Source organism: Balaenoptera acutorostrata, chromosome 2 (assembly GCF_949987535.1).
Source record: "Balaenoptera acutorostrata chromosome 2, mBalAcu1.1, whole genome shotgun sequence".
NCBI classification, from domain to species: Eukaryota; Metazoa; Chordata; class Mammalia; order Artiodactyla; family Balaenopteridae; genus Balaenoptera; species Balaenoptera acutorostrata.
In genome coordinates, this window is record NC_080065.1 from 23,905,249 (window position 1) to 23,977,337 (window position 72,089).

At 35.2% G+C, this 72,089-nt stretch overlaps 1 pseudogene; it reads right to left on the reverse strand.

The window, feature by feature from the left end:
* Positions 1 to 23,721: 23,721 nt before the first annotated feature.
* On the reverse strand, positions 23,722 to 58,388 carry LOC103010719 (protein lin-28 homolog A-like; annotated as a pseudogene).
* Between the last annotated feature and the right edge of the window lie 13,701 nt (positions 58,389 to 72,089).

Consider the following 72,089-nt stretch of genomic DNA (forward strand, 5'->3'; position numbering starts at 1 on the left):
AAGAAGCCTCAATTCTAACTCTGGTAAGATTGTTCTTTGAGACACCAGTCCACCATCTTCTTGGTCTGCTGGCTTTCCAAATAAAATTGCTATTCCTTGCCCCAACACCTCGTCTCTCAATTTATTGGCTTGTCAGCAGTGAGCAGTACAAGCTTCGACTTGGTAACACATTCAGAAGACCAAAATTAGACTACCACTAAGGTGAGGTAACTAAGACTCTCACTTGGGGCACAAAAGTTGAGGGGCTGCCAAAAACCTTAATGGGCAAGATGAAAAACATTTTAATGCAATATTTTAAAAATGCAAAAATTTCCGCAAAGAACAAAATATCAAACAAACAATTTTATAGAGGTATGATTAACATACAAAAAGTTATACATACTTATGCATACAACATAATGAATTCAGAGATAAATATATATCTGTGAACTATCACCATAATCTATACCATAAACATATCCATCACCTACAAAAGTTTCCTCTCACCGTATTTTATTTACTTATTTATTTATCATAATTATTATTATTTTAATCTGGCCTTGAATGTGCCTGGCCTTGCTTCACCTTCCTTACCTTAATCCCACCTGGCAAGTCACATAGCCAAGCTTAAGTTGACAGGGTGATAAATGTACTCTACCTATGGAGGTAGGATTTGAGGAATAAAGTATTTTGAACAATAATTTAAGAAATAAACAATATGTCTAAATGTTTCAATGAAGAACTTATGTCTAAGGGAAATAGGACTGATAGAGCGATAAATCTAGTAATGAGAAGATGCTGTAGGATGAAGAAAACATGCTTATACATATAATAACATGCATAAAAGCCCCATTATAAAGACTTTAAGATGTATTATTAAACAAAGTGACTTAACTAGTTTGGTAGAAGAGACAACATAAAGTAGATAAAGAAATAAAGATTTTCTGGAATAATTTTTGTATAATAGCCAAAATCTGCAAAGATTGTTATTTAGGAATAGAGAAGATCCATTTGGTGAGGCTACACAATTCTTGTGTTGATGAACTGTCTAATGAAGAGATTTTTGTTAAATATGCTCTTTTGGAAGCATATTTACATATATACATACATATATTATGTATATGTATAAACATAATATTTTTCATATATTCTCAGTGAATATTCTGAAGCATTTTATTCAACACTGATGAAATTGTGTCTTGTTACCAGCAATTTCTTGCTTCTGTACTATTTCTTGGAGATATTTTCCCTAATGTATTATATGAAGATAGTGAATTATATTGTACATAAATCCAAACTTAGTATTTTTTTAAAACAAATTAAGACTTTTGAGCCCTTTGGAAAAGTTGGAAATACCAGGGATATGTAAAAAACAAAAACTGTAATTTTGATTTGCAAGTATTTATATAATGAAATAGATTTTTGCTTTAGTTTTCTTTTTTTTAATTTTAAAGTCAGTACTTTCTTGTGGTTTTTAATATATTTTGTTTGCATCTTGCAAAATTGAGATGGAGATAATTACCTTAATAACATTTTAAGCAATATGAGTTGAGCTATAGATAACATTTCTAAAATATATTAAAATTTTAAATTTTATAAAATATATAAAATTTTTTCAGCTGAAGTTTTAAGTGTCTGAAATTTTCATGTAATTTGTTTTTGGAGGAAGAATTATAGAAATTTCATATAATTTTTCCATATAGCTCAATATTTATAGGTTCACTGTGGTCATCTACCTACTAAATTAGTAGATTGTTTTTGGGGAGAGGAATTGGTTAATTTGTATCTTTAATGACATTACAGATCTACAATTAAAAACACAACAACAAAAATATAAGGTATTTTAGTGAGAGAACTTACTGTCATTTAAAACACAAAAATTATATGTTCATCAGAATTTGTACCTATTCTATATTTTTTTACTTGATCTCAGTTGTTAACTTTGGTTATTACTTGGAATCCAAAAGTTGTATATGAATTTTTATGATATCCTATAATTTCCAATAGAGTAAGTCTATACTTTCTAAACATAAAATAATTGAAAAATACATATTATCTTACTACTTTTGCTTACAGCCATGTTCTGTATTATAACCCTTCTTCTGAACAACCTTAACAAACATAATTGCAATGCATTTACTTATAAAGCCTTCAGCTACCCTAAAGTATAAAAGGGATACTTACAGCTGATACTCAGCAGAAGCTTTACCTAGTTTTCATTAAAATAGTTTAACTTTATTGGTCAGAGTTGTCATTTACATGCAATTGTCCTACATAAGATGACAACATTTATTATGTTGAAGAACAACTTTTAAATAGCTGACACAATTTTTTAGCGATAAATTACCAATAGAAAAATAGGTCTTCCATTTATAAACTTTAGAGAAGATATTTACAAAGCCCTAAAACTATTTTCACCCCATATATGTGTTACATTTGACAACACTAAAAAAATATATTCTACTTAGATGGATATGGTATAAAGTGTTATTGCAATTTGAAATGAAAAAGAATACAGTACAATGTTGATGATATATTTTCCAAACTCATGTGCTTCATCTTTAATATTTAGCATTCTTGTTCTATAAACTAAAAATCATTATTTAAAGTAGTATATTGGGATTTCTTTATATGATAAAAATATGGATATCTTTATTTCTATCAAATGACCACCTTATTTACTATATTAAAAAAGTCATATAGTTAAGTTATAACTTCAAAATCCACAGTAACAGTGACAATCATCTGATAAGGTAGACCAATATAAAAGTGGAAACTTTAAAGAGTTGAAGTCAACTCTAATAGATAGGAGCAAATAACCCTAAAAAACAATTCATTAAAATGAAACATAGATTGCTAGATTGTAAGCAAAGAGAAATACTGATATTTCTATTATTATATTTATTATGTATTTACATTTGTTATATATGTATTATTATATCACATTAACTAATAAAGGTGCCTATTTAGAGTAGATATACCCATTAGGTATGATTTAAATTTTTAGATTTTGGAATTTTTAATATTAATTAGTCAAGGGGAAAATTACCCCAATTTACTTACCTTTTCTTACTCCCTTTGTTCCTTTTTCTTTTAATACTTGATAACCTCATTCTTTTCCCAATAAGAAGAAAAATAATCAAATATTTGAAAAGAGTCAAATTTATGTTGATTGAGCCATAAAATCACAGTTTTATAATTTTAAAAATTGTGACTTTATTATCCTTAAAATTACATATTCTGAATATTATTGCAGAAGAAGTAGGTTAAGTTTATCATAATAGTGAGCATATCCTTGAGATATGCCTCTTGAGCAAAAAGCCTGGAATCATGAACATGGTATTAATAATATCAATTTAATGAAGTAATATTACATTTCATATGCTTATGCTGAGATGAATTCTGGAATGGTGTCCTGAGGACATACAGATATAATGAGGAAACATTTTTTCAAGAAATATTAAATCTCAGTAAAAACAGTAGAAGTCTGTGGCATTTGAGCCATGGCCCACTCCCTTCCCACCCTGTCCCAGTTCAATCTGATTGAAGCCTTACCCCTGAAATATTCATGCAAGAATACAGGGCTTCCTCTGTCTTCAGCCCCCCGTCTAATGTCTAATGTCACTGTTTCTCCTCAGGAAGGGTAAGCTGGCAGTAATTCTCATCTTCCTAGCTCTGTGTTGCAGAGGTACTATTTCAGGCAACAGCAGCTGAGAGGTCTGGATTTTCTACCTCCACCAAGGGCAAAGGGTCTACCCCAGATGGGGCAGACTTAGCATAATCATCCTCCTATCACTATTGCCCCAATCCTCTAGGAGAGCAAAATTTCTGTTCTGAAAGACGCAAGCTGAAGAGCTAAAGCTGAATTAGGAGATAAAACTACAAAGCAGCTATTATAAATATGTTCAAAGAACAAAAGAAAGCAACGTTTAAAGAAGTAAAGGGAAGTATGATGATAAAGTCTCATTAAATATAAAATAACAATAAAGAAATAAAAATAAATTGTAATTTTGCAGTTGAAAAGTACAATAACTGAAATACAAAATTCACTAGAGGGGCTCAACGGTAAACTTGAACTGACCAAAGAAAGAGTCAGCAAACTTGAAGACAGAACAAAAGAGATAATGCAATCTGAATAATAGAGAGAAAAAAGAGAAATGAGGGATACTCTTTAGTGCACCAATATATACACAATAGCAATATCAGAAGATGAGGAATGAGAAGGGTAGAAAAGATATTCAAAGATAACGGCTAAAAATCTCATAATCTAGTTATCATCTAAAAATTTCATATCTATATATCTCATAATCTATTTCTATTGTCTTTTTTTTATTGGTTATAGGTTACATTTATCTTTTCCTTCACAGGTTACAAAGTTTGATTATATACCGGAAAATATTGATATGTTGTAGATATTCTGGATTATTTTATTTTTCCCAGGAAAGTGTTCATTTTTTTTGTATCAGATGGTTGACTTTTCTGGTCTATTTCCCTTGCAGTTGGCAGTAGTTAAAATACTTACTCTGTTCTTTCTGCCTTCCACCCATTATCTTCCATCATTACTGTTATGAACTGAATGTGTCTTGCCCCAAATTTGGGTTGAAATCTTACCTTCCAATGTGATGGTGTTAGAAGGTGGGGCCTTTGGGAGACGATTAGGTTATGAGCATGGAGTCCTCATGAATGGCATTAATGCTTTTATAAAGCAGACCACGGAGATCTCTCACCACTTCCACCATGTGAGGATGGCTGTCTGCAAACCAGGAACTGGGCTTTCACCAAAAACCCAACCATGCTGGCACCAAGAACTTTTAATTCCAGCCTCCAGAACTGTAAGAAATATAATTCTGTTTTAAGCCATCCAATCCATGGTACTCTTATAGCAGCAAAAATTAAAACAATTATTCTTGATATTTACCACATCCATGGGAACTTGGGGGATAAGTCAGTGTTTTGAACAGAGTTTATACCAAGACTCTACTTTCCAGAATTTCCTCCCACTATATAGGTGCCTCTGTAGTCTTAGAGTCTCTCTTTTGGCCCTTTAAAACAGTATCACCATTTCTTCTAACGGAGTTCCAGTATTCCTATACCATGAGGAGTGAAAATGCCCTCAGGTAAAAAATTGCAGAACAACATAATCACCAATGGCAGTTTTCTTTATTTTTTTTTTTAATGTTCTACCCCATTCACTTTCCAGATTTCTCCTGAATTATGTCACTCTCTAGGATTTTAAGTATCTTTAAACTACATTTTAGTGTGTGTTCTGTGTGTGTGTGTGAGATCCCCAAGAGTGTGTTTGATCAAACTACTCCACCATTATCAGAAGCAGAACTTGAATGCTCAAATGAAATTTCAGTGAAAAGCACTCATTTTTCCTCCAGCGTTTGTTCCTCAAGCATTACCGTATATTAATAGTCTCACAGTACTGATTCAGACTCTGAAAATCAGTTTCAACTACCTGTAAATTAGAACACTGGTCACTATGTACATATAAAATAATTTGCCTTTGCATAGTTTATGTTATTAATATTATGGGGTGTCCAATACTGTCATTTGTAAAGTTAAATTTTGTCAAAAACTAGTTATGATCACTTCTCTCTCGCTCGCTCTTTTGAATGTATTTGTCATTACCTTGACAAATAATTGTACAAGCTTGTGACATTAAAAAAATGCAGGTTTGAAAAATGCATTTAATTTTTTTTAACATCTTTATGGGAGTATGATTGCTTTACAATGTTGTGTTAGTTTCTGCTATATAACAAAGTGAATCAGCTATATGTAAAAATATATCCCCATTCACTTCATCCCAGCTTACTCTTCCCTCTCCCCGTGTCCTGAAGTCCACTCTCTATGTCTGCATCTTTATTTCTGTCCTGCCCCGAGGTTCATCAGAAGCTTTTTTCTTTTTTTTTAGATTCCATATATATGTGTTAGCATATGGTATTTTTCTCTTTCTGAATTACTTCACTCTGTAGGACAGTCTCTAGGTATATCCACCTCATTACAAATAACACAATTTCATTTCTTTTTATGGCCGAGTAATATTCCAATGTATACATGTGCCACAGCTTCTTTATCCATTCATCTGTAAATGCACACCTAGGTTGCTTCCATGTCCTGGCTATTGTAAACAGTGCTGCAATGAATATTTTGGTACATGACTTTTTGAATTATGGTTTTTGCAGGGTATATGCCCAGTAGTGGGATTGCTGGGTCGTATGGTAGTTCTATTTGTAGTTTTTTAAGGAACCTCCATACTGTTCTCCATAGTGGCTGTATCAAATTTACACCCCCACCAACAGTGAAAGAGGGTTCCCTTTTCTCCACACCCTCTCCAGCATTTATTGTTTGTAGATTTTTGATGATGGCCATTCTGACATGTGTGAAGTGATAACACACTGTGGTTTTTTTTTTTTTAAAGTTTTTTTTTTTTTTTTTTTAATTAATTAATTAATTTATTTATTTATTTATCTTTGGCTGTGCTGGGTCTTCGGTTCGTGCGAGGGCTTTCTCTAGTTGCGGCAAGTGGGGGCCACTCTTCGTCGCGGTGCGGGGACCGCTCTTCATCGCGGTGCGCGGGCCTTTCACTATCGCGGCCCCTCCCGTTGCGGAGCACAGGCTCCAGACGCGCAGGCTCAGCAGCTGTGGCTCACGGGCCCAGCTGCTCCGTGGCATGTGGGATCTTCCCAGACCAGGGCTCGAACCCGTGTCTCCTGCATTAGCAGGCAGATTCTCAACCACTGCGCCACCAGGGAAGCCCCACACTGTGGTTTTGATTTGCATTTCTCTAATGATTAGAGTTGTTGAGCATCCTTTCATGTGTTTGTTGGCAATCTGTATATCTTCTTTGGAGAAATGTCTGTTTAGGTCTTCTGCCCATTTTTGGATTGGGTTGTTTGTTTTTTTGATATTGAGCTGCATGGGCTGCTTGTATACTTTGGAGATTAATCCTTTATCAGTCGCTTCATTTGCAAATATTTTCTCCCATTCTGAGGGTTGTCTTTTCACCTTGTTTATGCTGTGCAAAAGCTTTTAAGTTTCATTAGGTCCCGTTTGTTTATTTTTGTTTTTATTTCCATTTCTCTAGGAGCTGGGTCAAAAAGGATCTTGCTGTGATTTACGCCATAGTGTTCTGCCTATGTTTTCCTCTAAGAGTTTTATAGTGTCTGGCCTTACATTTAGGTCTTTAATCCATTTTGAGTTTATTTTTGTGTATGGTGTTAGGAAGTGTTCTAATTTCATTCTTTTACATGTAGCTGTCCAGTTTTCCCAGCACCACTTATTGAAGAGGCTATCTTTTCTCCATTGTAAATTTTTCCCTCCTTTGTCAAAGATAAGGTGACCATATGTGCATGGCTCTATCTCTGAGTTTCTATCCTGTTCCATTGATCTATATTTCTGTTTTTGTGCCAGTACCATACTGTCTTGATTACTGTAGCTTGGTAGTATAGTCTGAAGTCAGGGAGCCTTATTCCTCCAGCTCCGTTTTTCTTTCTCAAGATTGCTTTGGCTATTCGGGGTTTTTTGTGTTTCCATACAAATTGTGAAAGTTTTTGTTCGAGTTCTGTGAAAAATGCCTTGGTAGTTTGACAGAGATTGCATTGAATCTGTAGATTGTTTTGGGTAGTATAGTCATTTTCACAATGTTGATTCTTCCAATCCAAGAACATGGTATATCTCTCCATCTGTTTGTGTCATCTTTAATTTCTTTCATCAGTGTCTTACAGATTTCTGCATACAGGTCTTTTGTCTCCTTAGGAAAGTTTATTCCTAGGTATTTTATTCTTTTTGTTTCAGTGGTAAATGGGATTGTTTCCTGAATTTCTTTTTCAGATTTTTCATCATTAGTGTATAGGAATGCAAGAGATTTCTGTGCATTAATTTTGTATCCTGCTACTTTACCAAATTCATTGATTAGTCCTAGTAGTTTTCTGGTAGCACCTTTAGGATTCTCTATGTATAATATCATGTCATCTGCAAACAGTGACAGCTTTACTTCTTCTTTTCTGATTTGGATTCCTTTTATTTCTATTTCTTCTCTGATTGCTGTGGCTAAAACTACCAAAACTATGTTGAATAATAGCGATGAGAGTGGGCAACCTTGTCTTGTTCCTGATCTTAGAGGAAATGGCTTCAGTTTTTCACCATTGAGAACAATGGTGGCTGTGGGTTTGTCATATATGGCCTTTATTGCGTTGAGGTAGGTTCCCTCTATGCCCACTTTCTGGAGAGTTTGTATCATAAATGGGTGTTGAATTTTGTCAAAAGCTTTTTCTGTATCTATTGAGATTATAATATGATTTTTATCCTTCAGTTTGCTATTATGGTGTATCCCATTGATTGATTTGCATATACGGAAGAATCCTTGCATTCCTGGGATAAACCCCACTTGATCATGGTGTATGATGCTTTTAATGTGCTGTTGGATTCTGTTTGCTAGTATTTTGTTGAGAATTTTTGCATCTATGTTCATCAGTGATATTAGCCTGTAGTTTTCTTTTTTTGTGACATCTTTGTCTGGTTTTGGTATCAGGGTGATGGTGGCCTCGTAGAATGAGTTTGGGAGTGTTCCTCCCTCTGCTGTATTTTGGAGGACTTTGAGAAGGATAGGTGTTAGCTCTTCTCTAAATGTTGATAGAATTAGCCTGTGAAGTCAGCTGGTCCTGGGCTTTTGTTTGTTGGAAGATTTATAATCAGAGTTTCCATTTCAGTGCTTGTGATTGGTCTGTTTATATTTTCTGTTTCTTCCTGTTTCAGTCTCAGAAGGTTGTGCTTTTCTCAGAATTTGTCCACTTCTTCCAGGTTGTCCATTTTATTGGCATATAGTTGCTTCTAATAATCTCTCATGATCCTTTGTATTTCTGCAGTGTCAGTTGTTCTCCTTTTTCATTTCTAATTCTGTTGATTTGAGTCTTCCCCCTATTTTTTCTTGATGAATCTGGCTAATGGTTTATCAACTTTGTTTATCTTCTCAAAACCCAGATTTTATTTATTTTATTATTATTTTATTATATTTCATTTATTTCTGATATGATCTTTATGATTTCTTTCCTTCTGCTAACTCTGGGTTTTTTTTGTTGCTGTTCTTCTTCTTTCTCTAATTGCTTTAGGTGCAAGGTTAGGTTGTTTATTTGAGATATTTCTTGTTTCTTGAGGTAGGATTGTATTGCTATAAACTTCTCTCTTAGAACTGCTTTTGCTGCATCCCATAGGTTTTGGGCCATCATCTTTTCATTGTCATTTGTTTCTAGGTATTTTTTGATTTCTCCTTTGACTTTTTCAGTGATCTCTTGGTTATTTAGTAGTGTATTGCTTAGCATCATGTGTTTGTATTTTTTACAGTTCTTTTCCTGTACTTGATATCTAGTCTCATAGCATTGTTGTCGGAAAAGATACTTGATACAATTTCAATTTTCTTAAATTTCCCAAGGCTTGATTTGTGCCCCAAGATATGATCTATCTTGGAGAATGTTCCATGAGCACTTAAGAAGAAAGTGTATTCTGTTGTTTTTGGATGGAATGTCCTATAAATATCTGTTAAGTCTATCTGGTCTAGCGTGTCTTTCAAAGCTTGTGTTTCCTTAATTATTTTCATTTTAGATGATCTGTCCCTTGGTGAAAGTGGGGTGTTAAAGTCCCCGACTATTATTGTGTTACTGTTGATTTCCCCTCTTATGGCTGTTAGCATTTGCCTTGTGTATTGAGGTGGTCCTATGTTGGTTGCATAAATATTTGCAACTGTTATATCTTCTTCTTGGATTGATCCCATGATCATTTTGTAGTGTCCTTCTTTGTCTATTGTAATAGTCTTTATTTTAAAGTCTATTTTGTCTGATATAAGAATTGCTGCTCCAGCTCTCTTTTGATTTACATTTACATGGAATATCTTTTTCCATACCATCACTTTCAGTGTGTATGTGTTCCTAGGTGTGAAGTGGGTCTCTTGGAGACAGCATATATACGGGTCTTGATTTTGTATCCATTCAGCCAGTCTGTGGCTTTTGGTTGGCACATTTAATCCATTTACATTGAAGGTAATTATCGACATGTATGTTCCATTACCATCTTCTTAATTGTTTTGGGTTTGTTTTTGTAGGTTTTTTCCTTTTCTTGTGTTTCCTGTCTAGAGAAGTTCCTTTAGCATTTGTTGTAAAACTGGTTTGGTGGTGCTGAATTCTCTTAACTTTTCCTTGTCTATAAAGGTTTTCATTTCTCCATCTAATCTGAATGAGATCCTTGCTGGGTAGAGTAATCTTGGTTGTAGGTTTTTCCCTTTCATCATTTTAAATATGCCCTGTCACTCCCTTCTGGCTTGCAGAGTTTCTGCTGAAAGATCAGCTGTTAACCTTATGGTGTTTCCCTTGTATGTCATTTGTTGCTTTTCCCTTGCTGCTTTTACTAATTTTTCTTTGAATTTAATTTTTGATAGTTTGATTAATATGTGTCTTGGCATATTTCTCCTTGGATTTATCCTGAATGGGACTCTCTGTGCTTCCTGGACTTGATAGACTATTTCCTTTCCCATGTTAGGGAAGTTTTCAACTATAATCTCTTCAAATAGTTTCTCAGACCCTTTCTTTTTTCTCCTTCTTCTGGGACCCCTATAATTCGAATGTTGATGCAGTTAATGTTGTCCCAGAGGTCTCTGAGATTGTCCTCAGTTCTTTTCATTCTTTTATCTTTATTGTGCTCTGAGGCAGTTATTTCCACTATTTTATCTTCCAGGTCATTTATCTGTTCTTCTGCTTCAGTTATTCTGCTATTGATTCCTTGCAGAGTATTTTTAATTTCATTTATGGTGTTGTTCATCATTGTTTCTTTGCTCTTTATTTCTTCTAGATCCTTGTTAAACATTTCTAATATTTTCTCCATCATATTTCCTAGATTTTGGATCATCTTCACTATCATTACTCTGAATTCTTTTTCAGGTAGACTACCTATTTCCTCTTCATTTGTTTGGTCTCGTGGGTTTTTACCTTGCTCCTTCATCTGCTGAAAATTTCTCTTTCTTCTCATTTTGTTTATCTTTCTGTGTTTGGATTCTCCTTTTGCAGGCTGCAGATTTGTAGTTCCAGTTATTTTTGGTGTCTCTCCCCAGTGGGTGAGGTTGGTTCAGTGGCTTGTGTAGGGTTCCTGGTGGAGGGGATGGTGCCTTTGTTCTGGTCGGTGGGAGTGTACCTTGTCCTTTTGGTGGGCAGGGCTGCATCCTGTGGTGTGTTTGGAGGGTTTGTGAACTCAGTATGACTTTAGGCAGCCTCTCTGCTAATGGGTGGGGTTGTGTTCCTGGCTTGTTAGTTGTTTGGCATGGGGCATCCAGTACTGGAGTTTGCTGGTCATTGGGTGGAGCTGGATCTTAGGTTTGAGATGAAGATCTCTGGGAGAGCTCTCACTGATTGATATTACATGGGGCCAGAAGATTTCTGGTGGTCCAGTGTCCTGGACTCAGCCCTCCCACCTTGAAGTCTCAGGCCCGACACATGGCTGCAGCACAAAGACCCTGCCAGCCACACGGCTCAGAAGAAAAGGAAGAGAGAAAAACAAAAACAAAAACAAACAATAAAATGAACAGAGAGATCCCTAGGACAAATGTTAAAAGCAAACCTATACAGACAAAATCTCACAAAGAAGCATACAGATACACACTCCAAAAATAGAAAAGGGGAAAAAAAAAAATATATATATATATAAAAGGAAGCAAGCAACAAAACCAATAAACAAATTCATCAATGATAATAAGCACTAAATACTAAACTAAGATAAACATAAAACCAGAATCAGATTAGACACAGAAAGCAAACCCCAAGTCTTCAGTTGCACCCAAAGTCCACCACCTCAATTTTGGGAACATTCATTGTCTGTTCAGGTATTCTTCAGATGCAGTGTTTAACAAGTTGATTATAGGGATTTAATCTGCTGCTCCTGAGGCTGCATGGAGAAATTTTCCTTTCTCTTCTTTTTTCACACAGCTCCTGGGGTTCAGCTTTGGTTTTGGCCCCGCTTCTGTGTGTAGGTCACCTTCAGGAGTCTGTTCCCCACCCTGACAGGAGGGGGTTAAAACAGCAGCTGATTAGGGCTCTCTTGCTCTCAGGCCAGGGGGAGGGAGGGGTATGGTTGTCGTAATTGGAATTCGAGGTGAGTCTGCAGGGGCAGAGGCTGGCGTGACATTGCAACAGCCTGAAGCGTGCCGTGTGTTCTCCTGGGGAACTTCTCCCTGGATCACGGGACCCTGGCAGTGGTGGGCTGCACAGGTTCCCGGGGTGGGTGTGGATAGTGACCTGTGCTTGCACACAGGATTCTTGGTGGCAGTGGCAGCAATGGTAGTGGTTCATGTCCGTCTCTGGGGTCTGAGCTGATAGCCGCGGCTCACGCCCATCTCTGGAACTTGCTTAGGTGGTGCTCTGCCTGCTGTGGGCACACTGGGAAGGAATCCCCTCTCCTTGAGCACCCCGAAACAAAGGTCTCTTGCCTCTCTGGCAGGTCCAGACTTTTTCCCAGACTTTATCCCGGCTAGCTATGGCACATTAGACCCCTTCAGGCTGTGTTCACGCAGCCAACCCCAGTCCTCTCCCTGGGGTTTGACCTCCGAAGCCTGAGCCTCAGCTCCCAGCCCTCACCCGCCCCGGCGGGTGAGTAGACAAGCCTCTCAGGCTGGTGAGTGCTGGTCAGCATCCATCCTCTGTGAGGGAATCTTTCCGCTTTGTCCTCTGCACCCCTGTTGCTGTGCTTTCTTTTGTGGCTCCGAAGCTTCACCCCCTCCCACACCCCGTCCCTGTCAGTAAAGGAACTCCCTAGGGTGTGGAAACTTTTCCTCTTCACAGCTTCGTCCCAGAGGTGCAGGACCACTCCCTATTCTTTTATCTCTGTTCTTCCTTTTTTTCTTTTTCCCTACCCAGGTATGTGGGGATTTTCTTACATTTTGGGAAGTCTGAGGTCTTCTGCCAGCGTTCAGCAGGTGTTCCGTAGGAGTTGTTCCACATGGAGATGTATTTTTGATGTATTTATGGGGAGGAAGGTGATCTCCATGTCTTAATCCTCCGCCTTCTTGAAGGTCCGATCTCATTTAATTTTTAATTCTTTATTCTTATTAAAAAGAAAGTTTCTTACTGCCAAAAAAGTTTTTTTTATATATCAAAAAAGAAGTCACTTTACTTTGAAAATTACTTTGGAACTTTGATGGATTCCTGATGATTTTGATGATTTTTGACAATATTTTACAACATATAGGGTCATGGTGACTATAATAAATACATCAGAGGAAAAATAAATTGTAATTTGAGGTGATCATTTTCTGCTTTTGCTTGTTTTACAAAGAAGTTGCACTCACACAATTATTTTTAAATATTCACATTATCCATTCCCAACTTAAGATCTATTCATAATTTATATTTATGGCATTCTGAGGGCAATATTAATATTACCATTTTAATCAAAATATTAAATTTAAATGAACATTTATTAATAACTTATCTAGTTTCTATGAATAGAAGACAAACCACGAGGCAGTAATAGCACTGAAAAAACTAAAGATTTAATATATAAAAAACAACACATACCATAATAGAGCATATTGTAATAAAAATTAAAAATTAAAGATAATGGAGAGGGCTTCCCTGGTGGTGCAGTGGTTGAGAATCTGCCTGCCAATGCAGGGGACATGGGTTTGAGCCCTGGTCTGGGAAGATCCCACATGCCGCGGAGCAACTGGGCCCGTGAGCCACAATTACTGAGCCTGCGTGTCTGGAGCCTATGCTCCGCAACAAGAGAGGCCGCGATAGTGAGAGGCCTGCGCACCGCGATGAAGAGTGGCCCCCGCTTGCCACAACTAGAGAAAGCCCTAGCACAGAAAGGAAGACCCAACACAGCCATAAATAAATAAATAAATAAATTTAAAGATAATGGAGAAATGACGTGACAGTTTACACTTTATTTATTCAAGGTTGACTGAGATCAATTGGCCAATGTTGTTCCTTTAGGAAATGCACATACTTTCAAGGTGTATTTTGAAGAACGTTATAAAATGTCCAAGAGAATCAATAAAATTTTATTCCAATTATGTGAGATATACATGTGCAAAGTTAAATTATCACCTTTTCCTCTGACATCACCAAGGAGCCACTTGTAGATCATTGTCCTGTGGTCTGAGCAGCACTCACAGATAAAAACCATTAGAGATAAGCAGCAGAAAAATCTAGTCTGAGAAAATATTGTTCCATAAATATTATCTATCAGTCTATAACCTTTGTCTATGTCACAGAGCTTTCAGAACTGGCTAATGTGGTACAAGTGTGACGTTGATGTTCCAGTAACAACACTTCCTGGTCTCTTTTTTTTCTTTAGATGCTTTGATGTTGATTTGAAATAAAAGTTAATCATTAGTATTGTTCTGTAATGCACATAGATAGAAGTGGATATCACTGAGGTATTATTAACATATTATGTTATGAATCAGCCAAACATTACAATTACAGAATTTTTATTTTATCTTATATAATTTATGATAAGCACAGCAGATATCTAAGAAGCACTATAACCATTAAATAATGAGGGGTAAAAGATAGCTCTTTATTGGAGTAAAATATTCAGAAAAATACATCAGATGACATCCGTAGAAAACCATCATTGACTTAGTACTTAAAATTGTCATAAGTTTACAGTAGAAAGCATTCTTTTGAGTACTTAAATAACCGCAGAATGGAAGACATTCCTGTCATTCATGGAAGAGCATTTAAATTCAAAATGAATTTGATAGTTTCCTGACATACTCAGCATTTATTAAATTAAAATTAACAGAAAAAGATGCAATGAAGAAGAAAAACAAGCAAAAATCTGGCAAATAGTGTCCAGAAGCAAGGTACTAAATATGAGTTATCAACATTAACTATGTTGTTAACTTTAATACAAAAATTATGGACGATATATACTAATAATGTAGAAACAATTTGTGTAGGCAAGATTAGGGTATCAGAATTTTAGTCAGTAATTTTTGTCATTATACTAAATACCTCTACTTGGTTATAGTTCCTGCAACTTGGGATAAATCAGGATCATTTGGGAAAGTACAAAGGAGAATAAATAAAAGGTTTAAATGATTAAAGTGCAAAATATGTATTTAGGATTAAGAGATTTCAGTATTCAACCAGAAGATGAACAGTCTCTTGATAATGATGGAATGACTTATATCCTTTACAGAGAGAGAACTGAACCTCTATGCAAACTTGAGCTTCCATGTCTGTTTATAACTAGTTTTGATTTTAGGACAGATTTCACTCTAACTGAAGAATGGCAACAGCAGCAGCAGCTGCAACAACAACAAACAGAGAGAAACAACAATAATGAAATTTTGTTGCTCAAAACCCACACTATCTCCTGGTTGAGGTGTCCATGCCACCTACATCTGCACACTGCCGTATGTCCTCATTGAATCTGCTGGTACGCTGGCTTGTCCCACAAAGTCACCAGGGAAACGCTGTCAAGTTCTGTCATATTCTGTCACTGAACGCCTGTCCTGCACTGCCATCAGTCTTTAAGTGCTCTAAGCTTTGCAGGCTCCTCTTTCAGACCTTAGGCATTTAATGTCCAGAGCTTGTAACAATCACCCTATGTCTCTTTATCACAGCCTTGGAACTCTGGTCACCCAGAGTGGACTCTGAGACAAAAACAGCATTTTATCATCCAAATAAGCATATTCCTTCTCTGACACAAGGCTCTCAGTCTGATGGCAAGCCTTGTGACACTAACCTTCCCCATCTGAACCACAGAACAGTGGACATTGTTTGAGTGACTGTCCCTCAGGTGTCCCATGGATGGTACTAGTACCATATACTAGATGCATAGGATGTTTTCGTTATACATAATGAACACCTTAAGACATTAAGGCTTAATTCTCTTTAGGTCCCTGGTGGGGAAATTCTAAGTTTCTAGGTCATGCTTGTACAACTTCTTTCAGGTAATTCTCCATAATCATCTGGATATTGACTCTGAGAGTTGAAGGTGGTAGTGGAGGTGATGACTCTGAAATTAACTCTGCACGCTCCTTATTCTTTGCTTTCCATTCTAAATAAGTGAGAGGAGTCAAACTTATTTTTCTTTGTTCTCTCTCTATCTCTTTTTTCCTAGAGATTTTTCTATCATGTTCCCTTTTCTCTGCCCGAAGGGGTTCGTTTGGGATGGACACCAAGCTCTGTTATCCTTCTAACTAGTGAAAATGGTTGTCTGCATGTTTTTTAAAAAATTCTATGGCTCTGAGTCAATCACACATGAATTCTGATAAAAGAGTTTTAGGATGATTAGGAATTACTGAAAATAAGAATATACTGGTTTAATACTGACTTGATATTTTAAAAACATTAACCCTGTAAAGCAACAATCTAAATATAATTCTGAAGCATTCTGTAGCTTATCTAAATTTGTGAAACTATGTATAAGAATTTACATGAATGTGTTGATGAGACCCCAACAAAATTCCATGCTGATTTTAAAACAGATCATGTTTTGAAAATATTTCCAAGAAACAGAGGACAAGTTTTCATGTATTATGTCACTTACAACCTGTGTGACCTTGACAAGTTGCCAATTCTCTTTGAGTTTTGTTTTTCTCTTCAGTCAAATAGGAATAATGACCTATTTGTCTCACAGTATATTAGAATCATAAGGCATGATTATTAAAAAAGAGATATTACAAACTATAAATTACTTCTTAAAAAACTAACATCATTTTCTTTAAAACTCCAGCTAAGGTAGAAAGTCTCCCCTTAAGCATGCTTGAACATTCATTATCATTTTATTTGGAGAAACCACCAGTAATTAGTTAAGATTTGGAATTCATTGTCACAGCTTGTACTTTCTAAGTTCTCACGCATATGAACTGCACTCATTTCCTTTGCACAGCTTGACCTTTTCTAAAATGCACAGGATTGCCTAACTGCAACTTGCATTGATGTGCTGTGCCTATCGGTAATTGAAAAAGTTCCAGCTCTGTAAATTTCCAAACACTTGCATTGAAAAAAATATATCTTTAAAATTTTAGTTTATTGGATAGTACCCAAATTATTCTTAGTTCATTATTTCCTACATTTGAGAAGTGACTATTATGTAGTGTATTTCTTAATATTGCTAAGTCCATATTACATAAATAACTTTATTCTTAAAATTATTTTTTAAAAAATTGTGGTTGCATTTATTGTTTGCTAACAAATGAGAGTGAGTCATTTAAAATAACAAGCTGACATAAATAAAAATTGGGGGGATGATCTACTAAAAAGGGAATATCTAAAAAAAATTTTAAGTAATATATCTTAGGCATTTTCTTTCTTAATTTCTCTTATTAATTCATCCTAAGTGTAGAACTCATCTTTTCTCTTATTACTCCACAGACCAGTAAAGGATAAGATTTAATTTTTAAAGAAAATTGATTGAAGGCTCAAAAGAAGATAAAACAGACCATAAACCACAATTACTATACAAGTTCAAGGAACTTTAGGGTCACTTATTGAACTACTTCTCTGGCTAGCTCCTAGCCTCATCCATCCTCCCACCCCCCAATATGATGTGAGTCAGCCTGTGTGTTTCCACCACAGCCTTTCTGGCATCCCCTCCTAGAATTCAGATAAAAAATATTCAAGAGCACCAAGTGAGCAAAAAACACAGACACAGCTCAGAACATTTGTAAATACCTGTTTCTTTTCTCTACCTTCTTATTACCAACCAAAATTACAATGGATGACTCAAGGAAACACACTAACTTTAAGCTATGACTTCTACTATTCCCTGGAACATCCATGTATGCAATTACATTTTAAGAAACAATTCAATAAATTAATCTCTTTTAAGTGGAAAAAAAATTACCAGGTTGTAATATTAAGTTGCTATGAGCTGACACTTATCTTGCCCTTTCCACGGATAGGAGAGACATGCCCTGAGAAGAGGCAGGGAGGTAATTGCCTGCTATTTTAGATAAGATCAGTGAATTTCAAAATATACATGTTAGTACCGTACATCTTATAAGAAGGGGAAACTGAAATTTCCATCCAACGTCCTTTTGAAATGGAAGAAAATGGTAATGGAACTTTAGATGGAGGGAGAAGGGAAGAATCAACTTATTTTTTGCATTTTAATTTTCAAAGTGTTAATGTTTGGGGAAAATGTTCACATTATACTTCTAAGGAAAAAGAAGCAGGTAATGAAACAGTATACTACAGAAAAATGTGATTTTTTAAAAAAAATGTTACACAGTCACACACACATATACACACAATGCACACACCCTGGCATCACAGGTCTACGGCTACAAAATGAGTCACACTTAATGTTCAAATAAGAGGACTTGTATCCCCAAGGGTGTGCTTTCTGGTGCCTGAATCTCCACCCTTGAGGAGCCTTCCTCCCTGTTTTGGCTGCCCATTTGAGAATGCCCACGTGAGCTTGCCATACAGCTTGTCCACTGCAGTAACTCCGTGGTTTCTGCCACAATAATTTTCTCCAACTCCTTCCACAGCTGATGACTATGCCTCAGAGACTGCCAGAAGGACCCTCTGAGAAGCCAGTGCTAATGGTGTCCCTTGTGAAATCCCAGTTCTATGACAAGGATGCTGCATCCGAACTCTCCAAGGTGAGAAAATGGTGCTGGATTGCATGTAGAGCTGGTAAACTGGATCTTTCCACAGCTTCCTGCCACAAATTGTCACTTAGGTTTCTAAGCAACATTGTTCATTTTCATTGCTTACCAAATTCATAAAAAACTTTTCTGCTTTTCCTTTTCAATCTTTTCCTGTAGTGTCAACCAACCAACAAAAATACTAAAAAAAAAAAAAAACCAAACAAACAAAAAAACTAAAAAAAACCCAAACCCTTAAAAAAAAAGAAAAGAAAAACTTCATTTTCTAGTAAACAAGAAAAAGTATTTAGCACAAAGCTGTAGAGATTTATATTCTATCTAAACATTTGTCTGCTTTTTTTTTTGGTCTCCTAACACCCACCCAACAAAACAGAATTTTTGAAATAAAAATAAAATGTCATTCTCAGTTTTAGAATAGAATCTGACAAATATTAATATTACCAAACCATAATACTAATAGCTATATTCAGGTTAAACATGACTTCTATTCTTACTCTGAAACAATGAATATATATTTGCTTTGAATTTATATAACAAAAGGGCCACTTCTGATCATTATTTTTCTGAAGTAATAAAATGATTTTTCTAACTCACAGAGAAGAAGGAATCGTGAGAGAAAAGTCTGAAAAAAAATAACAGATTGGAAATTAATGCATTTACCCCTGAATTATGGAAGTAAGTACAATTTACATTATTTGTAAATGTTTTACAAACACATATTAAAATGCTAAAATAATGCTATTAAAATGTGATTGCATATTTACATTCTCAAGAATCATGAAAATGTGTATGGGAGAGGGATGTTTGCAACTATTTTCTACTTATCCTGTCTTATATTGCCATTCAGCGTTCAAGGCAATGGCACTGTGTCATGGTGAAGGGTATACACTCTGAAACTTGAGTTTGAATTTCACCTCTAATTCTTACCGTGCAACCAGTGGTGTTGCATTCTTTGGGCTTCTGTTATCTCATCTCAAAATAGTTATAGTAAAAGTAAAAGGTCTTTTGTATGATTAGCTGATTTAATGTATGTAAAATTTTAATTAGTGTTGGAGTTTACAAAGATTATGGAGTTTACTGGCTGTGTGCTCAGGCCAGTGTATAAACTTCTGGTGAACGTGGTCCTCTGTTGACTGACTTTGAAGATGATCTCTGTGCATTCAATTCTCTTTCATAATTCTGAACATAACCTGGAATATCTGAATTGAGTTGTGGTATTTTTGCTCTCTTAGAGAAAAGTAAAATTAAATGTATAATGTGTTCAGACAATTTTAAGTGCCTATAGAATTACATTTTCTTATTTATGCACTCCTTTCCAATGCAGTTGTTACAGGTGATGCCATTTCTGATACTTTAAGTTGCAACAGGGCACTCATTCTTCCCTGTTTCACACAAACATTTGTTTATCTAATAACCTGTACAGACCATTGCAGCCATGCCACTGTATCCTTTAGAGACACATGCTTCCTTCTTTCTTCAGCAATTGGTACAGAATTCTCTGTATTGACTTTCAAATCAACTTTTTTTTTTTTTTTTTTTGCATTCCCTGTGCATTTTTTCTTTTCATTAGGCTGCGTTACCTGATAGTCTTCAAATCCTTGAACTGATCAGGCAACGGTCTCTCATGGGTTTCCTCCCTATAGTTATCTGCAGGCAGCTGAGTTCTGCATGGGAAACTGAAAACCTCAGGGAGCCTCTGCTTGTCCAGTAGAGCAGCTAGAGCTTTTCCTGGCATTTCTTCCTTTGGATTCTCTCTTAAATTCATTCAGTGAGGCTGGTGACACACACTGGGCCCTCAGTACTCAGGCATTCATTTGGGAAGCTACCTTGCAATCAAGAATCAAGACAGGTGAAATAAGAGTGAGCTCTTGTGTTTGTTTAATAGTTTCTTGGGAGACATGATTAAGAAAAGCTGTGATGATGCTTAATAGTAAGAGAATTGGTAAGAAAGTAGGCAGAAAAAAATACTACCTTTTTCTAGTTATCTTCAGCTGTATCTGTGGTAGTCAAATACTCTATGTAGTCTCTACTTTAGGATAGATTCACTGTAGCATATATGAATCTTTGCAAAAAAGTAGAAATTTCTTTAGAAGAACTAAAATTAAAAGTTTATTCCTAGGAACTTAGAAGTATAGCTTTTATTAAAATTCCATACTTTCTTTCCTCATCTTGGTTGCTTCTGAGATATGTGCAAAGTATCTGAGGAGAAGTAGTAGTGAGAACTGAACAGGTAATGTTGCTATAACAGCTATAAACAGTAAAGGAGCTAATATTTTCATTAGTGCTTTTGTTTCCAATCATATCAAAAGATTTATGCCCTTTAAGCTTTGAAGGTAAGCTAAGCTTTTCACCTGAGAGTAAAAAGAATAAAATGGTTTTTATTCTATAATTTTACATCAATCAAGCCATGATAAACATCATTCCTCTGGTGACTTGCATATTCATATAATGTCATGTAATTGCTTTTTTTTTTCAGTACCAGTAAGTCTTTATTCATTGTATTTTCCCAAGGAAAAGAAGGAGAAGGGAAAAGGGTCAGCGTGTGTGTTATAAAATGATAGTAAATGGGAAAGGAAGTACCTGGCACAGCAAAATTAACCGTCAAATAAACACTGCCTAGATGGGGTCGCCAAAGCCCAAAGAGGCTCATTCACCTGCAGTTAAGGATGAGGGAAAGAGCAGACAGGTGCATGTTTTTCTACTCTCCCTTCCTCCACGTAAATTCAAGATTTCACAGAAAGCTTTGTTTTCTAGCAGTAAACATGGAGTTACATTCATCCGTCTCCTATTAAACAATCTCATGGCCACTTTGACGTTTCTTGCACCTTCATAAAAGTTCCTGAGTGACTTGGATATACATTCATCTTTCCTTCTGTGGTCTCTCAACCCCACTTTCTACATGGAAGGCCCTCTCATTGCTTCTTTCCAACCTAGGATTAGAGATTAAACTAGGTTTTAATTCATCCAAAGGCAGCAGTCTGTTTGGCATGAATCACATCAAGGAATGGTCATGACTCAGGAGACTGGGAACAAGGGATGGAGAGTTCTTAGCTTCTTCAGGATTTTTGCACAAATCATTTAATCACAGACACCCCACAAATTAAATACAGGTGTATGGACTATTTTGGGGGAGCGTGAAGGGGGAAAGACAAAGGGGTAGGAATCTAGTTTTTAGGACATAAGATCTTGTTTGAAATAGGAAATCGGGGAAGGGAAACACAAAAGTGTGGTTTAAGACCCCTCATTTCAAGGTGAGGGGCCCCCAAGCTTATGTTTCAGATCTTTCTGCCTGGTACAGAACCTTTAGTCAAAGATACTTTGGCTATTTTTCTCAATATAAAAAGAAATTTGTAAACAATAAAACCCCAAAAGAACATGGAGAAGACCAACACATTATATTTACACAAACTAAGCCACCTAGCAATCACCAAATCGGCTACTTGTGAAGTCCTACAAAGCCCAGACAAATACAATAACTAGAGGGGGGCAGCAATTGGGGGAGACAAGAACCCAGGATCAGACACACATCACCCAATGTGTTCTATTGCATTTGCCCCGTTACAACACATTGAGGTAGGTTTGCAGTGAGCTCACAGCATGTAAACGAAACCCCCTTTTCTCCTTTAGCTAATCCATGACACTAATCACCGCTGCAGCAGGGCAGGACACTGGCTCTGGGAACCACAAAGAAGCCATGGCTGATGGTCTCTCTGCAAGCCAAGGAGGAAAAGCCCAGAACTGTTAAAAGTTAAGGATCTTGTCCTTGCTTCATATATCCATCCCTGGGCAGCTCAAGATGGGTACAGAGGCATCGTTCTTAAAACCTATCCTTACCAAGTCACATTTTTTACAAAAACACACACATACACCCTGTTGTGCATGGTAGGCCTAGCCCAATCCAGTGAAGGATGCATCTGGTATGTAAAGCAAGTCCTGTGCCCTGGGATTAGAGGTCTGGAAAAGGAATCCTTTATCACATGTACAGATGACCTTTGCCTAATCTAGGCTGCCCCTCTCTGCACCTTTTACCTGGCCCAGCCTCTCCTAACCTCTCTGCACCACCTTTTCCTGATTAGACCAATTTCCAATCTTTCAGTAGAAGGAGACCAAGTCATGGGGCAACCCAGTTAGAATCTAGTCTCCCATGAAACATTGAAGATGGTGGGGTTTCAAGAGAACACTGTGGCAGAAAAGCCAGCTCTAACTGGCAAAAATGAGGTAGTTCAATAGGCTATATGCTCCAAATAGTTGTTCTCTCTGGTGATATAGAAACAAAAAGTATTCCTGCTGTGCAGACCCGGAGCTGCTGCCGACTTATCCCTGAGATTGCTCACGTACCTGAGAACACAGTGCAGGAATGAGGGCCTTAGATTAAAATACACAAAAATACAAAGCCAGAACACTTAAATTACGGAAAAAAAGTTAAAGTGCACAAGATATGTCATTCACACACAGCTAGTGCAGTTGGCATCCTGGAGAAAGTGGGACCCAAGGTACAGTCATCCAAGGGAGCAAATAAATAAAATTGTATTGGCCCAGAATGGGGTGGGAATGAGCTTAGAAGCAGCAGGTCCACAGTTGTTCCCATAACCACCCCTTTTGCCTATCATTACAACCCACTGCTTGGGACAGTTCTCAGCACTTTATCCCAAGAGGGGGTTATGAGGAGACAAGATGTGGAAAACCCTGCCTTACGCCTGAGATATTCCCTCCCACAGAATGTAATGGCTTGTGGGTTGGGCCCATCAATCTGGTCTCATGCTTAATCTTTTCACTCTGGCTGGGAAATATTCTTCCAAATCCTTCTTTAAGAGTAAAACAACTTCTCTATCCAGGCCACTTTCAAAAGCTGAAGATTCTGCGGGTGGAGACTCAGATAAAGCATGTAGGTAGGGTTACCCCCCCAGAGCCCTCATGTGCATTTGGATAGAGCATGACTGGAGTTCCTTTGCCTCACCCCTCCCCCCACCAGGAGGGAAGGGGGGGATGTTGTGGACCCCGGCCTGAGATATATGACAGTGCCAGCTGTCCCCTATCCACGCTGTCCCCTTGTCTCTACTCTGCCGATTGATGCCTGCTCCTCAGAACTTCCTGATCACAAAAGGATAGCCCCCATCCACTGTGGCTCAACTCTGTGCCTCTGGGCGCATGGCAGGGCTATGGATCTCTTCTTCCTCCTCCCGAAAGTAGGCTGGCTTTCCCTGTGAGCTGGGAGCCTGCTGGACCTTCAGTGGCCACGAGGCCACCAAATGGTTGATGCTCTAGCAGAAGTGGCACTTCCTGGGATGGTGTGGCTGTCTGCATCCCTTGGCATGATGGTTAGACCTCCACAGTTGTACCACCTGTCTCCCTGTGATCTGCTTTTCTGTATGCTCTTCCCTTTGGGCCGCCTCTCGCTCCCAATACGGAACACCCCACCAGGGCCGGTGATTCGGAGAGATTCCAGGCCCTTGTCAGACCTCTTAAAGGTGAACTCCACGGCCTCACCCTCTTTTAGGCTCCGGAAGCCCTCCGTGTGCAGCTTACTCTGGTGCACAAACACATCCACGGGCCGGGGGGCGGGGTGTTGAGCGCGACCCCAGCACAGGAGGTCACGGACGGGAAGCCGAACCCCATGCGCACAGTGAGCCACTTAGAGGCGCGGGCGCCGTGCGGCAGCTGCGGCTCCTCCGGCGCCGCCTCGGGTGCAGCGCAAACTGCGCAAACCCGCAAACTGCTGGTTTGACACAGAGCCCGTGGTCTTCGGCTGAGCCCGCGGCCCTGGGGCCCCTGGTCGGGCGGCCGAAGGCCCCAGAGAAGTTGGGAGGCAAAGGGTTGGCTCGGAGAAGAGGCTGCTACATCTTCCCCAGCACAATAGACGTGGGAGGGCCCACCCATGTAATTACTTCCGATATCGACAACTGATTAATTTTTCCAGTCTTTCAAATCTGTGAATAAAGTATCTTTGGAGAACGTTGCTGCTTGCTAATTACTTTGTACTATATATTCTGAGTTACTACAGTGCACTTCTGCATATATACCTTTATTATAGGTTTCCTATCCTCCCTCTGCCCCATTCCTACTAGATCATTTCTCCTTAGCTTGTTACAGATATTCTGTGCATGTAGGTCTTGTGTGTGTGCATCGCATAACTCTGTCTTTTTATGTATACAGCAGGGGGGGTTGGTGATGGTAGTAGACAGTTTCATGATGGAAAAAATAATCCTGCAGTCTTTGGGTTCAGTCCTTACTGTAGTTTATTTTACTGGTAATGAAGGATCAGAATTTCAAAGAGTCAGGGAAAGTAGAGCACGTTAATGGTCAGCACAATACACGTATTCTACAATACAAAGAACATAGCAAAAGTCGCAGAAGTTGTGTAGCACAAAAACAAGAAATGAATTAGGGAATGATGGGCTGAAGTTGAGGAAGATAACTCTGCTTCGGGAGGCAGAGCTGTCGCATGGTCTGGGGATCTGAGGCAGAGATGTGGCAGAAGCAGGACAAAGCCAACAGTGTCACAGAACCCCGGGCCAAAGCTTCAGTATGCAAATGAGCCACAGACCCTTTACAAAAGGAGCTCTCCTTTCAGGAAAACGGACAATTCTAGGATGGGCCTCACAGAGCTCAGAAGTCATAAAATTACATTCAACCTAGAAAAAATGTGGATGTCCATCAACAGGGCAAAATTTGACTAAATTACAGTGAACAGATGACTATACAGCCATACATAATAATTTGTTCCACATATGTTAGGATATATGGAGAATTATGCAGCCATAAATAGCAGTTTTTATCCATATCTGTGGACACAAATAAATGTCTAAGATATTTTTTCCCAGTGGCACAAAGAAACAAGTTGGAAGGGTAATACTTTATACATATAATTATATATTTGTAAAAAATATATATATATATGTCTGTGAAGAGTGAAGGAGAGAGAAAAAGAGAGAGAAGGAGGCAGAAAAATAAATCTCAGGCCCTGAAAGTGGATTTTCTTGGTGGGAAAGTAAGAGGAAGCTGGCAAATTATCATATTTGAAGTGTATGGAGACTGTTATTCAATTCCAAATTCATATTTACTTTTTTATAATTTAATAAAGATTATGCAAAAATATAAACAATCAAGTATCTTCCTGATTTTATTATTTGCTTTTAGCTTTATTCATGGTCTTTGTGACATAGAATCTTTCAATTTCCCTGCAGTAAATTTGTCAAGCTTCATTCTTTCCTTGGATTTTATGTTTTAATATGTCTTCAAATTATTTCAATATTAGTGTTTTAAAACTGAATTTGTTTTGGCATAAATTGAGGGACATGCCTCAATGTTTGATGCCTTAATATTTGACTCTAAACAATTGTATCAAGTCTGTATACTCTGCATTCAAGTGGCATTATAACAAATATCTTTTCATAATAATCAAACTCATTCAAACTTAAACCATACATTTCTCACTGATCATATTCTTCAAATATATGCTATTTTAGTCCATTCAGGTTTCTATAATAAACTGCCATAGACTGTGTGACTTAAAGAACATTTATTTCATATAGTTCTGGAGGTTGAGAAGGGCAAGAATAAGGCACCTGCTGACTTGATGTCTGGTGAGGGCCCCCTTCCTGGTTCGTAGACAACTGTTTTCTTGCCGTGTCCTCATATGGCAGAAAGGACATAAAGTCATTAATCCCATTCATGAGGATTCTACCCTCAAGACAATCATTTCCCAAAGGCTCCACCTCCTAACATCATCACATTAGAGATTAGAATTTCAACAGAAAATTTTTGAGGAGATACAACATTCAGTCCATAACACATGTCATAGATTTAAAAGTTCTAAAAATTATTTAAATAACCATTGAATTAAAAAATGCATACTGATTCTAGTAAGAGTATCAGAAATAATTTTATATTTAATTTATATATTCTTTTAAAACATTATTTATGTTAAGTAAATTATATGGGGTGTTTGTGTGTGTATGGTGTGTATGTGCATAGGATGTGTACGTGTGTGTGTTTGTATGTACTTATATTAAAGAAAGTTAAGAACTAAGGTAGAAAATTTAACTGATTTTTCTGGCTAAGGGTACATTCCCAGTGCTGATGATTTCTCACTTGGAGGATTATTAATGAATCTGAAAGAGTTACCAAATTGAATCTGTAATGATCTTTTATAATCTTCAGTTTTAATTCTCTTCATGGAGTTGTAATTTATATTTTATTATACATTAAAATTAATAATAGTACATTTTAGACATTTGTTACACTTGGGTTAATATAATTATGTACTCCCTCTAACAAATGCTACCCACCACATTTCTTCAACTACCATCACCCTATGAAAAATTAACTGGTGTTTTGAAAAAATAAATATGTATCTTTTTACACAGACTAAAGTTTAATTTTAAGTTACAAAACCATGCATAGTGTTCTTTCCTTGTGTTGAAAATATAATCCATATTGTTAGTTCCTATTCAGATGAATTAGTTCTTCATAAGCTTTGATGGGTATATCACTTAGTAGATTAATGTAACTTCAGCCCATTACACATAATGGTGGTCAAATTAATTCACTAAAACTCTGACCACATTCTGGATAGTAAACCAAGGAAAGATTAATCAGCTTAGTACTGTGCATCACATTACACTTAGAAGTGAATCATATGAGTGTAAATTATGCAAATTATTCCTATGTCTTTTCAAAATAGTAGCAAGTATATTGTGCAGTTTAACCATTGTAAATTCTATAATTATTAAAGTGTTTCCTTTCTCACCAATTCTGTTATAAAAATATCAAATGGTTATAGTAAATTGTGAAATCATATACTTTATAACTAAAGAAAGTATACTTTGATGCATTCATAAATGAAAGCAGTTTAATTGCAACTGTAATAAATAAAGGTATTGCAAATCTGTTTAGTCAAATAATCCAGTAAAATAGGTTAGGAATATAATTATTTTGATAAATTTTAGTCTGTTCAAAATATCATTAGGGAAGATATTATGAAATGAATCAAAAAATAAAACCATAAAACATTTTAAATTGTGTCAGACCATATCTCTATTTATGCCTTTGATTCAAAACCAAAGTATTGACAGTTTCCACTATTTCTGATTACTTAATTTTACTTCAGAAATATATAAATGTGACAGCCTGGAACAAAGGAAAGAAAAGAAGAACAGAGTCAAGGCCCTGTGCTCCCAGACCAAATTTGTCTCTTATTTTTTGTAAAACATTGAGCAAGTTATTTAGTCAAGTGAAATATCTTTCTTGGAGTGTAAACAGAAATAGATGGATAAACTTCAAAATCTGAATAAATTGCAGAACAGTAGGGAAATGGATGAAAAACATGATTTCCCCAAAACTCTCAACAAATATCCATCAGAGAGTCAAAATGTTTTAATACTATTAACATAAGAAAAACAAACTTTGATTTCCACATTGCCTATTGATTATTCAGTATCAAATTGTATTTTGAACATATGCTGTGTTTGTGTGACACTTGTGTTTCATTATCATCTTCTCAGTCATCCACCCACCCATCCAATCATGTATTCATTCATCCATTTGTAACAGGACTGTATCCTGAAATGTTCATGTTTATGTTACTCTTTTTGAACATTCACATAAATGCCGTTCTACCCACGTTACCTCTAGGTGTATTATGGTTGACTTACTGAGAACGCAGAAGTGAAAGCTTTAAATACGAATAACTTGAGTATCGAAAAATAGACTCTTGAAAATCAAAAATAAAATGTCATGTGATTAAAAAAATGACACATATTCTTTCTGAAAGAAAATAATGTCATCAGCTAATCCTTCAGCCCCATTGCAGATAAGATGATGAATTTGTGGACTGGGAATTGTGAAGAGAAAGACATGAATCATGACATTAGTTTGGGCCAAGGAGCTGCAAGCAATAGGGTTTCACATGGTGGTAAGGAATGAACATTAGAGACAAAGGTAGGATGCTGACCAAGATCCAACCAGCCTCAGAGAGCCCAATGGAGTTGCAGTCACATATGCATACCACTAACTAACATTGGGTAAACACCTCCTGTTTCCCTTGCTGATATTTTTGAGCTATGCTTCTCTTTGGTGTGGGGAAGACCTTCTCCCAAGAGCTGGTGTCATGTTAATTAGGGATCATGCAAACAAACTACACCTACTGCTGAGACTTGGCTAAGGCAAGCAAAACAAAACCACTTTTTTTTTTTTTTTTAAAATACATTTGCCCTTTCTTACTTCTTTTCAATCACCCAGGAAATGTAACATTTCAGTACAGCAGTGTTTTTAATCAAGGAAGATTTTACTGAAGGGGAAAGGAAAAATCACAACATTTCTCTATCAATGAAACACATTCTTGTTGCTCTTTCAGTAAAAATATTTTCATCAACTTAATGTCCAAACCCTACAGGAACAGGGCACACAGTCACAAAAAAAAGAATCTTTAGCTCATGGATATTATTGCCTGGTTAGTGGAGTCAAATATTAAACTTTAAAAATATGGAATTACTCACAATTACAAATTCTGGGAAATGTTATGAAGGATGCGTATAGGGTGATATCAAATAAATAGGGGGTAGATCAAAAGAAACTGGCTTGGGGGCAGTACTAGAATATTCTGATTTGAGGAATGATCAGAGAGTTGGGAAGTTTTGACTTTAGGATTCTCCCATGGATTCTAGCCCAAAGGTGGGGCTATGAAATCTAGGTTTCCTAAAAAGCACCAAATTACAGTGGGGTGGCAATCCATATGAGCAAAGTGAAAATAAATAATTATGAAGATGGAGTGGAACCTCAAACAAGAAGTAGTAATAAAAAATAAAAGTCAGTGGAGATAAAAAAGGTTTGGAGTTTATTTGGAAAAAATGAGTAGTTGGTTTAGAATTGATGCCAGTATTAAGCAGGGTGCTCCAGAAAACCAATATGATATATCTATATCTGTATCTATATCTATATCTGTATCTGTCGATCTATGTCTAGATCTATGCACACATATATACACATATATGTATTTATATGTGTATGTATTAAGAGTTTTTTTTCTGTTTTAAGGATTGGCTCATGTGATTGTTAGGGCTGGTAAGTACAAAATTCATAAATCAGGCCAGCAATCTCAAAACTCAGGCAGGGATTGATGTTGGAGTCCTGAGTCTAAAATTAGGTAGCTTGGCAGGCTGGAAACTTGGCAGGAGCTGACATTATAGTCATGAGTAAGAATTTCTTCTGGAAAACTCAGCTTTTGCTCTTAAGGCTTTCATATGGTTGGGTGAGGCTCACTCACATTATCAAAGGTAATCTACTTTGCTTAAAGTCACTTGTAGATGTAGATGTTAATCCCATTGCAAAATGCCTTCACAGCAACACTTAGTGTTTAATTAAATCACTGGGTGCTATAGCTTAGTCAAGCTGGCACATAAAATTAACCATCATATAGCATAAACGGTAAGAAGAGGAAGGTGTGGTAAGTGGTGCTTATCAAATTCAAAACAAATAGATTTTTTATTTTTCATATTTCTCCATCTCAAGTATCTAGTTCTAGTTCTGTAATTTATGTTTATATTCCCTTCAGTTATTTCCTGAAAATGCCTTTACTCCAGTCAATGTTTTATTTTCTTTAGTCTTAGAAAACTTTCTAATTTTGTCTTATTATTTCTTAATATCTGACTGACTTTATTTCTCCTTTTCACCATAAAATTATCAAACTTTTCACAATACTTAGAAATTCTATGTACTGTATTTTTCAATATTATAGTTAAATGTTTCAGTCATCTAATTTGAATCACTCTAAATATTGATTTAATATATTAGAGGCACATTTTCCAGTACATTATTAGTTATATAAAGTAGTGTAAAAATAAAACATATGGTTCTATTTTATTCAAATTAAAAGTCATAAGAAAGCATAAACACATTAAATAAACTTAGAAACAGCTTGTATCAAGAGTAATAAATAAAAACTGGATCTTTAATACACACAAATTATATAATATTAATTACAGGTCTTCAGACCAGATATTTTTATTTACCAAATGAGTTTAGGTTAAAGGTATTTTCTTCAAAGGAACAAGAAAAAAGTCTAATTAGTTATTTCACTTAGAACTAGTACAAATGTAAAAATTTGGATTTCCTAAATATCATTTTATTGTATTATCTATTAATAACTTTGTATACTGTATTATAAAGCTTACTTATTCAGTATCACATTAACATTGGTTATTGATATATATATATATAAAAAACAAAGCACAGGCCGTGATCTTATCTGCATGCTTCTAGGTATGTTTCCAGTGTCACTATTCCTAACAATTGCTGCCCCCAAATTCACTTTCATATATGACTTCATAATATGAAGGCCAAAACAAAGTTAAATGCCAAAAGAGTAATGTAAAAATAGTAATAAACATTTTTTGCAAATTTGCTTTGTTTTGAAAATAAGGCTAAGATAGCTTCATGGTATGCTATGAAGCAGGCATCATTGTTAGCACTATTTTTCAGCCAAAGAAACAGACATTTAGAATTAGTAAATAATTTTTTATGGTTAAAAGAGGTCATGTTTCAAAGCTGAAATTGAAACCAGGTAAGCATTAACCAAAACTTTAATTGTAATCGAAGTTTCCATGGTACTATAATCAAACAAACAAACAAAAAATAAAATAAATAATTCTAGCCATTACATAATTTGAAAAAACTATTATCTAATCAAGTTTCAATAATTCCCTTTGTGCTAGAAATAATATATTAGCTTAAGTGAACAAATGGATTTGCAGAAAATTTGTCCTTTTGCAACCAGACTCTCAGGATGACCCTCATGATCTCTATTTTCTGATATTCATGCCTTTATGTGATCTCTTTCGAATGTCGGTAGAACATGTGACTTGCTTCTAATCAACAGAAAATGAGAATCATGTCAGGATATATATGATTATGTTTTTGCTACTAAATGATTGCATTTCATAAAATTGGAGAACCCATCTTGATGGAGTTTCTCTCTCTCTTCCTTGCTGAGTTTGAACAACCAAGCAGCCATTTTTGGAAACCCTCTTGGCAAGTAACTGTGAGAGGCCTCTAGTCACTGAGGGAAGTCATTGCCTGACAGACAGAAAGATGATTGAGTCCTCAATTCTAAAGATGCAAAGAACTGAATTCTGCTAAAAATTTGAGTGAGTTTGAAAGTGGATCCATCCCTAGTCAAAATTCAAATGAGACTTCAGCCCTATCCTACATGTTTATTGAAGTCTTGTGAGGTCCTAAGCAAAAGACCCAGATAAACCAATGCCTGACTTCTGGTCCATAGAAAACTGTGAAGTAATAAATAACTATTGTAACAAGAGATAAATAATAGAGCTCCTTAGTTTTTCATTTTAGATTTCTCACTAAAAGTGACATTGGGTTGATGGCCATTCATGAAGTGTCCCTCATTGTTATTTCAAAATGCTTATAAGACACTCTTAAAGATAATCCATGCTCAAGAATTTAAGTATCCCTCTAGCAGAACAAAACACATAAATGGCTGTCTCGAATAAGTGAGGTTAAACTCTATTGATGGTTAAAAAATAGTGTCCTAAAAAACATTAAAGTCAGTGATGGCAAAACAATGAAGGAGTGATTTATAAAGTGCTATCAATATTAAACAAATGAACAAAAAACAGCACTGAATTAATAGCACTAATACCATCTCACTTCATTTTCTAAAATAATCAGGTAATGGTCAGAACCACTTTTCTTTTTCACAGTCTATGACGTGGAGTTAAAAGAGAAAATATTAGGACATGGTATTTCCAGTTCCTCTGCTTTGCAGTCATGGTTGTGACTTGGCTTGGTCTTGTTTCAAAGAAAATAAGTTCAAATAAAGGGTTTTTTGGAGCAGGAGCTCCTGAGATTCCTAAAAAAAAAAAAAAAAAAAAAAAAAAAGATAATCCATGCTCATGTACAGAAATATACCACAACTCTGAAAATAAAAACAAAAATATCCTATATGCTTCTAAATATAATCTTTCTTAAATATAAATCATAATGATACCTGTAAACTTCAATGGCTTAAAACAATACTAATTATATGACTTGTAAGTCTATGGCTGTTTTAGGCATTCTCCAGAAACAGGATATGCCAGCTCTTCCCACCCCCAAATGTCAAGACAGATGATCGCACACACAGAAAAAGAGGACATACAAAAGTTTATTACTTATATAATGAGATATTTTGGTAAGAGCAGGGCAGGAAAGGTTTCCAAGCTGGCCTAAAAATGCCTGGAGAGTGCATGGAAAGGAGACTGGCTTGGGTTTTCATAGTGGTTAGGGAGCGGCACCAGGGTGTGGCTCTTGTGTGCAGCAAAGGGCTTATACGGTTTTAAATTCTGTGAGCACCACAAGAGGGAGTACACAGATATTCTTATCAGCTTTCTGAGATTTGAGACAGAAGGGAAAGAGGAAGAGGTAAGGCCCAAAAGTTGTCAGCAGCCAAATATCAAACAGAGTCAGACTCATTATTACAATGATAGATTGAGTAGGTTTTTCTGGTTTCAGCTCTGATCCCTCATGTGTCTGTGGCTACCTGTAGGCAGCTCTGTTGACTGCTGATCTAGAATGGATGTCTGGAAAACTGAGCTCTGCTCCAGCATTTGTTCTATAGTAGTGGAAGAGACCCAAAAGGGAGGCTTGAAGCACTCAGATATTGCTACGGCTTAGAACTAGAAACCTGAAACTTTGTAATATACTAACTAAAATAAATCATAAGGTCAACTTAGATTCAAAGAGTGGAGGAGACTCCTTTTCTCGTTGAAAAGCATTGCAAAATCAATTTGCGAGGACATGATTACAGAGAGCAGGATAATTAAAGTCATTTTTGTAAACAATCTACTATAGAGATGACTAGAGGAAAACATTAAACTATCCATATTTTATTTCATGGCACGCAATTTTGAACACATTGAATTTAACTGAAACAAGGGAAAGAGTCATGATTTACACCTCACCATTCAGTCTTCTAAACAAAAATAATAAAATTATACTAACCAAAAATTTAAGTGGCCATCTTTTTGCAATGTAAGTTGATTTTCAATCACTCAGATGTATTTCTTCCCTGAAAGTTATTGAATAATAGTAAACAATGAATAGTGACTGAAATCATTTTAAATTAACCTATTCAGAAATGGCAATTTCCAAGGAAAAGAATGCAAAGCAGAGGTAGGGGATGGTGAGATTTACAGAAATATTAATTAAATTAAGAGGTAGCAGCACAAAGAGGAAGATTCCTAGGAGCAGGGTATCAAAGGATTACATTTTCTCATGTATTTTATCAACTCAGAGAATTAGAAAATGAAGCAGTATTATAGTGATTTTAGTAGTATCTTAAGAGTGCATGTCTGGACAATGCTAAAAAGTACAAACTTAATTGGCTGCATCTAAACCTGCCCAACAATTATAGTTTAATAAAGGATCCCACTGTAATACTAGAAGTTAAATCTAAGTCAAGTTCAGGCTTCACATGCTGTCCTTTGGGAAATACAACACTATGGCTAATCTCACTTTATCTGAAAATTAATTGTATGATACATATCACCAGGGAACTTCTGAAAAGATGTTCAAACGTAAAGGAATGGGTTATTTTAGAAAAGAAAATATCATAATTTGAGATAAAAGAGAATCTTGAACATGATGATTAAATCAACCTATTAAGCAGTAACATACTTAATGGTAAATCACTAGCAGCAGTTTACTGAAAAATTGAAAATAAGAAGGGAATGCCCACCACAGTTATTTAATGATGTCCTGCAAGAAGAGGAAGAACAATGGAAAAGATTGATAGATTTTGGCTAGTTGCTCTAATTAACAGAGGATATGACTTTCTACTTGGAAAGATTACAGGAAGCTAACGTATCATTAGAACATATACAATAAGAGTTGGACACACTACTCTGCTACAACATAAAATTATAGAAGTCAGTAACTCTCATATATATCAATGATAATAGGATAGAAATTGTATGTGTTTAGAACAAGATAGAAACTAAAATAGAATGAATATTCCATTTCACCAAATAACCCAAGTGACACGTTATTTCCTAAAAGTTTCCTAGAAGTTAATTCTATTATAAATATTCAATACTGATCAAAATATAATACACAATATGATTGAATACTTGTCTAAATCAATACTATAAATGATTCTGAATAAGATTTCTATTTAAATATACTCTATCACCATAAGCCTGTTTTTCAATTACATAAAGTTACTCCAAAATTTCAATACAAACACAAAAGAAATAGTAGATGTCAAACATATTTGAAAAAATGCAGGCTAGTTTTACTATCTTATGTTTAAATACATTATTTCTTTATAAAAGGTAAAGAAATGGTGTACTAGAACAAAAAATAAATCTGTTAGATCAATGAAAACCTAGTTGTAGAGCATTTTGTTGAATACAAATGTAAGAGAATATCCACATACTCAGACATTCATACAAACACAAACCTACACAAACACAAACACACACACACACACCCCTAGAGTATAACAGTACTTTAAAATGGAGGTTATTCTTGTATGTTCTATAAATAATAAATAATATAATATTATTGTAATGGTAAGGGAATTCATAAAACAGTGTGATTCGTTGAGTATACCAAGTCTTCAGATAATTTTAATATTCTTTACACTCTATTTTTCAATTTTTCTACAATGAATGGAACACACAATTTACACTCTAATTTCAGAAAAGAAACAATAAATACTTAAAGTAATTTGAAACGTGAATTGAAAACTTAGAAGAAAATAATCATACTTGAAATATTCAAAGTGTAATTTTATTATCAGTAAAAATATAAAACCAAAGTCTCGGTGATTTTGTACCTGAGTTAGAAAATATGTTATGCTTGCAGACTTCCTTGGTATGAAAGAGTTCAACATGTTTAGCTTTTTCTTTACTTATATTCAATTCACACATATACATATCATAAAAGGGAAAAGGAAGCTGGCAAAGTGAACCATTTCCTAGATATTAAAATAAATATAAATGTTCTGGGAATGGAAATCTTTCCATAAATTAGTGGTTCACAATTCTGATGCAGAATTCTTTCAGAGAGACCTGAGGTCAAATGTACGTCTAAAATAACACTAAAACATTATTTTTTGTTTTCACCGATATTCTCTCATAATTGTAGAGTGGAGCTATCTAAATGCTACATGACTTTGATGGGGTAATTGCTCTCATGACTAATGGTTGTGAATGGAATTGTGTACAGTATATTCTTATGTTTCCTAGAATATTCTGAAATAGACAGTGCATAGATAGATGATAAGTAGGTAGAAATATATATATATATTTTTTTTTTTCAGAGATTAATTCAATTTTCTTTCAGAGTTCATACCATACTCTTACCAGCTATGTGCAATTATAACTAGCATGATCTCTGTAATATTATTTTCCAATAATTCATCATTATTTGGAAACCCCCAATTTTTCTGCATTTATGCAGAAACACAAACAATACATAGTTTTCTTGCTTTGCAATATTTTTTAAAAATTGAGGGAACTTTTAGGTATCTGAAGCTTATGTTTTAGAATTTTAGTTATAATATATTTTCTTGCAGTTAAGAATAGATGTTTGGCTTAGAAAGGGAGATTAGACGACTTGGTTTCTCAACTCACATTTGTAGCATCTATGTATAAAGTTGCTGAAGAAAGATAAAATCAGAGTCCTTGCTATTAAACATAGACATGATTTGTGCTTTAAAAGTCAAATATTGTTATACCTTTACAAAAGATACATGAAAATGTATCTGAAGCATCTTACAATTTTTAACTTATATCTTGACCCTGAGTACACATCTTTCCAAACTGCTTTCTAATATAGCTATATTGAGGTATAAATGATGTACAAAAAACAGCACAAATTTAATGTCTACAATTTGATGAATTTGATTACATTCATACACTGTGTATGTGTGTATCACAAAGATTAAGGAAATAAACATGCACATCACCTCCAAAAGTTTCCTCATGTTCTGTGTGTATGTTAAGAATACTTAGCATGAAATCTACCCTCTTAACAAATTTTTAAGTGTTTGATCAATCTACTCCACCATTTGTTAATTGCAGGCACTATGTTGTACCCCAGATGTCTAGAACTTATCCATCTTGTATAACTGTAACTTTATACCCACTGGACAATAAATCTTATTTTCCCTTCCCCATGCCTTGGCAACCATCATTTATTTTCTGCTCCTACAAGTTTGACTATTTTAGATAACTCATGTAAGTGGAATAATGCAGTATTAGTCCTTCTGTGACTGACTTAATTCATTTAGCATAATGCTTTACAGGTAGAGCCAGGATTTTTTTTTTTTCATTTTTAAGGCAGAATGATATTCTATTGTATGTGCATACCACATTTTCTTTATCCATTTGTCTGTTGATGAACATTTGGCTTGTTTGCATATCTTGTCTATCATGAATAATGCTACAATGAATGAAAGTCCTCTTTTTTGTTTAACGTCTTTATTGGAGTATAATTGCTTTACAATGGTGTGTTAGTTTCTGCTGTATAACAAAGTGAATCAGCTATATATATACATATATCCACATATCTCCTCCCTCTTACGTCTCCCTCCCACCCTCCCTATCCCACCACTCTAGGTTGTCACAAAGCACCAAGCTGATCGGCCTGTGCCATGCGGCTGCTTCACACTAGCTATCTATTTTACATTTGGTAGTGTATATATGTCCATGTCACTCTCTCAGTTTGTCCCAGCTTACACTTCCCCCTCCCTGTGTCCTCAAGTCCATTCTCTACGTCTGCATCTTTACTCCTATCCTGCTCCTAGGTTCTTCAGAACCTTTTTTTTTTTTTTTTTGAGATTCCATATATACATGTTAGCATACAGTATTTGTTTTTCTCTTTCTGACTTACTTCACTCCGCATGACAGTCTCTAAGTCCATCCACATCGCTACAAATAACTCAATTTCGTTTCTTTTTATGGCTAAGTAATATTCCATTGTGTATATGTGTCACATCTTCTTTATCCATTCATCTGTCGATGGACACTTTGGTTGATTCCATGCCCTGGCTATTGTAAATAGAGCTGCAATGAACAATGTGGTACATGACTGTTTTCGAATTATGGTTTTCTCAGGGTATATGCCCAGTAGTGGGATTGCTGGGTCATATGGTAGTTCTATTTTTAGTTTTTTAAGGAACATCCATACTGTTCTCCATAGTGGCTGTATCAATTTACATTCCCACCAACAGTGAAAGAGGGTTCCCTTTTCTCCACACCCTCTCCAGCATTTATTGTTTGTAGATTTTTTGATGATGGCCATCCTGACTGGTGTGTGGTGATACCTCATTGTAGTTTTGATTTACATTTCTCTAATGATTAGTGATGTTGAGCATCCTTTCATGTGTTTGTTGGCAATCTGCATAACTTCTTTGGAGAAATGTCTATTTAGGCCTTCTGTCCATTTGTGGATTGGGTTGTTTGTTTTTTTGATATTGAGCTGCATGAGCTGCTTGTATATTTTGGAGATTAATCCTTTGTCAGTTGCTTCATTTGTAAATATTTTCTCCCATTCTGAGGGTTGTCTTTTTGTCTTGTTTATGGTTCCCTTTGCTGTGCAAAAGCTTTTGAGTTTCATTAGGTCCCATTTGTTTATTTTTGTTTTTATTTCCATTCCTCTAGGAGGTGGGTCAAAAAGGATCTTGCTGTGATTTATGTCATAGAGTGTTCTGCCTATGTTTTCCTCTAAGAGTTTTATAGTGTCTGGCCTTACATGTGGGTCTTTAATCCATTTTGAGTTCATTTTTGTGTATGGTGCTAGGGAGTGTTCTAATTTCATTCTTTTACATGTAGCTGTCCAGTTTTCCTAGCACCACTTATTGAAGAGGCTGTCTTTTTTCCATTGTATGTTCTTGCCTCCTTTATCAAAGATAAGTGATCATATGTGTGTGGGTTTATCTTTGGGCTTTCTAACCTGTTCCATTGATCTATATTTCAGTTTTTGTGCCAGTACCATGCTGTCTTGATTACTGTGGCTTTGTGGTATAGTCTGAAGTCAGGGAGCCTGATTCCTCCAGCTCTGTTTTTCTTTCTCAAGATTGCTTTGGCTAGTCAGGGTCTTTTGTGTTTCCATACAAATTGTGAAAGTTTTTGTTCTAGTCCTGTGAAAAATGCCAGTGGTAGTTTGATAGAGATTGCACTGAATCTGTAGTTTGCTTTGGGTAGTATAGTCATTTTCACAATGTTGATTCTTCCAATCCAAGAACGTGGTATATCTCTCCATCTGTTTGTATCATCTTTAATGTCTTTCATCAGTGTCTTATAGTTTTCTGCATACAGGTCTTTTGTCTCCTTAGGTAGGTTTATTCCTAGGTATTTTATTCTTTTTGTTGCAGTGGTAAATGGGAGTGTTTCCTTAATTTCTCTTTCAGATTTTTCATCATTAGTGTATAGGAATGCAAGAGATTTCTGTGCATTAATTTTGTATCCTGCTACTTTACCAAATTCATTGATTAGTCCTAGTAGTTTTCTGGTAGCATCTTTAGGATTCTCTATGTATCGTATCAAGTCATCTGCAAACAGCGACAGTTTTACTTCTTCTTCTGATTTGGATTCCTTTTATTTCTTTTTCTTCTCTGATTGCTGTGGCTAAAACTTCCAAAACTATTTTGAATAATAGTGGTGGGAGTGGGCAAGCTTGTCTTGTTCCAGATCTTAGTGGAAATTGTTTTACCTCTTCACCACTGAGAACAATGCTGGCTGTGGATTTGTCATATATGGCCTTTATTATGTTGAGGTAAGTTCCCTGCATGCTTACTTTCTGGATGGTTTTTATCATAAGTGGGTGTTGAATTTTGTCAAAAGCTTTTTCTGCATCTATTGAGATGATCATATGGTTTTTATCCTTCAGTATGTTAATATGGTGTATCACACTGAGTGATTTGCATATATTGAAAAATCCTTGCATTCCTGGGATAAAGCCCACTTGATCATGGTGTATGATCCCTTTAAAGTGCTGTTGGATTCTGTTTGCTAGTATTTTGTTGAGGATTTTTTAATCTATGTTCATCAGTGATATTGGCCTGTAGTTTTCTCTTTTTTTTGACGTCTTTGTCTGGTTTTGGTATCAGAGTGATGTTGGCCTTGTAGAATGAGTTTGGAAGTGTTCCTCCCTCTGCTATATTTTGGAAGTTTGAGAAGGATAGGTGTTAGCTCTTCTCTAAATATTTAATAGTATTCGCCTCTGAAGATTTCCGGTCCTGGGATTTTGTAACAAACAACAAGGAAGATTTTTAATCACAGTTTCCGTTTCAGTGCTTGTGATTGGTCTCTTTTTAGTTTCTATTTCTTCCAGGTTCAGTCTTGGAAGGTTGTGCTTTTCTAAGAATTTGTCCATTTCTTTCAGGTTTTCCATTTTATTGGCATATAGTTGCTTGTAGTAATCTCTCATGATCCTTTGTATTTCTGCAGTGTCACTCTTTACTTCTCCTTTTTCATTTTAAATTCCATTTATTTGAGTCTTCTCCCTTTTTTCTTGATGAGTCTGGCTAATGGTTTATCCATTTTGTTTATCTTCTCAAAAACCAGCTTTTAGTTTTATTGATCTTTGTTATCGTTTCCTTAATTTCTTTTTCATTTATTTCTGAACTGATCTTTATGATTTCTTTCCTTCTGCTAACTTTGGGTTTTTTTTCTTCTTTCTCTAATTGCTTTAGGTGTAAGGTTAGGTTGTTTATTTGAGATTTTTCTTGTTTCTTGAGGTAGGATTGTATTGCTATAAACTTCCCTCTTAGAACTGATTTTGCTGCATCCTACAGGTTTTGGGTCGTTGTGTTTTCATTGTCATTTGTTTCTAGGTATTTTTTTATTTCCTCTTTGATTTCTTCAGTGATCTCTTGGTTATTTAGTAGCGTATTGTTTAGCCCCCATGTGTTTGTATTTTTTACAGATATTTTCCTGTACTTGATACCTAGTCTCATAGCATTGTAGTTGTAAAAGATACATGATATGATTTCAATTTTCTTAAATTTCCTGAGGCTTGATTTGTGACCCAAGATATGATCTATCCTGTAGAATGTTCCATGGGCACTTGAGAAGAAAGTGCATTCTGTTGTTTTTGGATGGAATGTCCTATAAATATCAATTAAGTCCACCATGTTTAATGTGTCATTTAAAGCTTGTGTTTCCTTAATTATTTTCAGCTTGGATGTTCTGTTCATTGGTGAAAGTGAGGTGTTAAAGTCCCCTACTATGATTGTGTTACTGTAGATTTCCCCTTTTATGGCTGTTAGCATTTGCCTTATGTATTGAGCTTCTCCTATGTTGGGTGCATAAATATTTACAATTGATATATCTTCTTCTTGGATTGATCCCTTGATCATTATCTAGTGTCTTTCTTTGTCTCTTGTAATAGTCTTTGTTTTAAAGTCTATTTTGTGTGACATGAGAATTGGTACTCCAGTTTTCTTTGATTTCTATTTCCATGGAATATATTTTTCTATCAGTCTGTATGTGTCCCTTGGTCTGAGGTGGGTCTCTTGTAGACAGCACATATACAGGTCTTGTTTTTGTATCCATTCAGCCAGTCTATGTCTTTTGGTTGGAGCATTTAATCCATTTACATTTAAGGTAATTATCAATATGTATATTCTTATTACCATTTTCCTAATTGTTTTTGGCTTGTTTTTGTAGGTCTTTTCCTTCTTTTGTGCTTCCTGCCTAGAGAAGTTCCTTTAGCATTTGTTGTAAAGCTGGTTTTGTGGTACTGAATTCTCTTAACTTTTGCTTGTTTGTTAAGGTTTTTATTTCTTTGTTGAATCTGAATGAGATCCTTGCTAGGTAGAGTAATCTTTGTTGTAGTTTTTTCCCTTTCATCACTTTAAATATGTCCTGCCACACCCTTCTGGTTTGCAGAGTTTCTGCTGAAAGATCAGCTCCTAACCTTACGGGGATTCCCTTGTAGGTTATTTGCTGCTTTTCCCTTGCTGCTTTTAATATTTTTTCTTTGTATTTAATTTTTGATAGTTTGATTAATATGTGTCTTGGTGTGTTTCTCCTTGGATTTATCCTGTATGGGACTCTTTGCCCTTCCTGGACTTGATTGACTATTTCCTTTCCCGTATTAGGGAAGTTTTCAACTATAATCTCTTCAAATATTTTCTCAGACCCTTTCTTTTTCTCTTCTTCTTCTGGGACCCCTATAATTCAAATGTTGGTGTGTTTAATGTCCCAGAGGACTCTGAGAGTGTCCTCAATTCTTTTCATTCTTTTTTCTTTATTCTGCTCTGGGGTAGTTATTTCCACTATTTTATCTTCCAGGTCACTTATCTGTTCTTCTGCCTCAGTTATTTTGCTATTGATTCCTTCTAGCGAATTTTTAATTTCATTTATTGTGTTGTTCATCATTGTTTGTTTGCTCTTTAGTTCTTCTAGGCCCTTGTTAAACGTTTCTATTCTATTCTGTTTCCAAGATTTTGGATCATCTTTACTATCATTACTGTGAATTCTTTTTTAGGTAGACTGCCTAGTTCCCTTTCATTTGTTTGCTCTGATGGATTTTCACTTGCTCCTTCATCTGCTGTGTATTTCTTTGTCTTCTCATTTTGCTTAACTTACTGCATTTTGCGTCTCCTTTTCTCAGGCTGCAGGTTCATATTTCCTGTTGTTTTTGGTGTCTGCCCCCAGTGGGTAAGGTTGGTTCAGTGGCTTGTGTAGGCTTTCTGTTGGAGGGGACTGGTGTCTGTGTTTTTGTGGATGAGGCTGGATCTTGTCTTTCTGGTGGGCAGGACCGTGTCTAGTGGTGTGTTTTGTAGTGTCTGTGAACTTATTATGCTTCTAGGCAGCCTCTCTGCTAATGTGTGGGGTTGTGTTCCTCTCTTGCTAGTTGTAGCTTGCTGGTCTTTGAGTGGAGCTGGATCCTAGCAGTGAGATGGAGATATCTAGGAGAGCTTTCGCCATTTGATATTACGTGGGGCCAGGAGGTCTCTGGTGGACCAATGTCCTGAATTCAGCTCTTCCATCTAAGAGGCTGAGGCCTGACCCCCGGCTGGAGCACCAAGACCCTGTCAACCACAAGGGTGCTAGTGTTGGAGGGTCTCTTGCAGAGGGAAGGAGTGGCTGTGGCTCACTGCAGGCACAAGGACACTGGCAGCAGAAGTCTGGGAAGTAATCCTTGGTGTGATCTCTCCTGGAGTCTGCCATTATCCCCACCAAAGAAACTCTGAAAGTCCTCTTTAAGGGCATCTGCTTCTTGTCTCCAGCAAAAACTACATGTGTGATTATTTGAGTTGTGAGCTAAAGTAAATACTTTTTTCCCCCAAGGGAAACCATTTTTACTGAAAAAAAATCTTGTAAAGAAATCATGGTAATTCAGACCTGGGTGTTTTGCAAACACTTTACAGAGAAGGCAAAGTGAGCCACTCACTTTAAGGAAAACAACTTTTTCTGATCATTGCTATTAGCAAAATGAATGCTCTGGGGCAAAAATTAGAATTTTAGAAATTGTCAGCTGATGGTTCCTCAACACTGAAAGAATTTTCCATGAAATAAATGGTAATATTAATAAATGTGATATCAACTTTCAGAAGATCTGTATAACTATTGAAGCAATATTTTCCAAAGTAACAAAGGACAAAATTATACTTGTGTAATAGGTCCATTTACAGTGCAACATAGACATTGATTTCAGTAGAGTATGACAAGTTCATTGGTATGGTTTCATATTTCACTTATACAGTTTTAGCTTGGATCAGGATGAATATCCACAATGATCTCAGAAGCCAATTAATTGCTAATCCTTTCCTGGATTTCATCCTGTTTTGGATTTCCTTTATATCCTTTGACAAAAACATTTTGTAACAAATTGAATGCAGAAACAGATACAGGAGTCAAGTTATCTTCTATTAAAGCAGACTTTAAAGATAGGTGCAAAAACATAAAACAATATCATTTCTCTGAGTAATTTATTGTTGTTTTAGAGAACATCATTTTTTTAATGTGTTGATTGTGTTAGTGATAGGGATAGAGTAGGATAAATTAAATAGTCACTTTAGAAATCCCACTAGGGGATTAAGGACAGAAGGGAATTTTAAGGGAGTTTGGGAGACTGTTGTAAGCTAATGACCACTCGAGAAAAGAATCTAGTAATGTAACAACAATCTACACTACCTTGAAGAAGACCAGGTGCATCCAAGCTCCATATACACTCAAGTCACAAGTCCTGATAATTAAAACACAAGACAATACATATGGGGTCTGAATCTTGTTACATGAATTCAAAGTTATTAGTCCTGGAAAAGTAGCATTTCTGATGCAGACAAGATAAAAATACAGGTGAAAGGGGAAAGAAACTAGGTGAAAGGGGACATTATACCAAAATCTGAGATAAATTACAATATTTTGGTATACATTACTACCCTTTTGCTAATATACGTATGATTTAAATAGCACCATGACAGTCCCCATTAAACCATATAGGGCCAAAGGAGAGACTAATGATGTAAGCTTTGACATCTGCCCAAGAATGAGAAAGAAGGTGGTCTTCTCCCCTCCCCGCTTTTTCTTTGATTATAAAAATGTAGCCCTCTTTGTTCTCCAGGCTGCTGCGCTCCCTTGTCAGCCCGCTTGTATCTGTCACAAGCATCCTATGCTAACAAACTCACCCTTTGCCTGCTGCTTTCCCTCTCACTGAGTTCTTTCGGTAACCAGACAAAAGAACCCGAGCTTCAGTAAATCCTGACATGAGGTGAGCAGTTTTAATCAAAAGACAGTGGGTTCAAGTCCCCTTCTAGTCAGGGATCATGGGTTCAAGTCCCAATCTGAGGTGCGGGTGGGTTAAGTTCTAGCCTGTGGGTCCGAGTCACAATCTGAGTTTTGGCTGGGTTTGAGTCCCACACGAGAAGGAGTGCAGTTTCATTAGTATGTAATGGGTTTATTTTTGGTATTCTAAAACTGATTCATAGATCAGTTTTTAAATCATAAATTTAAAAAGTTTCTCATGTTTATTTATTAATACAATACAAATCATATATATATATCTCACATTAAAAATCACATCTTTGGGATCATTTTTTTCTCTTTAAGAATATAAAAAGGTTCTGAGATGAAAAAACTTTCAAAACTCTAATTTAAAGGAATACTAACTGAGAGAATTTTATACATAAAAGATTAAAACAACAATAAAAATGACATAATCCAAGTATGCATAGACATTTTTTCATATCTCTATTAATTATATATATAACGTCTTGGTCCAAAAGCTGTTATATCATTACTAAATGATTCATAATGAATATAGAATAATTATAAAATGAATATAAGAGTAAACACATACACACCTGAAATGCTCTTGCAAATGATATAATTTGTGAAAGTACTATTCAGTTATACCTCACATACATATTTACTCTAAAATTCATAAACTACAAAATTATTTTAAGGTCACTTTTATTTGACATTTGACTGGCATAGCCTTCTTTTGTAAAAAAAGAATAAAGGTAAAAATGTAAAGTCAAAAGTAATTTTCTAAAAAAAAAACAAAAAAAAAGTAATTTTCTTGTAGTTTCCATTATAGATGGCTAAAATATACCTATAGTATAATAATATGTATATTAAAATATTATGCATTTAGATTATTTTGAATGTAGAAATAGTTAGCTTTTACCAAACACTGAGTAGCTATTAGAGCCACAAACAAGGTATCAAGTTTGAAGAAAGATCAATCACCATTTGGGTATGGTTTGACCTTCAATATATTGCTCCCTTTCAGACTCATCACACTACCCATTGCTGCTCTCAGTGCAATAGTGTGTGTGAGTCATGTTTGCTATAGAATGGCACCATTCCTCTATATTCCCTCCAAAATTCCAGCTCATTGTAGAGGATCCAGTTTTCAGACACTGCTGCAGCTTTGGCTGATAATACAGATATTTTTTATCTTTGATAGCACTGCCCCCAAAATATTTTATTCAAAAAGCTAAATTTACCTTTTGTTCACTTTTTATCGTAGATCTTTCTACCAGCAAGAGACACATAGGTCTGATAATGACTGTGTACTAAGGGAAAAGACAATCTGAATACTAGGTACTGAGCATCTTAGAATCATTCCTTTGATACCTGCCCCTTTGATACCCTTCCTTGAACCAAGCTTGTGCTTTGTTTGGGCTTTTTTCATATAATGAGTCATTGCTGGGTGGGTCTTTCAGTTATTCATGTCTAAACAGTGACCCTAGTGAACTAGTGGATATTAAAGTTCTCCAAAATTCTTGTATATACCTAAATTCTTGGTAAGCACTGTTTACACTTAATATTTAAAAGAAATAGAATCCAATAACCCCCAGCCACTAGGAATAAGTGATTTTGGAACTTGAGTTTTAATGAATACATAAGTGTATTAGGTATTTGTTTTATTAATTTTTTGTGCGTGAAAAATAGCTCTCTAAAGCAGGTATGATTGCCCTTGATAAAACATATTTGCTGTATTTTCTTCACTTTGTTGTTGTTGTTGTTGTTTATGGCTGTTATTTGAATTTTTTTTAATGTTTTGGTTTGATGATATCATATAAGATTTTTAGATTGTCTAATAGTTTAGAAGACACACTGATCTCTTGGATCATCTTTTTGAACGTTATTTTACTAAAAAATGGGTACATATCAAGCACTATAAATGATAGCTACTCATAGCAGGATGTTCAAATCTTTTCTCTATTAACTTTTCAAATATAAATTTGAAACATAAAATAATGTATGTATCATTAATATAGGTTATGAAGGAAATAATACAATAACTTCTCTGAGTTCACCATGAGAATTAGGAAATCACTAGTACCATGGAGGTTATTACTTCATAAATTATATTAATGCTAGATTTGCTTTGCCAATATTCTGGTTAATGCTTTTGAATTCATCTTCATAAGTTAGATGGTTCTATATAATTTCTTTTCATTGTACTATTCTTTTCAGGTAACAATGATAACGTCTTTTAAAAGGATGATTTATGTGAAAGATAAGATGATATAAAATGGGCATCATTTTTCCTTAAGAGTTTGATGAAATCTGGGAAGATATTCACCTTGTCCTGGTTTTTTTCTTTGTGGAAATCTTCCTAAGTAGTTCTTCAGTTTTTTTATAATTGTTCTGTAGCACTTTACTTATTCCTAAATTAGTTTTGTTAAGTTCTTTGGGTACTTTTAATGTCTCTACTATGCAAGAGATGGAAGAAAGGCCCATAAGTGATAAATAGAATAAATACCATTTTTTTAACCACTTTATTGAGATATGATTAATTACGAAAAGTTGTACATTTTTAATGTTTACACAGCTTGATGAGTTTGGAGATAAGTGTATATCCATAAAACCATCACCACAATCTATACCGTAAACGTATCTATCACCTCTAAAAGTTTCTTCCTGCCCTCTTGATTTATTATTATTTCTTTTTAAAAAAAATCAATGCCCACCAGAGTCTTTGAAAGAATAGTTCTCAATTCTAACTTTGTATTAACACATTATTTTATCAGTATTATAACCTGTAGTTTTGGTGAAATAAAACATATACCTATGAGAGAATAGTTACAGTGAAAAGCAACATATGATTACAGTTTCCTATAAGCGTGATAATAATACTGTAGGTATTTGAAAAAGGGTTATATTACAGAGACAATAAGGTATTTCCATATTTACGTTGTGGGCATTTAGAAATGTGCTGATATGATAGTGATGTTTCCTCAATCTTCATTAAAGACATAGTGTTTCTGAAATGGAACATAAGTATCCTGCTGGCTATGATGGGAAAAAATCTGTGTTCCACTCCTGGGTACATGCTGTTTTTGTGAAGCTGGTCAAGATGTTATCTCACTCTGTAAAATCAGCAAGTAAATACTGTAATAATTACTATCTCACTGTTGTATCACAATATCTGACAAATATGGCATTGATTATGTATCTATTGTATGAATGAATAACTGAATCTCAGGACAACTATTGATACATTTCACTAAAACATATGGTATACTTATTGATTATATGAAATGTGTTCATGTTTTTCAAGTGCATCATATCAGTGTAAACAAAGTGAGTTTATTACTCAGTCATTGAAATGTGGCACTAGGCCAATACAGTTTTCTCAGCTGTCTCTGGTTTTAAGATTTGGAGTCACATGTCTAGTAAACCAATGGCTAAATGAGGCTAGAATTTGCCTCTCTACTGGTAAACAAGATTTTAATTCAAAGTTTCAGATTGTATTATTCAGGTATTCAGGTACATGGGCTTATTAATATACACAAATTATTATATGTGGTCCAAATTTTGAATTTTGGATTTTAGAGATCAAAAAATATTCACTTGAACAAGTTTAGAATTACTTTAGGAAGTTTCAGGATGTCCTCTCTTTAGCATAAAATGAAAGCCATAAGATATACGAAAACTTGGAATTATCAGTATGAATAAAGAGCTGTCTTTTCAAAAAAATACTGTGTTACAGAATCGATCAGCATTCAGAATTGATTTAGTGGGGGTGATTAAGAATTGTCGTTGGTTCTAACTAAATTATATGAGAGTCCATAGAAGCCAATAAAATATCACATTAAGCATGCAGTGATTGTCAAACAAACCCATGACTGTCTATGAACAATGTGACATTTGGAAAATAGATTTCTATAACTGGCCAAACAGTTATTATCCTTTATGGTACTATCATGGTAGTCTTGGTGAATCTACCAACTTTTAGCCACATATTCATGTTAAACAAGTAATGTGTGTTGCATGAATACATGAGACAAAGGGGAAGGGGGGATAGGGAAGGAAGGAAGGAGGCACAAAAAGTAGAACAAAAAATAGCATGTACAGGCTGTTCCATAATCCTAGTAAAGGAAGGTCCTGTTTAGGTTTAAGACATACAGAACTCAGAAAGATCTCCCAAGGGAAAAGATCAGTATCAGTGCTCCCTATCCCTTACCTAGGCTATTCAAGTTTATTTCTGTGAGGTCCATACTATTTCAGGGGGAAAAAAGTTACATACAGATAAAACTAGGAATTATTTTGGGCTTCTGAAATTATAATGAGTACCTCACCATATTCTTCATAAATATTCTAGGACAGTGTTGGCTTTTTGACCTATACACCTTAACATGAGAACCATACTTATAGGACTCGGACGCTTCAAATTGGCCTATAGTATAAAAATAAATTCAGAGTTTACGCATATGTTTACCAAACTTATAAATAATAAGCTTAAACCAGATACCTACACATGGAATTCAGAGGCGGGCCTTTGCATATAGTAGTGCAACAACCAGGCAACAAGAAGCTGACAGTTCAGGGGTTGGTCATTATGTCCACCATTTTAATAAAAGAATGTTGAGTCAATGGCTGTTTTCCACTTAAATTATCTGAATTTCAAATCGAGTTATTTAAAATCATCAATAAAGAATGTATGCCCATATTGTTTGTACATGTTGCCTGGATAAATTACAATGATCATGAAGCAAGTTCTCTAGATTTTAACTAATATTAAAAAAAAAAAAACTTTTCAAACGCAGGTATTTATATTTAGTATTTAATCAATTCTAACGCTATCTAAATACAGAAATATTACTTACAAATTCTCACACATATGGCCAACATACTAGCATGGTTTTGATTTTGTTATTTTCAAATTTATACTATAATTGAATGTAAATGAATATTAATTCACTATACGTCTAGCTTCTTAAATTTTCCTAAATGTATCTTAACCATGTTAGAAACTAAAGTTAAAAATAATTAATTTTTTTTTCCATGCAAACTGGAACTATGTAAAATAGTTTATCATTTTAAACTGCTTGTTTCCAGTTTGTTCTTCTTGAGTACTAGTTTTTTGTTTTTTGGGTTTTTTTGGTGTATATATATATATATATATATATATAGCAAATTTCAGATAATATTAGTTAAGCTTAAAATAAATTTTGAATTCATTTTTCATATTCTGTAAAAGGCTTTATAAAATTATTAGGTACTACTGAAAATAGACTGAAATATCAAGGTACCGATGAATATAAATCACACTGATTTCAGTTTTAAAATAACATATTTTGAATTAAATTTTTATTTTTATTTGTATATATATAAACCTCTGTACAAGAAACACACTCATATTCAGTCTCACATGCTCTCACGTACAATACATATATATGTACACCTAGATGATTTAACAAAGATATGCTTTACTATTGTTATTCTTCAGCTAAATGAATGAAATTTAGATTTGTTAAACAACATCAACAACAAAATTTTTTTTTAGCAGAACAAGCAGTACATTCAAACTAAGTTCTGCCTGCTAAGAACTGAGTCTTTCACTGCCTCTTCTTAAAATCACAACTGTGTTAAATCTGAGGTAATATTTGATTTTGTTTCTGATTGATTCAAACACTATAGGATCTTATTTTAATCTCAGAGACTCCATTGTATTAGAATTTATTGCTCACATAAAAAAGTACAGGAAATTACTTGAATAAAGATGAGGAATGTAGTATTATAATAATGAATATTATGTGTTTCTAATCCAAAAATTGACAGCTCCTTTTAAATACATTTTGGGGCTCTGTAATTAGCTTAATTCACAAGAAAAGTGGCATACTTGATATTTTTCTAAGTAAAGCAGTTAATTTAAGTGCATTGAACTTTTAAAAATAGATTAAAATACTTCTTATTCACTTTTCTTAAGACACTTCTTGATTTTTTTTCTTCTCCTGCCCTCCCTTTCCCTTTCCTCCCCTAACTTCTCTTCCCCTCCTGTCTTCTCCTTTCCTCTTCTCTCTTACTTCTCCCTAGTTAGATATCAGCAGGAGACTTTTTATGTGTTTCTATAGTTAAAATGTTTGCGAGCAATTTTAAGCTGTTACTGAGTGTTAATTTATACGATTGAATAGCTTCCAAATAGCCCAGCAGACATGACTGAATTTATTTCAGTGTTGGCAGAAACTACATTTTTTTGTCCTAAGACTACAAATAGGAAATAATTAAGTGCAAAACATGGTCTATAGTTAGTAAATCAATTTATGGACTGCTTCTTGATCCCTAAATTGAATATGCCACGTAAATATAAAATGTTTCTCTTAAAGGCTTAAAATCAAAGGTTAAAAACGATAGTCATAATTTAAAGTAAAAAGTAGGAGGCATGTCAGCACTGCTCAAATCACTCAAATATATTTTAGTACTGTTTTTTTCAAATTCATGACAGACAGAATATTATTAAAAATATCTTCAAATCCTGCCCTACTTTCTGGGACCAACTAGCTTTTAAAAATCAATGCTAGGCTATCTTTTCTGGAGAAAATACATGTAATCTCCTCATTCTGAATAATTCTCTCTCTCTTCCTTCCCTTGGGTTTGCAGGAGGGGTCAAATCAGTTTATTGATTCACAAAGTTTCTTCTAATAAACCAACTGTTCCCAGTATCGTTGGTGTGAAAAATACACTTCGTTATCGCTTAGTACTTGTTTCCTTTCTTCTATGGAGGCCCCCTCCCTTTGTCCACACCCTTTCCCCCCATCCTCCCCAAGGGTAGTGATTAATTTTCATTAGGTAAAAATAATCATGGTCATTCCTTTCTGGGTGCTAGTAGTTCATTTAAGAGTGGACATATAATAATGCCATTCTGGCCAAAGGACACAAGGTGGAATCTGCAGGGGGATCTCTGGGGAAAATTTCTACCTTCACACAAAAGTCAAAATGCTAAGGAAGGCAGAGTAGAGGATGAAAAAATCCTGTGTAGTGGATGGATGTCTTTTTTTATGTCTCTGAATTAACCTACCTTTAAATAGTCATACCTTCAGATTTTGAAGTAGACTAATGAATGTCTTACTGTTCAAACCATTTGGAGTTGGGATATTAATACGAACATCCATCAATATCCTAAATTGATAGCATTAATCAGGAATTGTTGTGTACATTTGGGTCCAAGTAAGATCATGTTGCTAAAATGTAATAATTATAAACTAGTCCATCCTCTTTTAAAATTATATTAAATTTTATGTTAAATTAAGTTGAAACATAATGTAATGTTATTTTTACATTTTTAAACTGTGTTTACTCCAAAAGCAAATGTATTCTAATAAAAGTAATTACTCTGGGAATTTTTCTTATATAAAGCTTATGTGTTTTCTGTGATAACCCTTGATTATGAAGTGCATTTCAGTCTTCAAGTTTGCTTTGTTTTGCCATTAATTTGATTAAAATAATAAAGTAAAAAAAAAAGATTATCCAATAATTAAAACGAACCAAACGAATTACAAAACATTTTTATGAGGTCAAAATTATCTAAAACATCAATGGTTCCATGAGGATTGCAAATAATGTAAAATATAATTTCTGGAAGCATCAGAAATAAAATCCAAACATGTCAGGCAAGATTTCTACACACCCAGTGCCTGTACAACTTACTATCTGACACTGATGGTTTATAACACGGATTACCTGCAGGAAACCTGCCATATCATTTGGGAGTAAAGTGTAGCTTAGTAACCTTTTTTATTGTTCAGTTGTTTCAGTTGTACTTCTCTGATTAGGGACCATCAAATTGCTCCTAGGTTTTAGATCAAAAAAACTCTTTGGGTGGCTATCCCAAAGGTAAAGAGGTAAAAGAATATTTCTTCTCTAAATATTTTGTAGAAATATTTCTACATTCCACTTGACTTCAGATGAAAGAAAAACTGGCCTATAAAAATTGCTTTTTAATATTACAGAATGAAATGCCACTTAAAAGGCTACATTTCCAAAGACAGCCTCTGAAAATGACCCCTATGTCCTGTGTGCTAAAAGAAATCACCCTCTTTTCTGCAATGAAGAATTTTATTAATTCCCAAAGTTTTATGATCTTTATTTTCATCATATTCTCCACTGTATTTGTGGCTTTATTCTTAAAAATAAGGACAGTGCTCTGAAACTGATAGCTGACATTTACTTGAATGAAAAGATGCATCATTTAGTGTGAACTTTCATTTTGATCTTTCCATACCCTGATTCCCTTCCAAACATTTTTTTTTCCTTTTTCATAGACTTGAAACCAGTATTTCCTGAACAAGCTCATTTCTTAAGTGACTCATCTAAGAAATAAAATTTATTTATGCCCTAGGTGTCCAGAATATAAACATTGTAACATTAACTTTTTTTTTCTAACAGCAGAGTGATTATAAGTAAAGATCTAGAGCATACACTTAGACTCTGTGACATTCTGCACTTATGAGATATAGTTTAATGTGGATGAAATTTGCAAAGCCTGAAGGTTAAATTGACATTTAGATGCCAGATACAGTCTATGGGTGCTATATTCACACAATAAAAAGATGAAGTAAATACTGGTTTTAAAAGAGAATGGTCAAGTTCTATAGTTTCTTCCACTCTACTTTAATATGTATAATAGCCTTCAGTTTTTCCATTTAGACATAAAGTCAATGAATATATGACTACAACTAATATAATAATTTTCCACAGCACAAATCTATAATTCAACAACTGGCTCATCTATTTGGAAGAATAACTGGCAAACTCTGAAGCCCTGGACAGAATGTCTGTGACTTTAATTAGGCACCTGATTTAAGGAATTTAATGGGGTTGACAATATATTTTGGACCCAATAAGTTTGAAATGTAGATACGTACCTTTTTTTAAGGCTCCACTTTTGATATACAAAATTGCAAATCATTATTACATAATTTCTTATTTTTGTGACGAAAGATAGATACATCAAAAACAAAGAGAGGATGTTGAGGAATACTTTTATACTATATCTTATATTGTTATTGCATTTCTGCTTGTTTTTACTATGACAACTATTTTCAATTTATTTATTTTCACACATATTTTTATATATACTATTCACTGAATGAAGACATTCAATAGAGTTAAGATGAAATTGAAAAGGTTATTTATGTTTATAATAGTTAAACACAGAGAAGGAAATGTTATAAATATGTATACAATATTACCTTGCATATAATGATAGACACAGAGAAGATAGTATCTTAACCTATACTTCAACGTAGACTTAATTATCATCATAGTCATTATCATACTACATACTTTTCATTGTGTAAAATAAGCTTTCACAACTTAAATTACTAAAATAACTCAAATTAGTTCTGTTCTCTGACAAGTGCTGAAATATTTCAGCATAAATCACCGTAGAGTTCTGGAGGCTCTTCCTCTGTTCTGGGGGCCCAACTTAAAGTTCCTCATAAGCTAGTGGATTCATTCATTGTAAGATATACACATACAGCTCATTAAATTCTAGAAGTTTGGTGAAAATCATGATGAAGTATCTGTTTTCCTAATCCTCTTAAATAAACAAACTCCCTCAGTCCGTCAATCACATCCTCTCCAATTATACTGCTTATATTTCCAATACTCTCAGTCTCAGGAATTCTCATAATATTCATTAGTTTGTAAAATTTTGCCCATTTTGGCCTATGAGGGCAGGAACATTGTCCTGTATTATTCATTATTGTGTCCATTATTCACTTTTAAAAGCTTCACGTATCATAGGTTTAAATGGGGAATGGTAATGGCGTTCCATAATACTAGGCATAAGCTTTTGAAAAGATGTGTATTCATAATCTTCAATTATTCATAATCTCCAATAATCTCCAAAATACGTGTTCTATGTTTTATAATTATTCAAATTTTATAGGTTTTATGGTTTACTTAAAACTTGCTTTAATTGAATTCATTTAAATTACATGATTATACTTTGCAAATGTTTAATTAAATAATTTTAAGTAAATGTTTCAAGATGTTGATTATTATGGGGTGCCTTTTAACATTTTTATTCTCATCCTTGTCCCTTTAAATGTATTTCGTACATGTTAGGATGTTTAACTGATATATTTTAGGGATATTAAAGTAGTAATATACACTGGAATGTGTAAAAAAAATGGTTGTTAGGTACCCTATGACCCCAAATTATATTTAAAGAAAAACTAACAACCAGAAAGTGTGGCATCCCTAACCACTCCTCTTGTGGTGTTAGAAAAACAGAATACTTAGTTGAGATATTTTTTAAATAAGGAGGACACTATGCCTTCAACGTACGTTTTGCTCAGTGGAGTGAGTGGTTCAAGTAACTTATATGAACACATGAAACAATTCAAAATTTTCCACTGTTTTGAAATGATGATTTCCACATTACATTGAATGAGTGTCAGAATCTTCCAAGTTTCTTCTGAGTTAGTGAGTGAGTTTTATTCAGCCATTTTTTAAAATGTTAAGTAAGTCTCTGGTTGTTAAGTAAAAACCTCTGTGCCCTAATACAGTGAGCTTAGAAGGAAAGAATGAACATTATAGACATGTATTGAACAAATTCCCACAAGGTATTCATATTTTCCTACAACAATCCCATTTTTTAAATATACTAAACCAAAAGTCTATGTTTTCTACATTAATTATGGCTCATGATAGTGTTTTGAAAAACAAAACACTTCTTAAATTGAATCCTGATTAAGACAAGTATTCATCATACAACATTTATTTAATGATTTTTATAAAATGGAAGAAGTCTATTTCTTACAGGTTATAATGATGACCTTGAGATCCATAAGTAAAGTTTTAAAGCAAACTGTATTTTAAGAAAATATTAAATTGATTTCACAGTCACAGAAAACTATCTGAAGTAATATATCAAGAAACATGATAAATAGCAATATTACATTGAGGAAGTTGTCTTATGGTCTGTCACAGAGGTCATTCTTTGCCTCCATCTGATTTAATATACTGTTTAGCATTTTAATTAAGAATTTTAGAAGAGCAAGTAAATGGAATATTAATAAGGTTCTCATATGATACAAAATAGAGAGGTGTTACAAACTATGTCAAAAACAGAGAAATAATACAAATAGACATAATGAGGTTAGTAGTGGGGATAGTATTGAATAAAATGAAATGTATTTGTAAAAAAGATGAGTTAATGTGCATTTCACAATTCAGGCATGTAAGTATAAAAAATGTGTAGATGAAGAAGATGAACAAAGGGAAAAAGTTGTGCATGTGGAATGCTTGAATATATTGTAATGTTCATTATACAAATATGTTACCTGGGTTCAAATATAGAAATTATGGTCTAAACTAATGATTGCAATACTAAGTCCAACCTAACATTTGCAAGAGTATAAGATCCATATATATATATGCATTTGATTAAATAATTAAAATATCTAAACAAGCTAAAGCCATTAATAAATAATGTTCAATTCTTCTACCTTGAAAACATATCTTTACAGTCACTGAAAGGTCAGGTGTGAGTTTCCAATCCTCGCTTTTAAGAATTCTGTCCTGGAACATGATGATATGAGGAGAGCCAGCACCCTGAGCCTCAGTGCCTCTGGGTCTGTACCATATATGACAAGGGGCTTTGCACTTGCCTTTGTGGACATCCGCACCTCACGTTTTAGCACTTTCCGAAGGAGCAGCTGCATAACTTTCTCTCAGGCCTAGGGATTAACTCACCAGTACCATGGTCTGCCCTCAGGGCAACACATTTTGGGACAAAGCCAATGCCAGGCCTAGACATCAGCTCAGTTTTGTGGTAAGAAGTCCAAAGTCCTGGGAGCCTGGACTGTAGTCTACAGAAGTGACATGAGATCAGGTGTACAAGAACCCTATTCTATAAACGCCTGAACCAGTGGTACAAGATACAGTTAGAAAAAGGCCAGAATATATATTCCATATCAGAGCCAAGCAAATTATCTCTCTTCTCAGCATTTGAAAATTGTACTGTGTGATACAATAGCATATAGAAGACACCATTATTGCAACATTCAACTACTCAGCTGACCGAAGGCAGGGTATTAGGAATTGTAGAGTGGCTGATTTTGTAGAAACCTCTACCTACAGAGCAATGGCAGGAACATATACAGTTGACCCTTGAACAGCACAGGTTTGAGCTGCATGGAGTCACTTATATGTGGATTTTTTTCAATATATATGTACTACAGTACTACATGACCCAGGGCTGGTTGAACCTGCAGATGCCAAACCACAGATACAGAGGGCCTACTGTAAAGTTATACCCAGATTTTCAACTTCGCCGGGGTTAGGACCCTTAACCCCCACATTGTTCAAGGGTCAACTGTACCTTTAATAGATTACAACTGAGAAAGCTGAAAATTCGTACTTTTAATTTAAAATCTCATGGTCACAAAGTGTCTTAATTTGGCTTTCCTGGAAACAGAGGCTGATACAGGGTTTTAGTTGCACATGGTTTTTTGAAGGAATTCTCTCTTCATTTCAGGAGAAAGTGAGTGAAATAAGCAGAATAGGGTAAAAGTTGGATGAGATCATAGCAGGGGAGTAGCTTCAGTCTGATTTCATGAGATGTCCCAGAGCATGAAGAGTCCAACAAATAGGCCTCAGTTTGAGGCAAGAGGAAGGCGTTAAGCATCCTTGTCAGCCAATCATTGACTGTAGGTTGCCCCCTGCAGCGAGCATAACCTATTTTATTTGGACAACAGTAAACCTTTGAAAGGGAGGAAGCTATGAACCAGTAAGAGACAACCCTTAAGGCAGCTAGGATACACTGTCCTAATAAAAGGGATCTAAATGCGACATCATTAGTCTCCACCATGGTCAAGGCATTGTACTGCTCAAATCTGCTTCCTTCTCACGTTCAGTTCGTTTCATCCAGGCCAAAGGTTGGCCACAACTTAAGAGAAGTTTTACAATAGAAAAGTTATTGCAATGAACTGCAGCACATGCTGCTGCAGTTGGTCTAAGGCTGTAATTGATACGTATCATCTAGTTTTTCTGCTACCCAATCAAGACCCCTCTTACATTTAACTAGTACTTTTACTGGTCTTTGTGGTTGCATGGTGGAAATTCTGATCCCTAAGGATTCTGAGCCTTGGTTACTGTGTATTTATCAGGTGTGTCTATTTACTGACCCGTTTACAATTAAAGTTAAGCAGAGAAGTACCAAGAAACACCCACAGGATCTCCTGACTGCCGTGTACCTTTTGCCCTGCCCTTGTTATGGAACAGCAACACTCATGATGGTCGCAGTTAATTACCTTTGGTAGTATAGTAGCTTCCTTCTGAACCAGTTGATCAACTGCTGTAAAGAGCCCAAAGACACCAGGCAGCAGTTATAGCTTTAAGTCTAGTGAAAATCTTAGTGTATTTCCTTGTGGAAGTGACCTACTCTACACTCAAAGGGTCTAGAGGAGACAGGAAGCACAAATTAGTCACTGGAATACTGGCGAGTGGAACCACTGCTACTTCCATTCTTTCATTTCCAGACCCACGTACTCCATCTATTGGAAACAATGCACTGTATCACAGCCATCACTTTAATGATTATTTCACACTCTGAATGACAGCATCTCATCCTTTCAGAGACTCATCTTCAAGTTGGCATTTCACCTGTTTCTTCAAGAGGCTGTGAACCTGCTTAATCAGACAAACAGCTTCAGGACAGTGAAGTTTGTGGCTGATGCATGGTCATGTACACGCTGCTGCAGTACTTTTGCCGTTAAGAATCCTTAGTTTGAGGATATGTTATAGGAGAACCCACATTAGTATGTATTTAAGTAGTGGAGCTGGCTGAGCCACAGCACAAATGGAAAGCAAAACTATTTCTAGAATGAGTGACAATTCAGGATAAGTCATTGCCCTTTCCAGATTCTAAGGAGTTCATTGTAACCAAATTGCCACCAAATTACTGGTCCTCCTACTTGAGGGATTGTGCTGTACTGTGGACTCAGCATTGTTCTCTGGTACTGACAGGTCAGATACTCAGCACCAGCAAGAACGACATCACACTGGTTTAAGATCGCGAGCTGCTGGACCTCCATCTATACTACCATGGCTGTTCCATTCATAATCTATGGCACAAGCACTGGGATGCCCAGTGATGAAGACTGGCTGACATTTAATGACACTTAATTTAATAAGGTGTCTTGTGCACGTGGTGGTTTAATGCCTTTTCTGCAGTTGATGCTCTCTGAAGGACATTGACTCTTGATGCAAATATTCATACAGTACATTTTGTGTCTTATAGGTCCATCCACATGCCTCTTGTATATACTTTCCTCAGGACAATTCTCTTTCTATACAAAGTGGATGATCAGTAACACTGCCCAAACTCTGCCTACTGAGAATACACCCTTCACCACTGTCTTTCAGGGCCAAGCTTGCTTAGGACTATAGAACATAAGCAGACCATGACATGCACACCCATACTAAGCTAATTTATCCTTGCATTAACCTTGGGCTTTTCCGTTCTCCATCAGTTAGGTATAGGAAATCCCAATAAGGTCATAGATGTCATTTGACAAAAAATTATCAGTACAATAGTGGAAAATAACATGGGAGTTTGATCATCTTTTGTGCAGTTTACATGTGCCCTCTGGACCCCTTGAACCCAGTTCTAGATTGACCACTTCTAGTCTATAGCCTTCTGGGCTCACCTGAACTTAAACTTAGTGGTCAATCCTGACTGCTTGGTATATTGATGTAAAGTTTCTTGCAAGGAGATACTTTTCAAATGGTGCATAATTATCTTCTGGAGACAGCAGGTCCTTGTGCCAGGACTCTAAGGATCAGTGTGTGAATCTCTTATTAGGCCTTGTCATTGGTTTCACCAGCCTCACTTCTTACCACATATACCTCTCATACCTTGGGATCAGTTTTTTCACATGGCCTGAGCGGCAAGGCTGCTTGTACTGTAGTGTCGACTTGCAGCAGAGACCTTTCATGCTCAGAACCATATTCAAAATAAGCAACCCTTCATGTAACCTGATAAATAGATCTTAGTTTCAGAGTTTTCTTCCAAGCATTAAATATACTGCCTGCAAACCTCAAGGAAGTCTACCATGTGTTGTGTTTCTTTTAAAGTGGTAGGAAGTACTGATTGTCCTATCTTGTCTTTAACTTTACAAGGGATATCCCAGCATGTCACAAAAATACTAAAACTCCCAAAATATCACATCTGTGGTAGGCCCCTTAGTATATTTATGGTTTATCTTACACCATACTTACAACACTTAGGTATTCTGCAGAACATCACATTGATCCTCTATATTTATGATATAATATTAATTAAACCTGATCAGAGGAAGTGGCAAGTACTCTGCATGCCTTGGTAAGATGCACACACACACACACACACACACACACACACATCAGCATAACCTTTTGGACAAAACAGCTCCCCTTTATGTAGTTGCAAATTAGTAAGAGTTAGTACATTTTCTAGAGAAAGGTACAGCTGTGAGATTTCATCAGATATCACTGAATCACTCACTCCACTGAACAAATCACTGGCATGCTTGTCTATGTAGAAAAATCTGAGAAAATAGACAAAACCTTCTCCTGGAAGTAGGCAAGTGTAGCAAGTTTGTAGGATACAAAGTTCATTGCTTTCCTAAAAAGAAGCAATAAACAAGTGGAATCTAAAATTGAAAACACAATACAATTTATATTAGTGCCCTTCACAAAAATTAACTCAAAATGATCACAGACCTCCCTGTAATGGCAAAACTATAAAAGCTGGAGAAGGTAACAAAGAAGAAAGCCTAGATGACCTTGGATTTCACAATGACATTTTAGATACAACCCAAAGGGAATAATCCATAAAAGAAATAATTGATAAGCTGGATTCCACTAAATTAAAAACTTCTACTCTGCAAAAGACAATGTCAAGAGAATGAGAGACTAGCTACAGACTAGAAGACAATATTTGCAAAAGATACATCTGGTAAAGAACTGTTATCTAGAATATACAAAGAACTCTTAAAACTCAATAATAAGAAAATAAACCATAGGACCAAAAATAAGTCAAAGACTTTAACAGACACCTCACTGAAAATAAGCAAAAGCAAATATGCTCCACATCATATGTCATCAATAAAAATGAAAATTAAAACAGCAATGAGATATCATTACACACCTATTAGAATGGCCAAAATCTAGAACACTGACAACACCAAATGATGGTGAAGATGTGGAGCAACAGGAACTCTCATTCATTGCTGGTGGAAATGCAAAATAATACAGCCATTTTGGAAGACAGTGTGCTAGATTCTTACAAAACAAACATAGTCTTACCATATGATCCAGCAATTGTACTCGTTGGTATTTACCCAAAGAGTTGAAAATGTATTTTCACACAGACACCTACACAAGGATGTTTAACCCAACTTTATTCATAATTGCCAAATAACTTAAAACACTAGTGCTTAGGAAATCTATTGGAGGCAGAGGCTGTCAAGGGTAGCTTAGGGTTAGGGTTAGGGTTAGGGTGAGGGTTAGGGTACGGCTTAGGGTACGGGTTCGGGGAGGTGTTCGGGTATGGCATAGTGTATGGGTTAGGGTTAGGGTTAGGAAAAAAAAAAAAAAAAAGAAATCAAAGGATTGACAAAGACATATAACCACCTAGAAGTATCATTATTTTCAAAAATTGTGACCATAAAATCAAAATAATCTACAATTAAATTATAAAAATCAACAGTAAATACATGATTTCAATAAAGTCCCTGAATTCCAAGTCAATATACAAAAATCAGCATTGTTCTTCCATATAGTGGAAACAAAATATTAGAAAATAAAACTATCAAAAATAACACTATTTATCGTCAATAATATTGGGGGGAGTGACATCACCAAAATGATGAAATAGGTTGTGCCTGACTTCATTCTCCCTCAGAAGAACAACTAACAATTGTTCAAAAACAAGACACCACTGAGAGAATCCTAGAACACAGGGGTGAGGAGGGAGCACCACCACTTACCTACAGAGATCCAGACAGATTGCATTGGAAGGATAAGTGAAGTGACTACACACTGACCACCTTGTCCCTCCCTGAAGCCAGTGCAGCAGCATCACATGGCATGACCTCCCCTGAGCCTCCAGTACCTCCAGTGGGAAAAGAGAACCCAGGAGGAACAACCAACACTTCCTGGCATTGGAGTTGCTTTGTAGGAGCCCTTGCTCTGGTCTCATACCACGAAGATTGCAGGGGAACCTGTGGGTTGCAATTACTGGGAATCTGACTGTGATGGAGAAAGGGGGGAGGGGCTTGCAACAACCAGCACACAGATTTTGGTAGACAAAGTTCATACCTGCAGTGCCCAAGTAGTAAGTAATCCCAACCAGTGGCTTTGCTCATCTGCAGAACCAAGTCAGGGGCACACTTTGACCAGGGAACTTGACAGGATGCAGATCTGCCTGTTCACATCTTCAAACAAGGAGTTTTGCTGGCCCTAGAGCCTGGGATGTCTATACTCAGGCAAGAAGCTGAGTCACAGCCACACCCACTGTAGAGAGTGTCTTCCCGCCCCATCTGACTAGGGGGGCTGGTGACTACTCCTGGAAGCTGTGCAGCCCAATGGTGCTCAAGCCATGAGAAGGGCAGGCAGAGTTGATCATCCCCGGAGCAAATTCAGTACCAGGACTGGAGTATTCCTGTGCTATGCCTAGGCAAGGGGATTAATTCATAGCCAAAGCTAAGGATAGCTCTGGGCCTTTCCCAACTAGAAAGACTTTTTTGGGAAATTGATATTAACATGGAATGGACCTTCACCCTCCTGCCTAGGCAAGGGAGCTGAGACATAGCTCCACTAGGAGCTGAGACACAGCTCCACTCACTGTGAAAAGTGTCTTCTGGCCCTATCTGACCAGAAGAACTGGTGACAACTCCTGATAAATGTGTGGCCCAGTGGCACTCAAGTGGAAAGGCAGGCAGAGCTGATAGTTTGCAAAGCAAAGCCAGTGGCTTATTCAGCCAGAGAACTTGGGGAGTGGGTCATCTTGAGTTAAGACGACAAAGAGCTTTAATGGCTTTGGAGCTGCTTCTGCTGCACTCATTTGTAGCTCCACTCATTTCTGGGTAGCCTTAAGCCTGTCTGAACAGGGGACCTAGCTAGAGAACTCAGGAAACTGTGTAGGCCATTCAATAGCCCTATGTACAGTAGCCTAACAGACAATACAGAATATTCTATCCAATAACAGCAGAACACTCATAGAGCATATTCTAGTATAGACCATATGTTAGGCCACAAACTTAGCCAACTCAAGAAGACTGAAATTATCCCAACTGTCTTCTCTGCTGACAATGATATGAAACTAGAAATCAACAACAAAAGGAAAACTGAAAAATTCATGAACACATAGAAATTAAACAACATTCTAGTGAACAACAATGGATCAAAGAAGACACTAAAGGGTAAATTAAAACGTTTTTTGAGACAAATGAAAATGGAAATAAAACATATCAGAACTTACAGAATATAGCAAAAGCAGTTCTAAGAAGGAAGTTCATAGCAATAAACATCTATATTAAGAAGCAAGAAAGATCCCAGATAAACAAACTAAGCCCAAAGTTAGTAGAAGAAAGAAAAATCAGAGCAGAAATAAATAAAATAGAGAACATAAAAATAATAGAAAACACTAGCCAAACTAAGAATTGGTTCTTTGAAAAGATAAACAAAATTGACAAACCCTATTTATATCAACCAAGGAAAAAAGAGAAAGAACCCAAACCAACAAAATTATAAATGAAAAAGGAAACATTACAATGGATACCACTGAAATTCAAGGAATATTAAGAGGTTACTATGTACAACTGTATGTCAACAAAGTGAGCATCCTAGAAGAAATGAAAAAATTCCCAGAAACATTCAACATACCATGACTGAATCCAGAAGAAATAAAAAATCTAAATAGACTAATTGCTACTAAGGAGATTGAATCAGTAATCAAAAATCTCCCAACAAAGAAAAGTTCAAGACTAGATGACTTCACTGCTGAATTCTACCAAACATTTCAAAAATTAACACCAATCCTTTTCAAACTCTTCCTAAAAATTGAATAGAAAGGAACAATTCCAAATTCATTTTATGAGGCCAGCATTATCCTGACACCAAAACCAGAAAAGGACACTACTAGAAAAAAAACTATAGGCCAATATCCCAGATGAATATAGATGCAAAGATTCTCAATAAAATACTAGCAAACAAAATTCAGCAGAACATTGAAAGGCTCATTCACCACAATCAAGTGAGATTTATTCCTGGGATGCAAAGATGGTTTAAAATACACAAATCAATAAATTGGTACATCACATTACTAAAATAAAAAAAAAATCACATGATCATCTCAACAGATGCAGAAAAAACATTGGACAAAATTCAACATTCATAGATTTTTAAAATTCTTAGCAAATTAGCCATTGAAGAAGTATATCTTAATGTAATAGGCTACATATGGCAAGTTCACAGCTAATATCATACTAAATGGTGAAAAATTGCAAGCTTTTACTCTAAGATCAGGAACAAGACAAGAGTGTCCACTCTCACTACTCCTATTCAACATAGTACTGGAAGTCCTAGCTAGAGCAACCAGGCAAGAAAAAGAAATTAAAAGGATCAGAATTGGAAAGGGAGAAGTAAAATTTTCTCTATTTGCAGATGACATGATTTTATATATAGAAAATCCTAAATATTCAACCAAAGAACTGTTAGATCTAATAAATGAATTTAGTAAAGATTCAACACTAACATATAAAAATCAGTCTTTTCATACACTAACAATGGATTTCCTGAAAAAGAAATAAAGAAATTGATCCCATTTACAGTAGTGTGAAAAATACTTAGGAATAAATTTAACTAAGGAGGTGAAAGATCACTTTAAAAACTACAAAACATTGAGAAAAGAAATCAAAGGAGATACAAATAAAGGTAAAGTTATGTTGTATTCATGGATAGGAAGAATTAATATTGTTAAAATGTCAATACTGTCAAAAGCCATCTATAGATTTAATGCAGTCCCTATCAAGATTCCAATGGCATTTTTTTTTTACAGAAATAGAAGAAACACTTCTAAAGTTTACATGGAACTACCAAAGACCACCGAATAGCCAAAGAAATCCTGAGAAAGAAGAACAAAGCATGGGGCATCACAATTCCTGATTTCAAGCTATATTATAAAGCTACAATAATCAAAACAGTATGGCACTGGCATAAAAACAGACAAATACACCAATGGAACAGAACTGACAGCCCAGAAGTAAACAAGCATAAACAGTCAACTAATATTTGTCAAGGGAGCCAAGAATACTCACTAGAGAAAAGACGGTCTGTTTAATAAATGGTGCAGTGATAATTGGATATTCACATGTAATATAAAGAAACTGGACCCATTTCTTACACCACTCACAAAAATTAACTCAAAATAGATCAAAGACTTAAGTGTAAGACTTCAAACTGTGAAACTCCTAGAAGAAAACATAGGAATAGGCTCCTTGCCATGGGTCTTCATAATGATTTTTTGGATATTACACCTAAAGCACAAGCAACAAAATAAAAAGTAAACAAGCAGGACTACATCAAACTAAAAAGCTTTTGTACAGCAAAAGAAACCATCAACAAAGGGAAGAGACACCCTATAAAATGGGGAAAATATTTGCAAACCATATATCTGATAAGGGGTTAATATCCAAAATATATAAAGAATTCATGCAATTCAATAGTAAACATACAAACAACCCCCACCCCCAAACCCCAAATGACTCAATTAAAAAATGGGCTAAGAATCTGAATAGACATTTCTCTAAAGAAGACATATAAAAGGTCAATAGGTTCATGGAAAGATGCTCAAAATCACTAGTCATTAGGGAAATGCAAATTAAAACCACAAGGAGATGCTACCTCAAACCCATTAGAATGACCATCATCAAATAAATAAATGCTGGCATGGATGAGGAGAAAAGGAATCCCCTGTGGACTGTTGGAGGGATTGTGAATTTGTACAGCCACTATGTAAAACATATGGAGCATCCTCAAAAAATTAAAAATAGAACTACAGTATGATCCAACAATTCCACTTCTGGGAATATATCCAAAGGAAGCAAACACTGATTTGAAAAGATATCCGTATCCCATGTTCATATCAGCAATACTTACAATGTCCAAGATTTGAAAACAACCTGAGTCTGAGTGTCCATCAATAGATGAATGGATAAAGAAGTTGTATACACACACATACACACACACACACACACACACACTGGAATATTATTCAGCCATAAAAATGGGGGACATCTTGAAGGCATCATGTTAAGTAAAATATGTTAGATAGAGAAAGGCAAATATGGTATGAGCTCACTTATATGTAGAATTAAAAAAAAAAAACAACTCATAGAAAAAGAGGTCAGACTTGTGGTTACCAGATGCAGAAGGTGAAGGGAGGGGGAATTGGAGAAAGATAGTCAAAAGGTACAGTCTCCACTTATAAGTAAGTACTAGGAATGTAATATATAGCTTGATGACTATAGCTAATACTGCTATAAGATATGTAGGAAAATTAAGAGAGTAAATCCTAAGAGCTCTATCACAAGAAGAAATTTTTTTCTTTTTCTTCTTTTTTTTTTTTATTGTATTTGTATGAGAAGATGGATGTTAGCTGAACCTAATGTGGTAATCAATTCACAATATATGCAAATCAAACCATTTTGCTGTATACCTTAAACTTACACAGTGAAGTGTGTCAATTATTTCTTAATAAAACTTGAAGAAAGACATGGAAACAATCTAACAGAAGATGTGCAGGATCTTTACAGAGAACATTTTGAAATGTTATGAGATATTAAAAAGAAATAAAATATTAAAGGGTTTACAAAGTATATGAATCAGAACTCAGTATTATAATGATAAGAATGTTACCCAGATTAGTCTAGAAATTTTAAAAATCCCAAATAAATCCCAGAAGCTTTTTTTTTTCCAGAAATGGACTTGGTGATTTCACAATATGCAGGGCAATGTAAAAGAATATGATCATCCAAGACAATATAGAAGTCCAACAAAGAGGACTTCCTTTACCAAATTGCAAGATATCCTATAAAATTACAGCAAATAAGATTATGAGGTATTGGTGCAAGAAGAGACAAATAGACCCACCTATGCAATAGAGATAAAAGTCCAGAAATAGATTGATGCATGTATGAACATTTTGTTTATACCACACGTGGCATTGTAGAACAGTATGGAAAAGACAATCTTTTCAAAGAATGATGTTCTGTCAAGTGGATATTTATATAGCTATAAAGAAATACATAAAAATTAGCTCCTGCCTAACAAATAAAATTATTTTTAAGTGAATTGTAGATCTGAATGTGAAAGTAAACAAAAAGCTTCAAGAAAATAATTCAGGGACATAATTTCATAATCCTGACTTAGGGAAATATGACTTAAGTGAGACAAAAAGGCAGCAACTATAAAGAAAATGATGGTAAATAATATTACATAAAATTAATTTATTCTGCTCATGAACAAACATCATTAAGACAGTAAAACAGTATATTTCACCTGTAGTTTTACACAGTTAATGTGTTATATTCATATAAAGAAATACCATACAAAAGTAAAAATGGGAAAGTAAGTTGTATAGAAACAGATGGTTCTCAAAAATACATTAAGGCAAAGAAATCAGATGCTATGGAATGCATACTGAATATTTTCACATGTATATTAAAAAAGAACAGGCAAAACGTCTACAGTATTAGAAGTCAGATGACAGTTTCTTTGGGGATGGGAGGACAAGGTAGATAATGGGAGGGAGGAAAGGGAGTCCTCAGTGTTGTTGGCATTGATCTATTTCTTGACCTGGGTGATGGTTAAATGTTAATACTCTTATTATTTACTGAATTCTACACCTAATGTCTTTTATACTTTTTATGTGTTTTACTTCAATAAAAACTAAATTAATAAAATATCAAGAAACTGCTATTTTCCAGACACTGTTTTGCATCCCTTTATACATAGTAAGTCATTTAATCCTCCCCAGTCTCTTAGTTAGATATTATTGTGCTTGATTTAAAGATTAAAACATAATTAAAGACTATGAAATAAGACAGAGTATTTAAGTAGCTTAATGAGGAAGTTGCTGATCCAGGATGTACATCTAGATATCTGGCTGCAAAATCTGTATTATTAACTAGAATTCTTTGCTCTATTTCAAATTCAAACTTTGCATAGGTGGAAAGTTTCCAGTCTTCAAATACAGCAGTGTTTTATCTCCCATGGCTGCCAAGCCTCAAATAACTCACTACAGGAGAAAGGTTTTAGGTCATGATTTTCTCAATCTATACCACCCACATATATGTAACACTTTGTGTTTACATATGCTTATTGCTGTTTTACAATGATATCTCAAATATATTACTTTTAATACATAAATTTAAATGACTCATACAGAGTCACTAATCATATTTGAATAATTATTATTTTTGTATTTAAAAATCAACATATGGAGTATGGCCCTGAGAATACTAAGTTTAAAAATTCAGTGCATTATATAGCAAAAAGTTGGATGAATCTCTCTTTCCCAATAACTCAGTTTTTTGAACAGGCTACCTAGAGATGAACTTAGTGCCTATGTTACAGTAAATTATTTTATGGGTTGATGATTCATGGAAGTTCTGAGATTAATAATATGGAGCATACTGTTTTTCCATTAGCAAGTATAAATATAGTTTTTACATATCTGTGTGTGGCTCTAGCTCTGCATACCTATGTGATTGGAGAAATAAAGCATCTAACTTTTGTGATTTCATCTATATCTTTGACAAGGTCTAACTAAACAATTTTAAAGATAACTGCATGTGATTTCAGTCTTTGTAAAATCAATGTATCATATGACGGCAGTTTCAGCAAGTTGACACTAGGTGGAGTTTATATTTAATTAATAACATTTGACTTGCAAGCTGCATTTTTCAAATACAGGGTTCCCCCCACTGTCTGAAAGTAGAGCAGTCCTATGAAATCTTTCTTTAGCCAAAATGGGCTACAGCGAAGAAGCAGTTACGTTAGGACACATCTTACTAACGGATATACAAAATAAATTGAGATAAAGCACGCATGATCACAGAGTTCAAAGCTATGGTGGCTTGATGTGAGATGCTAAGTGTAGCTCCTGGGGAAGGAGCTTTGCGATGCCATTCTCCCTCAGGGTGCACACTGCCTCTTACAGAGGCCCACTGAAAAACAAACGTTGAACACTTTTTTTTCTTTTTTCATAAAATCGAAAATCCTCTTCGGATTTCTTTTGGTTAGCAAAAACAGGTAGTAATTTAGGTCTTTCATAAAAGTGACATGGTATAAAGAGAATTTTCGAAAAGCAAGAGATACCTGTTCTTTGGTTTTTAGAGAATCCTAAAACAACTGTTCCTCAAATATTTATTTTTGATTTTATTAAAACTTAGTTTTTTTAAAATCAGCAACAGTCAACATCATTATAATTAACTTACTTGAGAGGAAAAAATAAAAGTATAAAAAAATAACTGCATGACTAACTCCCAGCAGAACCTGTTCTGAGTACTTTAAATTATCTGTGTGATCTTGGCAAGATATTTCACATCTCTGGGACTCTCTTGGGGTAGAATTAAATTAGTGTTTTAAAAATATATTTAATAGGAGAATTATTTTCAAGGCAGAAAAAAGCACACAATTAAATATAGCTGCTTTGATTGAATTGGTGTAGGGTTTACTTGCTTCTTCCTTTCCTGATCTTCCACCTAATATAATGTTCCAAGTCCTACTGTTGAAACCAAATTTCTATAAGATGCTCTAAAAAACACTGACCTTCATCTTTCTCTGAAGGCCTTTAATGAAAGATTGCTGCTTTCTCTAGATCACTGTTGGCCAAGCCTGTCAACTTAAGCATTATCTGGAGGCTTCTTTAAAAAAAAATTCTAATGCTCAGCTCCTATCTTGGACCACATAAAACTGAATCTGTACAAGTGGACCCCAAATACTGTTATTTTAAAAACATTGCCCTGTAATTTAGAGGCACAGTGAGTGTTGAGAACCACTACACTAATAGCTTTAACTCAATTCTCCTAGAAGTCTGACTTTTTTGGGAACCTCCATAAATAACTTCAGCAATGATTATATTGGCAAGTATACGTGTGGCGATATAGAGAGGGCATCATATCTCTTATGCAACGTATGCCCCAAATTAGAATGTCAAAAGGCTTAGCTAAGATTGTGGTCATCCATGTCCAAGTAAGCCATGCTGATAGTGGGGGTAGGAAGAGGGGGCTGAAACTCAAATCTTTTTCAGAGACAAAATTGACAACTGTTTTTTCCTACTCCAGTTACATTTATATGCTGCATATCCAGTTATTCAATTTTGCTCTATTTTCCTGCTCCCTATTCTTTTTCAGAAAGATTTTTAAAATACAAGTTTAAATACAGTAAAAGGTATTAATCACTGGTTTTGCCTTATATTTAGGTTTTAAATGATTTTTATGACAAAATTATAAGAACATATAGTATAAAGGAATAAATGCTTGCTTTAATCACAAAATGTTAAGCAAATTTCTTCATATTGGATCATATTTTTCACTTCACTTCCATTTTCAAGTGAAAAAAATTGCTCTTCAAAAATAATAAAATTGCCTTCAAATACACTGAAATCATTACATATTGAACAAGAAAATAATAAAATCAGATGTCAAAATGTTAAGTACTATTATTCACACTGATATATGAAAATATGAATATAAGAACTTAATCTTAATTATAATAGCTTTAATTTATAGACCATCTTTCAGTAGCAATATAAACTTGCATTTAAAGGTTTCTTTTTTAAAGGTCACTTTTTAAAGGTTTCAAGCACACAGAACATTCCTTTAAAATAACACTGTGTATAAATTAATTATACCAGGTTTGTGATTTCAGATGTGCATAAAATAATCACAGAGAATACGGAAAGATTTGGGAAATTATAGGTAGTAGAAAGTATAGGGTGGTGAAACCAGATTCTATGTTTCTTTTTTTTTTTTATTTTTTAATCTGCAATAGATGCTAAATATCATTAAATTATTATATAATTTAGACAGTAAATATGGTCTATTTTTTCTTCTTTCCAATAGAATACATTTGATCCTATATTTTTTTTATACAGCAGGTTCTTATAAGTCATCAATTTTATACACATCAGTGTATACATGTTGTCCCAACCGCCCAATTCATCACACACACCCCCACTCCCCCCGCAGCTTTTCCCCCTTGGTGTCCATATGTTTGTTCTCTACATCTGTGTCTCAATTTCTGCCCTGCAAACTGGTTCATCTGTACCATTTTTCTAGGTTCCACATAAATGTGTTAATATACGATGTTTGTTTTTCTCTTTCTGACTTACTTAACTCTGTATGACAGTCTCTAGATCCATCTACGTCTCAACAAATGACCCAATTTCGTTCCTTTTTATGGCTGAGTAATATTCCATTGTATATATGTATCACAACTTCTTTATCCATTTGTCTGTCGATGGGCATTTAGGTTGCTTCCATGACCTGGCTACTGTAAAGAGTGCTGCAATGAACATTGGGGTGCATGTGTCTTTTTGAATTGTGGTTTTCTCTGGGTATATGCCCAGAAGTGGGATTGCTGGATCATATGGTAATTCTATTTTTCGTTTTTTGGAAACCTCCATACTGTTCTCCATAGTGGCTATATCAGTTTACATTCCCACCAAGAGTGCAAGAGGGTTCCCTTTTCTCCACACCCTCTCCAGCATTTGTTGTTCATAGATTTTCTGACGAAGCCCATTCTAACTGGTGTGAGGTGATACCTCATTGTAGTTTTGATTGGCATTTCTCTAATAATTAGTGATGTTGAGCAGCTTTTCATGTGTTTCTTGGCAATCTGTATGTCTTCTTTGGAGAAATGTCTATCTAGGTCTTCTGCCCATTTTTTGATTGGGTTGTTTGTTTTTTTAATATTGAGCTGCATGAGCTGTTTATATATTTTGGAGATTAATCCTTTGTCTGTTGATTCGTTTGCAAATATTTTCTCCCATTCTGAGGGTTGTCTTTTCGTCTTGTTTATGGTTTCCTTTGCTGTGCAAAAGCTTTGAAGTTTCATTAGGTCCCATTTGTTTATTTTTGTTTTTATTTCCATTACTCTAGGAGGTGGATCAAAAAAGATCTTGCTGTGATTTATGTCAAAGAGTGTTCTTCCTATGTTTTCCTCTAAGAGTTTTACAGTGTCCGGTCTTACATTTAGGTCTTTAATCCATTTTGAGTTTATTTTTGTGTATGGTGTTAGGGAGCGTTCTAATTTCATTCTTTTACATGTAGCTGCCCAGTTTTCCCAGCACCACTTATTGAAGAGGCTGTCTTTTTTTCCATTGTATATCCTTGCCTCCTTTCTCAAAGATTAGTTGACCATAGGTGCGTGGGTTTACCTCTGGGCTTTCTATCATGTCCCATTGATCTATGTTTCTGTTTTGTGCCAGTACCATATTGTCTTGATTACTGTAGCTTTGTAGTATAGTCTGAAGTCAGGGAGTCTGATTCCTCCAGCTCTGTTTTTTTCCCTCAAGACTCCTTTGGCTATTTGGGGTCTTTTGTGTCTCCATACAAATTTTAAGATTTTTTGTTCTAGTTCCATAAAAAATGCCAGTGGTAATTTGATAGGGATTGCATTGAATCTGTAGATTGCTTTGGGTAGTATAGTCATTTTCACAATATTGATTCTTCCAATACAAGAAC